Source organism: Puccinia triticina, chromosome 6A (genome assembly GCF_026914185.1).
Source record: "Puccinia triticina chromosome 6A, complete sequence".
Classification (NCBI taxonomy): Eukaryota; Fungi; Basidiomycota; class Pucciniomycetes; order Pucciniales; family Pucciniaceae; genus Puccinia; species Puccinia triticina.
In genome coordinates, this window is record NC_070563.1 from 1,071,521 (window position 1) to 1,140,381 (window position 68,861).

The 68,861-nt window shown below is 47.5% G+C and overlaps 15 protein-coding genes across 15 annotated transcripts; 7 read left to right on the forward strand and 8 right to left on the reverse strand.

Annotated features, from left to right (window-relative positions):
• Positions 1-7,517: 7,517 nt before the first annotated feature.
• On the forward strand, positions 7,518-8,953 carry PtA15_6A130 (uncharacterized protein; the record flags this gene model as incomplete). Its single annotated transcript, XM_053169803.1, has 5 exons — positions 7,518-7,523; positions 7,615-7,723; positions 7,811-8,026; positions 8,134-8,364; positions 8,472-8,953. The coding sequence occupies 5 exons, from the start codon at positions 7,518-7,520 to the stop codon at positions 8,951-8,953; spliced, it is 1,044 nt and encodes a 347-aa protein (XP_053021057.1).
• Positions 8,954-10,103: 1,150 nt separating this feature from the next.
• On the forward strand, positions 10,104-11,577 carry PtA15_6A131 (uncharacterized protein; the record flags this gene model as incomplete). Its single annotated transcript, XM_053169804.1, has 3 exons — positions 10,104-10,536; positions 10,608-11,272; positions 11,344-11,577. The coding sequence occupies 3 exons, from the start codon at positions 10,104-10,106 to the stop codon at positions 11,575-11,577; spliced, it is 1,332 nt and encodes a 443-aa protein (XP_053021058.1).
• A 694-nt stretch (positions 11,578-12,271) lies between these two features.
• Positions 12,272-14,592, reverse strand: PtA15_6A132 (uncharacterized protein; the record flags this gene model as incomplete). The annotated part of the gene is made up of 13 exons (XM_053169805.1): positions 12,272-12,334; positions 12,408-12,589; positions 12,644-12,729; positions 12,936-13,023; positions 13,112-13,129; positions 13,209-13,332; positions 13,414-13,466; positions 13,531-13,671; positions 13,760-13,884; positions 13,974-14,027; positions 14,089-14,095; positions 14,168-14,304; positions 14,402-14,592. The coding sequence occupies 13 exons, from the start codon at positions 14,590-14,592 to the stop codon at positions 12,272-12,274; spliced, it is 1,269 nt and encodes a 422-aa protein (XP_053021059.1).
• A 1,427-nt stretch (positions 14,593-16,019) lies between these two features.
• PtA15_6A133 (uncharacterized protein) lies at positions 16,020-18,167 on the reverse strand (the record flags this gene model as incomplete). The annotated part of the gene is made up of 10 exons (XM_053169806.1): positions 16,020-16,075; positions 16,174-16,249; positions 16,376-16,579; positions 16,696-16,797; positions 16,880-16,972; positions 17,074-17,094; positions 17,165-17,179; positions 17,289-17,745; positions 17,830-17,992; positions 18,077-18,167. 10 exons carry the CDS (start codon positions 18,165-18,167, stop codon positions 16,020-16,022), a joined length of 1,278 nt encoding a protein of 425 aa, XP_053021060.1.
• An 853-nt stretch (positions 18,168-19,020) lies between these two features.
• On the reverse strand, positions 19,021-23,888 carry PtA15_6A134 (uncharacterized protein; the record flags this gene model as incomplete). The annotated part of the gene is made up of 16 exons (XM_053169807.1): positions 19,021-19,269; positions 19,349-19,588; positions 19,661-19,746; positions 19,854-19,923; positions 19,994-20,280; positions 20,349-20,496; positions 20,584-20,655; positions 20,757-20,901; positions 21,033-21,689; positions 21,769-22,415; positions 22,486-22,584; positions 22,667-22,864; positions 22,939-23,078; positions 23,223-23,317; positions 23,387-23,522; positions 23,618-23,888. 16 exons carry the CDS (start codon positions 23,886-23,888, stop codon positions 19,021-19,023), a joined length of 3,540 nt encoding a protein of 1,179 aa, XP_053021061.1.
• Positions 23,889-25,424: 1,536 nt separating this feature from the next.
• On the reverse strand, positions 25,425-26,431 carry PtA15_6A135 (uncharacterized protein; the record flags this gene model as incomplete). Its single annotated transcript, XM_053169808.1, has 4 exons — positions 25,425-25,505; positions 25,575-25,648; positions 25,730-26,168; positions 26,240-26,431. The coding sequence occupies 4 exons, from the start codon at positions 26,429-26,431 to the stop codon at positions 25,425-25,427; spliced, it is 786 nt and encodes a 261-aa protein (XP_053021062.1).
• Positions 26,432-26,880: 449 nt separating this feature from the next.
• On the forward strand, positions 26,881-27,510 carry PtA15_6A136 (uncharacterized protein; the record flags this gene model as incomplete). Its single annotated transcript, XM_053169809.1, has 4 exons — positions 26,881-27,031; positions 27,102-27,220; positions 27,303-27,369; positions 27,446-27,510. 4 exons carry the CDS (start codon positions 26,881-26,883, stop codon positions 27,508-27,510), a joined length of 402 nt encoding a protein of 133 aa, XP_053021063.1.
• A 10,708-nt stretch (positions 27,511-38,218) lies between these two features.
• PtA15_6A137 (uncharacterized protein) lies at positions 38,219-38,950 on the forward strand (the record flags this gene model as incomplete). Its single annotated transcript, XM_053169810.1, has 3 exons — positions 38,219-38,414; positions 38,507-38,616; positions 38,744-38,950. 3 exons carry the CDS (start codon positions 38,219-38,221, stop codon positions 38,948-38,950), a joined length of 513 nt encoding a protein of 170 aa, XP_053021064.1.
• A 1,059-nt stretch (positions 38,951-40,009) lies between these two features.
• Positions 40,010-43,103, forward strand: PtA15_6A138 (uncharacterized protein; the record flags this gene model as incomplete). The annotated part of the gene is made up of 10 exons (XM_053169811.1): positions 40,010-40,618; positions 40,689-40,750; positions 40,818-41,065; positions 41,127-41,473; positions 41,556-41,958; positions 42,028-42,123; positions 42,192-42,295; positions 42,355-42,397; positions 42,485-42,965; positions 43,070-43,103. The coding sequence occupies 10 exons, from the start codon at positions 40,010-40,012 to the stop codon at positions 43,101-43,103; spliced, it is 2,427 nt and encodes an 808-aa protein (XP_053021065.1).
• Positions 43,104-47,473: 4,370 nt separating this feature from the next.
• PtA15_6A139 (uncharacterized protein) lies at positions 47,474-49,812 on the forward strand (the record flags this gene model as incomplete). The annotated part of the gene is made up of 7 exons (XM_053169812.1): positions 47,474-48,069; positions 48,177-48,429; positions 48,500-48,656; positions 48,752-49,039; positions 49,129-49,265; positions 49,340-49,447; positions 49,546-49,812. 7 exons carry the CDS (start codon positions 47,474-47,476, stop codon positions 49,810-49,812), a joined length of 1,806 nt encoding a protein of 601 aa, XP_053021066.1.
• Positions 49,813-50,706: 894 nt separating this feature from the next.
• Positions 50,707-51,262, reverse strand: PtA15_6A140 (uncharacterized protein; the record flags this gene model as incomplete). The annotated part of the gene is made up of 3 exons (XM_053169814.1): positions 50,707-50,790; positions 50,880-50,974; positions 51,079-51,262. 3 exons carry the CDS (start codon positions 51,260-51,262, stop codon positions 50,707-50,709), a joined length of 363 nt encoding a protein of 120 aa, XP_053021067.1.
• Positions 51,263-52,633: 1,371 nt separating this feature from the next.
• Positions 52,634-53,470, reverse strand: PtA15_6A141 (uncharacterized protein; the record flags this gene model as incomplete). The annotated part of the gene is made up of 4 exons (XM_053169815.1): positions 52,634-52,717; positions 52,800-52,894; positions 53,002-53,182; positions 53,330-53,470. 4 exons carry the CDS (start codon positions 53,468-53,470, stop codon positions 52,634-52,636), a joined length of 501 nt encoding a protein of 166 aa, XP_053021068.1.
• Positions 53,471-56,619: 3,149 nt separating this feature from the next.
• On the reverse strand, positions 56,620-58,294 carry PtA15_6A142 (uncharacterized protein; the record flags this gene model as incomplete). Its single annotated transcript, XM_053169816.1, has 8 exons — positions 56,620-56,634; positions 56,727-56,807; positions 56,913-57,409; positions 57,492-57,648; positions 57,739-57,760; positions 57,850-58,003; positions 58,090-58,197; positions 58,264-58,294. The coding sequence occupies 8 exons, from the start codon at positions 58,292-58,294 to the stop codon at positions 56,620-56,622; spliced, it is 1,065 nt and encodes a 354-aa protein (XP_053021069.1).
• Positions 58,295-58,600: 306 nt separating this feature from the next.
• PtA15_6A143 (uncharacterized protein) lies at positions 58,601-59,309 on the forward strand (the record flags this gene model as incomplete). The annotated part of the gene is made up of 2 exons (XM_053169817.1): positions 58,601-58,685; positions 58,792-59,309. 2 exons carry the CDS (start codon positions 58,601-58,603, stop codon positions 59,307-59,309), a joined length of 603 nt encoding a protein of 200 aa, XP_053021070.1.
• Positions 59,310-62,357: 3,048 nt separating this feature from the next.
• PtA15_6A144 (uncharacterized protein) lies at positions 62,358-64,015 on the reverse strand (the record flags this gene model as incomplete). Its single annotated transcript, XM_053169818.1, has 3 exons — positions 62,358-62,609; positions 62,722-63,613; positions 63,687-64,015. The coding sequence occupies 3 exons, from the start codon at positions 64,013-64,015 to the stop codon at positions 62,358-62,360; spliced, it is 1,473 nt and encodes a 490-aa protein (XP_053021071.1).
• Positions 64,016-68,861: the final 4,846 nt, after the last annotated feature.

A 68,861-nucleotide genomic window follows, 5' to 3' on the forward strand; every position in this document is an offset into this window, starting at 1 on the left:
ATCCTGAAACGCTGATGGAACATGTCTAGTGTGTATACTGGCTGTTTGGAAAAATAATCATTGATGAGCTGTTCATGACCTTGAAGTCGGTTCCAATGAATTTCCTGTTGTCCAAAAGTAGATCCGCCTCGCTTGATGACTTGATTTCTTTGGTGAATGAGCAATGTAAGCGTTGTTTGAAGTGAAGCTAGTTCTTTGGTTTCATCTTCAATCCACTCCAGGTACTCAATCGGGTCCATATTGACGGAGGATTCACGTTTTTTGAGTCGGCGGATGACACTTGTTGCCGGGTTTCTACCTGGCAGGCCAACTCACCCTGGCTTGGTTTGGACTGTTGTGATAGATGTGTGACAGTCCGGGACATCTGATTGCAGGCCGCTAGAGGCGACCCAATCCACCCCCGGACCGTTGGAGATGCTCTTATGTACAGCAATAGCGAAAAAGCTTGCGGGTGGGCGAGGCTGAAAATCCGACAGACAAAATTTTTTGCTTCAGCCCCGCCCCCTGTATTCTTCCAAATCTTCTCAACTTCCAGCCCCTTCGCACTTGACCATATCCCATATCGCCTCCCACCTCCGCCATTGGAAATGGCCCCCGACCAAATCCCCCCCGCCGGACCCAACCACTGCCCAGCCGCTCCCAGCCGCCAGCCAGGAACCAATCCAGCAGCCGCCCAATTTTTTTTGTTCACCGGTGAGTTGGCCCCCTTTTTCCGCATCCATGATCAATCTCGATCACTCACGTCTGCTCTGCAACTGCCCAGCCGCTGCAAGACATCCCAGCCACCACCCAGGATCCCATCCAGCACCCCCCGGGCCCCCAAAAAAATTCAACGGTGAGCCGCCTTTTTTGCATCCTTTGACTGCCGCATCAACCACTGACCAGTGGTTGTTTGCTCCCTCCTTGTCCCCGGCCCAATTTCGTAGCCGCTGCCTGATTATCGTGAGTGTAGTTTTTTATCCTCCCCACCCCGCCCCGCAAACCGTTGCTGACTCAAATCGTACCCCCAGACGATGTCAATTCCATCATCCAACAACCGATTCAGCGTCACCCACCAAGTGGACCCGCTGCCGTTCGCCAATGTTCATGGCGAGCCGCAAGAGTCATACCTGCTGCCGAGTCAGCCGCCTGACTCTCAGGCGCAGGCCTGCCGGTTGTTCTTCGAGGATGGCGACCCAGCGGCAGCAGAGAATTCCACTGAACAAACCGCGCCCGCGCCCAACGGGGGCCGACCCGTCCCAGCGACTCCTGGCGCTCCCCATCAACCCGGCCGCGGGCCACCCTCCACCCCAGCTACCCGGGCGATCACCGTGGAGAATCATGTGTTCATCCGAACCCCTGCTGGCCAGCTAGCTCTGGCCAATCCAACCGCCCCCATTGCCTCAACCACCAAGATTTGAGAGCGGGTCATTCCAAAGGGCGAGGCAGTGCTGAAGACGATCCTCCAGCACACCACCACCAGGAAAAAACAATGATCACTTGTCTGCAAGTGACATAGCAAAGTACAAAGGGGCCTTTGTAATTTTTCATGTCACTTGTAGGCAAGTGATCATTGTTTTTTCCTAGTGCACCTGGCCTGATTTCAAGACGAACTGCATTGCGGCAATTGATGCGACGATCCCCCTCCTCGGCAAGCACCTCCTTGCTTGTGAGGAAGAAGGCCTGCTCAAGTGGCAGGGGATTATCCCGAGGGACGAGGTGTACGGCAAGGGAGTCAACACGATGATCACAGCACCCAATGATTTTCGTGCATTCGTTGATGCGTGCCTTGGCAACCCGTTGCGCAAGGTGTTGGTGAAGGTCTCAATGGCGGACCCGGGAAAGGTGGCAAAGGCCCTAGAGGTGGTGAGTCTGCTCCTTCACTCTTTTCTCCTCCCCACCTCTCGATCATGTACATCACTAACCACTATTCCTTGCACACGCTGGCCTTCCCAGGAATGCGCCCAGCGTGATAGCTTGGAAATGGGCTACGGGCCCAACAATACTCAATTGGCGTTGGAACGCACGGCGACTCGGCTGGCCCGTAATGTAAGCCGCTTCGGAATTGTGTGGTGAGGGTCTGTGAGCCTTGACTGACTTTGTTTGTGTTTGGTCCAGCCGCATGCCGACGTGACTGAGGGCGAACGGTCGGCTGAGCGCATCAAGATTTGCGCAGAGCTGCAGCTCTACCTGAAGGGGAAATACGGCGGGAATGACGAGTCACTCCGAATCAAAAATCCGGCTGATCCCGCCACCTCTATCCGCGTGACTCGGGACGGGTTGAGGTGTTGGAGTAGATGCTTACTCCACAAGCTCGAGGGGGTTGATTTCGACAATCCCCCTGAGGTACCTGATCTCTTCACCAAGGACCCGCGGCCGGCGCCCACGTTGGCGGAGTTGGCGGAAAAACAGATGGCACGCCTCAATGTCCATAGGTCGGCCTCCACCCCTTCAACGCCTAAGGGGGTTTCCGCAGGCGGTCCGCCTTCATCTGCGCCAATGGTCGCTGGGTCGCCACTCAAGCAGGCCCACTTGGCTGCCCATCCCGCTGTTCTCTCTAAAATTTCGGAACCTGGGACAGCGGCAAAGATTTTCACTCCTCCCCGCCGATTACTGTCAGGCCGATTCGCCCCGCCAAGCCCCGTGGCGAGTCCAGATGCCCAAGCTCCTTCAGGTCCGAAACCCGGTCCACGATCCGCAGCGCTATCCAAGCCATCCGCAATCCCTGCGGGTGGGGCTGCACCTGCCATTGCGACCGACCAGACTACCCCTACCCCGGCCATGCGCACGGCGGCTCCTGCGCGGGAGGCTGCACTCGTCCCTCAAGCAGATGAGCTAGAGTCTGATCTCTCGGACGACAAAGTCGAAATGGTCAGCCCGGCTACCAGGGCCCCCAGTCCAACAAGCTCAATTGAGCTCATGTCACCGCCGGACGCCCGAGATGCAGATGTTCATTGGTCCCCAGCCCGAAAGGTCCCTCAAGGCCGAGCCAATGGCATCGCGCACATGATCAGCCGGCTTGAGTTGGCCCGACCAAGGTCGCCTCCCCTGTTTGCTTGATCCCGAAAGGTGCCCACACCTAAATCCGACACCCTCAGTCTCAGCTCTTGGATCAGCAATTCGTCCCCAACCACGCAACTCCAACTGAACAAGGCGGGCAGGCAATTGACGATGAACCAGTTCCTCGACCTCTGCAACTTCAAGGCCGATGATCCCCTCCCACGCGGTTTGATCAAACTGGCCCACATTGGGAGGTGGGATTTCTTCTTGGACACCAACGACACCCAGCTAAGACAACTGAACTTCCCACCGGCCGTGGCGTCCCAGCTCATGAAAGGAGCGCGCTGGTTAATTCCAACGCATGCGATATCCCCCACCCCCGCCGAGCATATGCCGTCCGTCGCCCATGAGGAAACGCAAGCGCCCCTGCTCTTGGGCAAGATAGGCGCCCCGCAGGTAAACACCGACCCCTTGATCTCCCTCCCCCCTGCAGAGACTGGCAAAGCTGCTCTGGCCTCGCCTGATACCGTAGGCACCCCCAGCCTGGATCCACCAACCCCTCGATCGCCCCCCCCCCCCGCCGCTTCCGCCAAAGGCGCACCTGCCCTGGGTTCACCTGAATCTAAGCCATCCCATAGTATGGTACTGCGGGCCCAAGCTGAACCATCTCAGGAGGTCTGAGGTAGGCCAATTGTGCTCAAGTAAATCAGATACTAGACCCGTGGTAAGTTTTTAGATTAGCTATATAGTTATCATTGTTTTTCCCTTCCATCGCTGCATCTTATAGCAGCCGCGACAGCAATGAGACACATTCCTCACAAGCTTGCGCCCCCTCCCCCGCCAATCTGCACCCCGCAAAGCGTGGTGCAGAGGGGACGCCCGTGAGATGGTGTTAAGCCACCCAGGCATATGTGTGACCCCAAGGCGCAGCCCCTTGATTGGCTGCCACTCAGAGAGGCATTGACACCAGCGCGTGGCAGGAGTCGATGCCTCTCTCAACTTGGGGCGGACATGCAACTTAGCCTCGTATGATTGCACCAGCGTATGGGCAGCGAACCGGTGACTTGGCCAAATCCCTATCTTTTGGCCGGACCGCGCCACGGAACCGGGGACTTGGCCATATCCCTTAAGGGAAGGAAACCGGTGACTTGGCCAAATCCCTATCTTTTGGCCGGACCGCACCACGGAACCGGGGACTTGGCCATATCCCTTAAGGGAAGCAAACCGGTGACTTGGCCTAATGCCTATCTTTTGGCCGGTTCGGCCGGACCGCCCCACGGACTTAAGCGGTTGTGGCTCTCCCCTCCAGGGCAGCACCCCTGGGACTTGTGTTGGGAAGATTATCATATCTTCATTGGCCATAATAGAAAGAACAAATAGACAAAACCAAAAAAAGAACAAGAGTGACCCCGCATCTGAAGGGTTAAGAACCCATCAGATACAACAGAAAGAGCCCCAGACTTGCCATCAATGTGCGCCCTCAGAATAACCGCTGCCTTGGTAGAGGCCCCTCATCAAGGCCGGGGTGACAACCGTGGGCAGGAAGGCCTTGACCAACTCTGCGTCTGCCCGAGTACCGGTCAGAATCTGGGCGCGTTTGAGCTGGGACTTGAGCGCCGAGAACACCTTCTCTATTGGTTTGAAATCCGGCGAGTAGGTCAGGAGGTACTGGAGCAAAACTCCTGCGGCCGCGCAAATCTGCGGAACCCGCCTGCCGTGATGAATCTGCGCGTTGTCCAGCACCAGAATTGAGTTCCGACCCGGGAACGGATTCATCTCGGGGAGCTGGGGGAATTGACGAATACATAACATCACACGCCCAGTGAGCATGAGCAAAACTTCCCAGCAAAGGTCAGAGAGGAGGGTGACAAGCTTACCAACACGTCTTGTATGAAATACTCCGTGTCCACGCGGCTCATTGAACCCACTTGGGCTATGCAGCCCATCAAGCCGTCCAACGATACGGCGGGCATGACCGTGACCCGATTTGCGCGAACGGGCTTCGGGATCCTTTTTGTGCGCCGGCCTCAAAGCGCCCAAGCAGTGTCTCAGGAGTGGGACCCCAGGGAGACGCCAGCCTCATCTGTTCCAAGGGTAGTATCAGCCACCCATAAAATCCATAAGGTTCATGGGTATGTTCAAGGGAACTTACCCATGAACACAAGATACTCGACGGGAAACCCGCCGATCCTGTTGGTATATGCAATCCGAGCCGCCTCGTCTTGGTTCAGGTCGACTGTTTGGGCCTTCTTCTTGGTCAAGAGCAGGCGGGCCCTCAACTTGTCTCGGATGGTGGAGATTGGATGTTGAGTTCCGGTCATGGCGTGGATGTGATTCTGGATTTTGTCCAGGTAGAGTGTTGGTTCGGCCTCAAGCGCGGCCAAGACAAACTCCGCCTCTTCACAGGTGAAGGCCAATGGGCGGCCCCGCTTGTTGTATAGGGCCGGATCCCTCACGACATCTCTGGTTTGGCGGTACAGGTTGTTCCAGCGGGTGAGCAAGTCGGCCAATATGTTGTAGTCAATCAGGTTGTTGATCTCTGCAAGCGACATCCCTTGCTGGCTGAGCTTCACCACGATGGCTTTGACCTCCTGCGGGTATTTGACAAACGCCATCGTACCTCTAACCTAATCAAAAGGACCAAAGCCTCATCAGCAAATGAGTCACACACCAAGAGAGCGGCAGGGGGCGCACCGGAAGGCTGGCGGCTGGGGTGCCGGGTTGATTTGTGAGTCGTGGCTGGGATGTCTGGCCCTGGCTGGGCAATTGCGGAGCAGACATCAATGGTTGATCCGGCGGGTGATGGGTGCAAAAAAAGAGGAAAAGGGGGGCGGCTTACCGGTGCAATTTATTTTTGGGGGGTGGCTGCTGGATCGGTTTGGGCCGCGGCTGTGCAGATGCAGAGCAGGCGTGAGTGGATTATCCACGGGCAATGGGTCAGGAAAAATGGGGGGGGGGGGGGGGCAACTGACCGGTGAAAAGAATTTTGGGGCGGCTGCTGGATTGGTTCCTGGCTGGCGGCTGGGGGCGGCTGGGCAGTGGTTGGGTCCGGCGGGGGGAAATTGGTCGGGGGGCATTTCCGATGGTGGAGGTGGAAGGGGATATGGGATATGGTCAAGGGCGAAGGGGCTGGAAGTTGAGAAGATTTGGAAGAATACAGGGGGCGGGGCTGAAGCAAAAAATTTTGTCTGTTGGATTTTCAGCCTCGCCCACCCGCAAGCTTTTTCGCTATTGCTGTACACAGCGGGACTACCCCGCGTGAATTGGAACCACAACCAGCACGCAACAGTAGCCGTGGCGCCATACAACGCAATAGGGCGCACCTGGGACTGCAAGTCCCCGTGTTGCACCTATGCCACCCACTGGGACGTGCCCAGTCACTAGTACGGCTCCCCCACGCATCTGTGACCCAGAAAGGACTCAATCTCCTGCCTGCGTCACCGGGTGCGTCACAAGAACAGTAGGGCTCCATCATTAGATGGTTGACCCAGGCTGTGCCACCCAGCGGTAGTGTAGCCCTTTCCCTGGGGGCCCAGCCTTGGCTTGCACCCACAGGTCTGACCTTGACCATGGTTTTCAAGCAGTGGAGCCCTTTCCGGGGGGGTCCAGGTTTGTTTGAGTTTTTAAGATAAGTGTGAACCAGCCTTGCTGGTCACCCCCACCTGCCCAATTGTACTCTCCGCCCAGAACCTCTCCCAACTGCTGAGGGCCAGAACCTTTACTCCTCACCCAGACCACTGTTGACGTAACTCTCAACAATTGACTTGCCTGCGATGATACTAATGATCATGCCGCTCACCTCACAACCACCCTCCCCCATGCTCTGACTGTCCATCCAGCCCCTCCAGCTATCAATCCCAAACAGCAAGCCACCGCAGGCCCAGCAGAGCGAGTATCTGGCTGAGTTTCTGTCCCACAGTTTTCAATGTAATCTCCTATGTACCCCCATCCATATACTTCCCCCGCCCCTTGAGAAATAAAAAAAAACTGCCAGTGTATTTTGCTGTAATTGCTTGGTCCGTCCGGCCAAAAACCCGGGCCCCCCAAAGAATATCTCGCATGTTTCTCACGGGTCACTGTCCGGACCACTTTTGAGTCATGTGACCGGATAACATGATCCACGTGATCCGACTGGATAATCTTTCAGCCCAAGGATGAGCCATCGGTCATATGGTCAGAAGTGCGTTCCGGGGACCTGCTTCCCCCGTCGTGCCACCCATCCAGGACCCTCACGGGTTGCGTCCCCGCTGCGTGGGACCTGACCACCTTGACCCCGACGCACTCCGACGTCCCCTTGTTGCGGGGTCGCGGCGACCATCCGGGTGCGTCCCCGATTGGTCGCCGTGGGCCCGCTGTGTAAGCCTTTCCTACGGAGAGCCCTCCGGGCGGGGTCCCCCGGACCCTCCGTTCGAGAGGCTTAGTTAAGCTAGGTGAATATGCACCACCGAGCGCGGGGCAGCTGGAGACTCCACACGTTCACAGCCCAAAACCAGCCGACGACCACTCCCTTTCTGGCATCAAACTGGTAGTATAAGAACATGGCGGTGAGATACATACTTTTTCCTATCCTTCAGATTTCTCGCGAACGCTGTCTGATTCTAGGGACATCACATTTGTTCGACCTGTCAATCTAAGGAAAGTCAAGCCGCGCTTAATGAAAGTACAGTCAGAGATCTGGCACGATATGCCTTGATCAACGAGCTCAAAAGACGACCGTTTAAGAGGGAGGATATTTCTAAAGCAGGTAAAGCATCGTGCTGGGGCTTGACAATTCAGTAACGAGTGAAGTCGTTAGCTTACCCTTTGTCTTCACTTTTCCCCCTCTCCGTAGAACTTCTTGGCACTCACGGTCGGCAATTCGATAAGTTACTGGAAAAATGCAACATCGAGCTTACATCGGTCTTTGGAATGGAATTGGTGGAAATGCGATCCCGTGGATGCAATGCGGGACAGGTGGATCTTCAGAATACGATTAAGCGACACAGCATGAAAAACTCACAAGCCAACGAAGATGAGGACGTTCCAATGAAATCTCAGAAAGGGAAAAGTGGGTCATGCATTAACACACACCTCAACAATTATCCTTACCGAATTTAAAACCGTGGGTGGTACTGATTTTCAGGCTGTTCAAAACTATCATCCGGTTGATACCAGGTTCATCGACAAAACAATACGTGCTTCGATCGAGCTTGAAACCCAGTTTGATCAAGAAAATTACACAGATCGTCGACGACGAGATTCCAGACAATGATGCCAACGAAGACGATTGGAGCCAACCAAATGATTCGATTCTAGATTGGAAACATGGCGACGAACTTGGTCATATGGGAATCTTGGGCTTCGTCCTGGCATTGATCCTGATGCATGGGCGGGCAATTGATAACAGTAGGTTCTAGATAGCTGACCCGCATTCTTCCCGTCACTAGGGATGTGATAAGGGATGTGATATATTTGTTCTCTCGTGAACGCTGACGCTCGCACATGTCTTCTAGGCCAACTCTTAATCTACTTTAGACGGCTCAAAATTGGCGAGAACTGGCAACCTCCTTCTACTCCTGCCTGTGCTCACCCACCAACCCAGCTTACACGCCTTCTGTCTGACTTCGCCAAACAAGGCTATCTCGAACATGTGAAGCATGATGGCAAAGCGGGACGAGGTGGACCATCACAAGCAAGCAACAATCGTCAATCGCAAACCGGAGCCAATGACAGCAGTCAAGATGGCGAATGGCATTGGGGGGCTCGTGCGGAAATAGAGTTCGGGGAAACGCAGATCGCTGAATTCATGAGTGATGTGTATTGTTCTGCCCAAGGAACAGCGGCTGATCAAACTCAGCCCGAAACTCATGCGGCCCAACACGCACGTCATGAAAAACTTATCCAGGATATTACGAAATCTGCCGGAAGCGCGCTGCAAGATTCAAGTCAACTTCATGTCCCGGGAATCTTCAAGCCTGCTGCGGAGGCGAGTTAGGTCACCGAAATCTGATACATCTCCCAAGGAGACCAAATTGGACTACAGCATCAGGGGAAGAGTGTGTACTACTAGATTATTGGTTTCATTTAAATGCAACGCTATTTTCTCCCGGCTAGCCTGAAGATATACATATTCAATGTGTGAATTGAGTCTCAGCTCCTCAAACGCACACATGTTTTCTCTATATTTCGCCGAAGAAACGATCTGACTGCTTTGTGAAAAGCGGAGCAAGACTTCTACAAAAATGCAATCCTGAGTTTAGCGCCACATCAAGGTCGTTCAAGTCAGCATGCCTTATCACCTGCCTGCGGGTCATGAAGGCTCCGCCATGTTGGGCTGGGTTAAGCTACAGCTTGGCAAGTATAGATCATGGACACCCTCGGAATACAGTGCAATTAGCAGTAAGAATGAGTTGATCATTTTATAGGAATGGTGCCATTCCGGACAAAAGAGAAAAACAAACCGGTGCCAACACCTGCCGTTCGGCCGACCCGCGCCGGGAGTTGGAGATGAGCTCCACTCGATCCCGCTCCAAACTCGGCTCATCAACAATGGCATTTGTGCAGTGAAGACTCGAGACTGCCGATCGTAGATATTTTGGTCCCTTCATGATCCCGACCCCACCCAGCCGGGGTTGACAAAACCTAAGGCTTCAGCTGGTCTGTCTCTGAATCTTAATCAACTCATAATTCCACTGGTAATTTTAGTGCAGGGAAAGTACAAATGATGTCTTGTGGATCAGCAGCCGAGTTCCTCGACTCTCTTCAACTTGTGTAGACTTGTGTTCATCGATAGCCGTATGTAGTTTATGTACCTCAATTGATTTGCACAGGCTAGCGAACATTACGACTCCGAAAGATCTTCCTCACGATTCACTGGAGCAATGCTATGTACATTCTCTCGTGGCTGGACGCTTGATGCACTAATCTCCCTCACTTTTTGTGTCGTGATCATATCAGTTCCACTAACTTGGTCCATCCCACGGTGCCTCACATTTTAGGATCTTTCTGCCCACTTCAACTTGCGGGTTCTTCCTTTCTTCTCCACATCTCTATTGGTAGAGGTATATAAATTAATGACTTGATCACCTTTTCAACTCCCACTCCTCAAGCAGAACTTTTTTTGATTGCTTCCTTATTACTAAGTCATGGTTTCCGTTTCGCTTCTCCCTAGGAAGGGGAATTGCACCAAGTATTTCCCACATGCAGGACATCTGGGTCTTTCACCTGTTTTAGTCGCCGGAACGATCAAGTTGGACTCGAGAGACGAAGGAGAACATGTCGACGTGGCCCAAATCCTAGTCCGACTGCGGTGCTATGAAGCGGTTGGCGGGCAAGCACAACTCAGCAAACCCTTGACCGAGAACCACCTTCCCGAAAACTTGAACATCCTATGGGAGACTGCGTCTGAGATTTGGCCACCTCCGGACACTCCCCGTACATCCAACCTCCTCACGGGCGACTATCAAAACGACTGGAAGTTAATTGTTCCGCGATCAGCCACTGATCAGAATCATCTCGGAATGGCCATCGGTTCGATGACATACAAAAATTGGAGGAGCTGGTGGCAGTTAGAGGCAGGTGTGTGACCTTCTGTCTGTGAATGTGCGTAGCAAGGGAGACCTGAAAGATTAACCAGGATCTTCTTACAGTCGTCCGTGGACCACGCGGGGAGAGGACCATTACAAAGTGTTATCCCCTTCATCTCACCAACTTCCACAACTTGTCCTCCGTTGGAACTCTGACGCGCATTCATGGATCCGCCAAAACGCACCGGATCAGTTATTCGCTTTCTTGTCCTACTCAAATCTCATGTGGAGATTATCTCACAGTATCACTCTCGCTGAGCACCGACTTTTCCTCAGAAAATCATTCGGATCTGCCCAAATTTAAAAAGGTGATCATAGCCCTTGAGCGGACTTTGGTGACGGATACGGAATTAATCGACCGGACAGATGTGGGGCATTCTCCCTGCCATGCACCAAAACACTCATTTTCGTCGACTTCATCGTCAGACGGCCCTGCTCCGGCCGCCCCCAGGTTGAGATCGATTCGAAGCCATGGCAGACTCCATCTGAAGGCGAACTTACTACCTGCGTTGCGTCCCTGCCGAAAACCCGTCGTTTCTGTTGTCGAAGCAGCCGAGATCCCCATTACATCCTCCGATCGAGATAAAAGAACGACTCCCAGGTCGGGGTTTGCATGGAGTGGACGTGTAGACCTGACCATTCCGCGTCCTAAAAGCGTGTACCATTATTCCATTGGAGATACATGCAAGACAAAATTTATATCAGTCACTTACCATGTAACGGCAAAGGTATGTATAGATTGAGCTTTTGAAATTCAGCTATATATTAGCCGGTCCACTAATCAAGAGAAGCTTCTTAGGTTGTTGTCAAAACCAAAAGCAAAGACACCAAAACCGTCAGCCTAGGTGCTTGCGAAGTCGAACTCAGTTCCGTACCTACCTTGGACCGTGAAGCCGCATGCCGAAGTTACAAAAAACACGTTCCACATCTCGGGAAATTTCAAGGAATCCCAGCTTCTGTATCGTGCGATGATCAGCAGACTCTCGGTCAGCCTCAGCCGAAGGCTGTAACACCAACTACGATGACATTGTAATAACCATGATAAGACTCGTCTGGCCTAACATCACTTCTCTGTCAAGTATTTTTCGGACTGATGTGATCGACCTTCAATCAATAACACTTTGTTCATTATCTTTCAAATTGTAGATCCAACATTGTTGCAAGAAATTAGAATGTGCGCACAAATACACAAATATCGTTTTTACTTAGGAAACCTGGCTTGGATTAATTATAAAATTTTGAGTTGTCGTAATGCTCTTCTGGGAACTTTTAAAATCCAAAAGTAATTATAAATCTTAGTTTAAACTTGAAATTTGCAAGAGCTTCAAATCCTTCTTCAATGTATCCGTTTGTTTTGCCGTTCCTATAAGGGCGCGCCGCACACCTCTGAGTCACAGGGGGCTGATAAGTTACTTATGTGAACGCAGATGTCTTCGAACGTTGTTTTGACGTGTATACAGTATAACGGAGTTGATCGTGGTCAAGTTGCTTAGTTACACGTGGCGCATTAGCTAATGCATCGAGAGACAAGTTCTTTTGTGAATAGGAGCTATATTCATACGCGATACAGTCTCTGAACGTCTTGAAAACCAAGGGTCATGATTGATGTGAAATTGTAGTTTGAATACCTGAAACAAACCGGATTTTATCATCGAAATGGGATGGAATAGGCAAAAACCCGGATGACTGAATGTGGAAGCCGTTTGCGTTGAAGGCTATTCTAATTTCTATGTCGGTTTGGCGAATGCAACTGTGCCACCGTCGACAGGGTCAAAGACGCTGTAAACATTCTGATAAATCGGATGATTGAAGTTAGAGTGACCCTAGAATTTTTAACTGAGGCATTCGAATCTATAGGCTTACAGACATGAACGTATCACCGAGTAGCCATGAATCATTCAAGCCAACAGCTTGACTGGAGATAGCGCCGATACACTCGGCTGAGTTGACCTCTACTTTACCTAGAGAAATTCTCTTTGGGTCTATTGCCCATTGGCTTCCACCGTTCCAGCTAAAGGATACCGATGGTGCGCTTGTGCAAGGGACTGTGATGTGGTACTTGAGAACGCTGTAACACAATGTGTTGGAAAGGAACTCACACTTCCAAAGCCCATCCCTCTTCTCGTATTTTTCCGCTCCGCTGACCGAAGAGTACAGCTTCTCTACGTCCAGTTTTGGTCCATATCTGAGACGAAGCAACAATAAAAAAGATTGAATACTGAATCTTACTTCTACAAAACTAAGCAGTGATCTGTTACTTTAATCAATTTTAATGAAAATTCGCCGAGGAGAACACAACCGAACAGTTTCGAATGGATTATGGGACTCACGTGCGCTTCCAGTAGTATCATGCGTTGACTGGTTCCGAATTATGTTGTGAAAGAAACTCACATGATTGTTGTGCCACTATCAATAATCATCTGGGCGTTTTTACTTATGTTGATGCCATTGACATCGACACTTCCGTTACCAATCTGCCCTAGAAGATTGAAGAAAGAATCCCGCGTTAGCTTGGCGAATCGTTGAGCCGTTCCCGGATAAAGATAAACGATGGGTTCATTACTCACAATACGCCTTTCGAATGACTGTTCGGAATCCACACAACTTCAAATGTCAGGAGAGCAGTTTGCTGAAAATTTTGTGAATACAAGCTGACCAACTGACCTGGATGCGATTCCAATTGCCCAATAAACCTGGATGGATTTACTCCACCCAAGTATAACTCGCCACCTTCGTTGGCTAGTTTGAATGAAAACGTCTGGGACGGTATCAAACCCTGATGAAAAGCCTGTGGCGAGCATTTTGAAAAAGGTAGTCAACAACGAGCTACACATCTGCCGACTCGATTACAAATATAAGAAAGAGGCACATTTTCGATGAACGAAGGTGACTTTAAATGTGATATTGCGGGATAGGCGAGACCTGAAGCAAAAATTCAAATTAATCATTAAAGTCGACTCATTTGCTTGATGCATTTCGCACTGACCCAATATCCCATCAGTTGGATCTTGCTGAAATGAGTCACTCATTTTCGATACACCGGCGAAGGTCTGGTTCATGATGGTAATTCCCGCTAACTTGACCGAGTCTCTGTACTGATTTCCAGATGTACTTGATCCGTCCCCATCTATACCAGTTCGTCACAGCCACAGATCAAAACAGTGTCAAATGGGATTCCCCGGAGGCTGCCACTGATAAATATTTCACTGACTAACAATTAACCTTAAACGAGTCGGAAAGTTGTGTAGAGGTACTGCTTGCCGATGCATTATAGCTATTCTTCGAGCCGCATGGATGATCTTTGCAATCAATTGACGGAACCCAAAAATCTCCTGACCCCCTTTTTCCAATAATTTCCCAACAAAAAACGCGTTCAATATTTTCAGGGTCCTCAGATCTATGCGATGTTGGAGAATTAAATCAACGCACGTGTCGAAATCTATGCTGAAGGTTTGACTTGGGGTTCCAATTTTAACGAGACCACTATGTTTTATTGGAGTCATTATAAGCTTAAGACTTCTTTATCTTTTGTATCGTGACTTACGTCCACACTTCAATAAGAAATCACGCGATTTGATAAGCTTTAAATAACAACAAGACAGGATGGGTACCTGGATGCTTACTCTGATTGCCTTGATTAGTTAACCTTTCGATCTGACGCCTGTGCTGACGATTTGACTTCGACGATTTAGACAGGCTACTTCGGTTAGACCAAAAGCTTCGAGCGTGTTTGTATTTTTCACAAGAGCCCTGATATTTTCTTTTTGACCATGGGCAAAACAGATGGAACGACGCAGGAGTTGGCATTAAATTGTCTAGGAGCTGTACGTGACCATCAGTTTTGCTTTTCGGCCTACCTAAGCGTATGATCATGTGATAATTGAGCTGCAGTCATATTAAAGACCCCATCGCCACCTCTAACGAACAATTTCTTTTCCAAAGGGATGCGAAGTGGGTGAACATCATTTACGTCTGCTTTGATGGCGCGGGAGTCACTGAAAATTAGGAGTAAAATCGATATTGCGAAGACACTGATAGTTGCACACATGTCTGCGGTCCGTTGATACCCGAAGAGATGACTTTTCTTCCACTAATTAGTATAAAATGGTTCCAGCAAAAGGAGATGGGCGTACAGACAGAAGGGGCTCCCGGGCTGTGCTGTTTATTTATCAAAGTTGAAACCTCATTTCATTTCATGCTCGAAACCGGGATCCTAAGGAATATCCACGAGCTAGAGGGTTCGACAGAATAAACAGAAGAAAAGGAAGTAGACGGCCACTCGCATTGACTGCAAGATCTTTGGCCACGATTGCGGTGTCACGAAGGGTGGAGCAAGCACGGTTCTTTAATTCTGCTGGGATTGCACCAGGTTGCGAGGACTACTGCCCTCGAACACCAATTTTTATCAGCATTGATTCAACTGTTTCCATCATTCCAATCGCCAAATGGCTCATTTGGGGCAATCCGATCACCCACCTTCCAGAAAAATTATGTTGGGCCAGAATCCAGTCGTGCGTCTGGGCGTTTTGGGTCTAACATCGCATATATACCATGGTGAGTAGAAGGTCTTGGTTTGATGTCTTCATCAATCATCCAGAGATCCATGGTATTCGCCGAGGTTTTCCGGATCAGAATTTAATCCAACAGGTTGAGGAGTCAATGCAAGCAAAGAGAGATAGGGTCCGAAAGACTCCCGCCGGCGGGCGGCATCAATACTGGGCCACTCTTGACTCAACCTGAGGTCAAGCCGCTGACTACAAGACACCCCCATACAGGATTGTTTAGCGTCAGATGTCGAGCGAGGCCACGTTAAGTACCTCCAAAATACCCCAAAGGACCGATTGACGAGGTCGCACGCAGGAGAGATGAAGAGAGATGTGTGCAAAGTTCCTGGACCGGAGTCGGAAGACAACGTAACTACGGATGATACGTCCTGAAGTGCCAGTGGAACCAATTTTCTCAGAAACTACGGTATATTGGCTTTCAAGATGGTTTTCTTTTATGAGATACTAGGCAACGTTGTCAGTCATGCCCAACAGACCGATGAAGCCAACCATGATCAGCTTTGCTTGTGGGCACTGGGTGTTCAGTACCTTAGTTCATGACCTACTGTCCCCTGCTATGTACACCATCTTGCCTGCACAAGATGGGCCGAACAGGGTCGAAGACGTAGGCCCCGCCGTGTTGGGATTCAGTGATCGAAACCCGAATTGACCCTGGAAACATTTTTCAGTGCAGAGTTTATGCAGAGTTTACTTTGTAAACCTCTAATCTGGGTTTACAGTGTTGCCACATGTTCCTCTGATCACGTGTTTTTGTAATTTCTTTGCACAAACAGGCCATATGAGTTGTTCTTACAAAAATGAATCAATGGATTTGCGAGGGCACAAGACTTACACTACAGCCGTTGCAACACAGTCCGAGCAGATTTTTACAAGCAAGGCAACAAAGAAAAATCAAGGGTCTACAAATTAATCACTGAGCCAACTCCTCATCAACTTTGCATACTGATACATAAGGACTGGAAAGACCTACAAACACCATTCAATCAACACAGGTAAGCCACAATGATGCACAATATTACCCCCTTGATTTTGACTCGGGTCGAAGAATTGGGAGTTTGACTTACCGGTGAGATAGAGCTTTGAATCCCAAACAGCAACTGCCGTGTTTCCACTGATTTTATTCCCATCGTCAGCTAGAACCTGTACAAGTGCAACAAGCAAAGTAGGAAAAAAATGGTTTTCCAAATTCTTCAATTTTCAGTATGTTATACGTAGCCAGATGGAAGCTTGGAATGATTCTCAAATAAGAGAATTTCATTCCCTTACCAGTTCCACCTTCAATCTTCCACCGTAAAAAGCATCAGATGATGTCTCATTCGATATTTTCCAAACATCAGAGGGAGAAAGTATATCAAAGTTCCCTTCTTGCATGCCGAGTATCCGCTTTCTGAACCTATACAGTGATGGTATTCCAGCAAAAAAGATAGACCCTTTTGGCGTAACATAAATATTGTCGGCTACTCTTGGCAGCTGATAGCAAACATGATGTTATGGGGGGCAAAGTATTTTTGAATAGTTCAAATGGGTAATCTGATCAGTTTCTTGTTGGAAAAGACATAAAGATAAAATCTGAATTCTTGCTCAACTTTGAGCTCATCAGTTAGGGCTAGAGTGTGATCGGCTTGCATTTCAAACACTCTAAGATACGGATCGAAAGTGGTGACCATGTACAACGAATCCCCGGGTCCCTGGTTCAATGAAATACAGTCAGCCAATGTGCCTATACTTTCACTTTGGGAATAATTTTGACTTAAAAATCTTGTGATTTACTTTGGCAATTCCGTTGGGGTGGGGATGTTTACCACTTACTGCTGGCAAGCAGTTTAACTCCTCTTTGAACGAACAAAATATAATGCTATCAAACTACGCAGAGTCCAAATCGTAAGCGACCGCACGTAACGAAAGAGAGATATAAGCCTTTTCAAAGAAAAGGGGGGGGGGGGGATCTTATACATTGATCTCACCTCTGAATCTGTCAGAAACGGCTGAAAATAGTGATGTAGAGTTAAGCCTAACTTCGAGTACGTTGGGCGACAATGCCGTAAAATTACAAACCTCAAAACGCCGGGTCTGAGTAAATCATCATTTTAGTTGTTGAACATCAAAAAATTATACAATTACAATTAGTGCTACTAAAACCAAAAATCTGGGCAAAGGAAACGGTGACAATGAGGCTTACCCAAGACACTTTTGAACTGTGATCATTTGTAACATAGAAACTGGTTTCACTGATGCCCACTAGATTGTTTGGAGTTAAGAGCAGATCATGTTTGATTGTTGTCCTGTATGTCGCTTTGGAATCGCCCAACACTGTATCAAAAACCTCTATCACGCTTTGAGCCCCAACCAAAGGTGCAGACTTTCGGTCGGAGGGGGGTTGATGGTTGATGAGGTATATGGTAGCTTGTCTTGACCCTGACTGATGATTGGCTGAGCCATCAGAAAATTCAATTTGATTCGTAGTTGCGCTATCGGTTGGATCATCCAAAGTCACGAAAACGTCGATGCCATGGACATAGATGCCGTTCTCCACTATGTGGTGCGGTAGATTGACCAGCTCCACTTTGCGGTGCTCGTGGGTTTTGAGATCTAGGATTGTCACATGATCGAGCGAGCGAAGAGGTAGTTTTTCCGCCCTGTAGTGAGGATGATGGACCAATCAGAAGAATGCATAATCGTTATCGTCGCAAGACTCATGAAATAAAGCCTGAAAGCTCAACTCCAGTATTGCCGACCCCGTTTCCCAAAAGGCACGCTGTGGACGACTACTGCAGGCTAAGTAAGCTAAGCCTGTTGGCTGATCGACCCATATGTCCTCGCACGCCTCCAAGCCGATCGTCGAACAGTGATCGTTGTTGCGATTTGTCCCGGCCCTAAAGAAACCTGGGGTGTTAACATAATTGGCAAATGATCAATAGGCAAGTAATCGATTTCTTCATTATCGGATGGAAGATTGCGTAGCATCACCTGCTTGGTCGAACTTCGGCTTCAAAAACGCCCGGAACAGCGCTGAGAGAATTGCCACAACTCCCAAAACGATAGACCCAGCTTCGACCATGTGGGGCAACGTCCACTAACTCTTGCAGATCGAAATGTAAGATGAGATGATAAATTGAAGTCAAAAGGTGATATCGGCACTTGTAAGGTGTCTGGACTGCGACAACTTGCAAGCCTGATGTAGTCCTGAAAAGGTTCGGAACCGTCGGAGAACAAAGAAAATACGTTCACACATTTCCGTGACACATGATATCCACTCAGTACAAATTAATACAGACACGGCCCAAACCTGCCCAAAGCAGGTCGGCTGCCGCCGACTCATAGGAGTCATTTCGGTGTTTTTTATATGTACCAAGAAAAAACAGTATATGTTGGCAAGGAAACAGAACCCGTGAAGCAAAATGTGAACATGCTCACTTTGCTTACTTGTGCCCGTTTTGACGCCTGCACCATTCCCAAAACTTGCTTCTCCCAATTGAAGAAAACTTTTTGAAGCAATAGAAAAGATAAACCATGGAGATTCATGCGAAATGTCTATCTCTATATAGGCGGATATTTGCTGTATTTGAGAGAGAAGGTTGTGAATGACCATATATATGTGTTTCAATTACAGATGTTTCATACGTTGCAGATGATTGAATCAACATGCCATCAGCCTTGCGGATTTATGGAAGACGCGATTTTTTGGGGAATGAAATTCTATCTTTTTCTAAAAAAAAACTATCAATGGTATTGACTTGCACACTAGCAACATTTGAAGTGACTGTCTAAAGCTGCAACAAACTATTTGTGACATTCTGTAACTGGATGTTTTGTCAAAAATTCAAAGGAGAATGAATGGAAATGATAGAAAATGGCAAAATAAGCGATTCCAGTATGTTGAACTAATCATGGGCAGACAAGATTCAATTCAATCAAGTCAAGTTAAGAGAGAACCAATGGGCGCGACAATCGACGGCGATCTTCCTGACGTCGCGTTTAGGGTCGTCGAGTGCACTGGACAGGGCGAGAAGGACCTTGTTCCGTTGACCCAGTAGGACGCCCTTGGCAGCGCTGGAGGACTGGCCGGCCGGTGGCGGGGAGGTGTCGGAGTTAAGGGACGATCGGTGGCCGGCTTTGCTCGGCAGAAGCGCCAGGATCTTCAGTGCGAACAGCCGGACCGACTGAGCCATGTGATACAGGCAAGTCCCGAGGAATGATTAGCGTGATCTCCTAGAAATATCAGCCAAAGTAGGGACTTACGGCAGATGTCATCGCTGCTGATGCCGCCGAGTTATGAGGTTTCATAGAATCGTTTTGCGCATTGATTTCACCCCTTCCAAAGGTACAGTTGAGCAACAATGCTGATACTAGGGACGATAGGTGATTCTCGAAGACTGTCCCTCGCTTATCATTGTCAATCAAGTCATGGATGGTCACCAAGCTATCTAACTTGATATCTAAGTCAGACAGCTTCAACGCCTCGAGTAACAGAGGTATGATCTAAAACCACTTTGATTCATGTCAACGCTTTACGCGACCTGGTGCAGTTATTATTATCTTCTCTTTACTCACCTTTTCATACTGTAAGGAGTTGACTGAGGAACCTACTCGTGCAAGTAGAGTAGTCAATCCAACAAGATAAACCGAGCGGCAATCTTCTAAGGGAGGGATTCCATGGGCAAAAATAAAAAACAAAATTGCTTGTCAGCTCGGAGCTTTTGGTTACATGGTATTGTATCCAAGGGGCGCTATATTCATGACATACCGTTTGACGTAGCATAATCATGGACCAGGCGACTTATCAGGTAGTGGCAAGCGCGTTGCATCGAGAGAAACTGATCCGTAGTCAAATTAATTAGCATCTAGCCCGTCAGCATTTACAGTGGATGAGGGAAAGTGCTGCACCTTGATGACTGAAAAGTTTTTGGGACTGATAGTCTCGTCCTTCTGATCAACAACGATTGTCAAGCGTTTCGCGATCCAGCATCCAAGATCGTTGTCCTCCTTCAGCAAGCCGCATAATCGGTCCAGCATGATGTAACCCCTTGGATCAGATCGGACCACCAAGCCCTTAACGATCCAGATCCACGTCACGATCGCAAGCTTCCTCGATCGCGCCCGAGTAAGCCGACCGGTCTCGATTTCAGACGCCCAAAACTGATCGAGCTGCTCCCCAAAGAATCCTTCGAAGTCTACTCTACTCCTGACAATCAGCCTCTCCCAAGATTAATTCGAGAAGTTTTTGGAAAAAAACCCTTACCTTCTGCGCGCCTGTTGACCGTTGAACACAGCAATCTGAGACTGGCCTGAAGGGCCACCAGATTGGAAGAGCCGGTCTGGCAAATGTGATTATAGTACCTGAAAGTGTAGAAATCAGAGGTAGAAAGAGCTTCGTCGGGCACATTTATCTGAGAAGATCCAGAAGGATGTGTTATAAGTAGATCTGACTGGTTGTGCGCTTATTCAAATCATGATGCATAGAAATAAGAACCTACTCTGGGTCTGATGGCGATCAAGGCTTCTGCATAGAGAGCCAGCATGTTCTTATCCGGGTCTGATGCATCAACCTGTTTTTTTTTTAAAAAAAAAATATAACAGAGCCGGTAATGTGAGTATAATGCAGTGATAAAAATGAAGAAATAGGTCAACCTTTGGAATCTCAACTGACAGACATGGGCGAAAAGCCCGCTTCGCTTTTGAAAGACCGAGTGGTTGAAGATGCAGATGGAAGGTTCCGAGATTCTGCAACTACTTCCGTTACGTTCCCCAGGTTGTAGCATCTGTGTAGTTTGTTGATGACATCTTGCTGCTGTCTGGGTGAAGCGTTCATGGGAATATAGGTACAAAACTTTGAGATTAGTAGCTAATAGCGCCGATATGAAGGATCCACTTGTCGAAGTGGTTCTCTCTCTTTTTAGTAAGAGTGTACGTTGAATAAACGTACTGGAAATCAAGCTGACCAATCAGTAAGTTGACTATCCGACTAGCGTTGATGACTATCCGCTTATCATTGCGAATTGTACAACGCTCGCGAAACACACTAGGATTACAATCCTGCCCGGCCTTTAAAGATTCGTCGCTTCCGTCGGCTGGCGCCTGTCCTTCACAGATAAGAATCTCGAATAATCTACCGATGATACCACGTGCCTGCGTCGCCGTGATAGCGCCTTCTTCCATGTCAGATGAAGGACCTTTGAGGGTGCTACTGCATGAATCGATCTTAGATTGTATGACGGTATGGAGGCACATGAGGAGATCACGACCGTAGGCGTGATAATCAAATGACTGGTTGAATTGATTTCCACGAGATAAAAATTCATTGACTGATGCTTGAAAGGCGGCATGGCAGCTGGACTCAAGCGCGTCCAACATTTGGATTAGGAAAGGGTCAAAGAGGGTTGCTCGATCACACAGGGTTGCCAGGCCGTCCAAAATTTTAATATATTTAGCGGAGGTAACATATGACTTCGATGTAGATATTTCCTCGGAGGGGGCGCAGTTGGTGCTCGGTAATTGCGAGAAAAGTTCAGGGAGGGTGACCGTAGCCACATCAGCTGGATGAGAGTCTGCTATGATCGAAAGATTATCAATGACAGCATTGCTGGGCAGAGGTCATCAAATGCAAGTAAAAGTAAATTATGAGCATCAAACAAAAAAGTAACTAAAGAGTAGTAGCTCACGTTACTTCATTATCATCACTACTAATTAGTAAACGAGTCACAGTGCCAATCACATCCCTTGCTTCCTGCATCTGAAGTGTATCAGGAATGCCAACAAAATTGACAAGAGTTCGCAGGGCTGCAACCTGAAGCGAAGGATCTATGGACAGGGTGTTTTCCAGGACCTCTTTCATTAATATCGTAAGCGTTTCATGGCGGATAGAGCTCGTAAGCCATTGTGAAGTTGAAAGATGTGTTGGAGTAACTCGGCTTCTGGTGGCGAGTCCTATTGAGTTAAATATCGTGCTTAGATGGCCGAGTATACTGGTTCGTTTTAGTAAGACTTCATCGGTGGTTGAAGTTGTGGGTTCCTTCCAGAGATGTAGCAGTGTACCCACGCTCGTGTGAATGGTTGGTAATATCACATCAGTGACATTTGCATCACTCTCAACGATCCAACGGACCAGGCGAGTGGCCGGAACGGCCCTAGATTTTTCAGGGGAATGCAACTCTTTCATGACGACTTCTAGAGCTTGCTTGATGAAATCAAGTGGGCCACTGGGAGAAAATTCGACCACAGCAGGGAACACGGTTGAGAAAAGAGTTTGGCAGCCACGTTCTAGAAATCGTAAAAAGTCTTGGCTGGGAGACGTGTTCGGTTGGAAAATCTATCAAAAATTTACGCCCATGATCACCCGAAATGAGCTCAAATCTTCTCACAATTAGACTGGAACTTACTTCGACAAGGAATGATTCCCAAAATAGGGAAGCAAACTCTGCCACAGCCACTTGACCGTAAATTGGAAAGGCTTGAATGACCGTTTGCAAAACTTGGGACTGGAAGACAAGGGCAAAAACTAGACCCATTTGAATACCTTTGGGGCAACAAGCGATAGAAAATGCGTCAAGTTGATCTGACCTTGGGCCCTAATCCTGGCGCTTGAAATTTTTCTAATAAGAGAGGCAAGACCAAGATTCCGAACTGCGGTGTAGCTGAGAGACAGTCGATCAAGCCTTGAGTTAGTTCCTCGGCGGTGATTCCCCCGTAGGCGTCGGGATTTCCGGGTGGTGGTCTGAAGGTGATCGGAAAATAACAAAAGGTGATGTCGAACAAGCTCTGGAAAACGGTAAAAAATATGATTGGTTGTTCAAAAACTGGGGGGTGTCACAGAAGTGCCTGTTGTTTGTTACCTCTGTTTGATCGCCCAAGTCGAATTCAGTCAAGATCACTTTGGCCAGCTTGAAAGCGACGACCAGATTCCTTGGATCTTTTTCACCCTCCACCAAGGTGCAATAGCCAGATAGAAACCCGGACCCCATACTTTTCAAAGCTATGAAGAGCGGGCCAATAGAGAAATAGCAAATTCAAAAATTAACTGTTGCTTTCGTTCTTTTTTTTCGTAAAATTTACCAGAGAAGGCCAAATGAAGGCCAAATGTAAAGCTGATTGGTCTTTGAGTAAAGATTGAGCTGACCATCACGATGATAAGCCAAGAGATTGTCAACCAACATGAGGACTGCTAATCTTTTTGGCTGCTCGAGATCGCGGATGGTGAGATGTTGGAAGAGGCTGTGGGACGTCAAAGATGTCAGTTGAAGGCGTATGATGAAATGAGGTAGAGTGAATGAAAGTGCACACGCATTACAACATTTGATGGCATGTTCGGCCTGAAAAGTGTCTGCTTTGGACAATGACCTCAGGCCAGCCAATGCTTCGACGACGATCGATGGTCCATCGCCCAGCTTTTCCGCAAAGAATTCGACGAGAAGATTGACTGTATTGATTTCGTAGGGTGCAGGAGGGGAGGGAGTGAGATCTGATCAGTTCGACTGGGCGAGTCCAGAGCAGATCGCAAGATAATGAACCAGCCTTGATGTTTTGAGAGCGATTTGGAGTCGATCAGCGTGTCGACGAGTTCAGCCAACAGCCTGTTTGCGGAGGCACGAGTCGGGTTGGATTCCGAAGTGAGACCCACACGGGCAGCCTGGATGACGAGTAGTAGGTTTTTCTGTGTTTCTTGCTGTACCCATGAGCTGAGTTCCTGGATGATGTCCTGGGTGTCTAGGGCTGGTGTCGGGTCTATCGATGACTTGAGGTAACGATTGACGAGTACGTTTGATAGATGGTCATCGTCCAGCATCGCGGGAAGGTGAGGATGATGCGCCTGATTGTTTGTTGACCGCTCTTGTTGACCACTTGCCCATCTCCCTCCCAGTTGGCGACGGGCGCCGCTGCGGGGACCCTTCGAGGGCCTTCGGCCTCGAGTCACCACCAGCTAAGCCCAAAGCAGCACCCATCCATTCTCTACTGGAGATGCTTCTCATTGTGTTCAAGGAGTATTGAATGTGGAACCACCAAAGCTTGGCCTGTTGATATCAGTTGTTTTTGTCATAATGCGTTTTTGGATGAACCATTATGATGTCCAAAGCCTTGTTCGGCTTCCCCCCTTCTTCAAAAGTCCATCTGCCTTCCACCATCTAAGAAATACCGCGCAAACCGACGGCGTGCTATTGGCAGAGAAGGGGGAGTGCAACAAGAACTTCCCTGCTATATCTGCTCGCATATGCTATGCTAGATTTCCTCTGGACGAACTCCTGACATGGCAGAAATTGAATGGAAACAGACTGCACCCAGGTGCTCAAGAAATACTTCACCTTGAGCAGTTGTGATGCACCTGGAATGAGGGCTTGGAGACAAGCATTAGATATACTACATATTGTGTCAGCCCACCGCAGCCAATCAGCCCAACTTTTGTGGAATGCCAAAACAGCACGAAGAAGATTTAGAGCATCACAAGACCATGCATCCGGCAAAAGTTGGGCTGGGATTTGTTGGCTGAGGTGGGTTCTCAAAGTTAAGAACATATCAGATCGCAGCAATCAACATCTTTTTTGCAGAGAAACATTGGACAGCTTTTGACAGTCCCTGCAAAAACAGTTTTACATTTTCATGGCATACGCCAGTATGTTGTAGCTTTTAGGACCCTAACCACTAACTGACGCTTCCCTTTCTTGAGGACCTAAGTGGTGTTTCCATTCTGCCATGTGAAGAGTTCATCCAGAGGAAATCTAGTTTCTGTTTGGACAAGTGCATGCAAGAGGATTGTACAAATGCAGGTCAGATGTGTGACAACATCCCCAATATGCGGGCAGGGCGAAATTCTAAAATAACAACAACAAGCAAAAAACAAATGATAAGAAGGATAGGATAGTAAAGTAACAGGATTAACCCAGCAACACTGTGTCAGGATGAGTAAGGCGGCGGGAGTCATACATGTCAAACTCTGGTCAGAAACAGTAAAAACAAAAAACAAAAAATGTATAAGACAAAATAAGCAATGATGTGTAAACTCTACAGAAGTCTTTCTTGGTTACAATCTAGCTTATAACAGATCTTGATGTGGAAATAAACAGTTGTCTTATCCATGTCAAGTTACGATTAGTAGAATCTTCCTTCATTAAATAGTTTCACTTTCATTATAAATAGCGACGAATCAGGCTTGATTTTATCTTTTCCCTAAGAGACTTATTTTGTTATTTTTATGTAATCTTCACAAAAATCTCGAAAAACCAAATATCATCTAGTTTCAGCCGAAAAGCCATAAATTTGGTGGCGAGTTCTTTACAATACAGAAGTGAAGCAGGCGATGGGGATGAGGTGATTTTGAGTGTGTGGGTTAGGTGGTTTTCAATGTGTTTGCTACCTCCTCGTGTAAGTTGATAGCTCGAGAGGTAGTTTCGATCAGCTGAGGGAGAGACTACGCAAAAGAAAAACAAGCTGCATGTTAGGGATGTTAAGAAGCTAAGGAATGTAGGCCTCGACTCACTTGAATCAGTTCGCATATTGTTTGGTTAGCCCCGGTGAAATTTGCTTGGGTTTCTTGAATGTTGGGTGGCTCAGCTGGACGACGGGGGGGGGGGGGGGGGAGAAAGTCAGACGGAGGGTTGAGGCGAGATAGAAGATGATGTTATTGTTACTTACCATTCAGGATGTCCCACCTCTGGCGAGGGTCAGTGGTCAGTTGTTCGGCTCGGTTAGCTTCAAGCTGGTTGATTTCTTCGGTTTGGGAATGCAAGTGTTCGGAGGATTGTTGGGCAGCGGTCTCGAGGCGTTGGATGATGTGTCCTGGAAGGTCTTTCCGCTTGCGGGTGTTCTCGACTGCAGCGTCGTAGAGGGCGTACTGCTGTCGGATCACTCGTTCGTTCAAGGCCGTATCGCATGGCCTCGTCAATGTGGGTTTGATGGGCTCCTTGTTGTTTCGACTGCTACTCGGCTGGCTATGATGGCTGGTCTGCTGCTCCCCGGAGCCATCCCCATTGACCGGTCGAGATGAGTCAGCAAATTCTGGTGGGGGTGTGAGAGGACGGCTGTCGACGAGCAAGTTGTCTCTGATAAATTCAAGCGTATATTTGATGAAGACCTGGATGGATGGCAAACAAGCTAGATGGTCAGAACAGACTATTGCTCAAGACAAGGGGAGAACGAACATACATCCATGAGGATGGATTCGAGCGTTAGAAAGTCTGGGCTGCCGATTTCGATGTTGTTTTCCTGACATGAGCTGATGAGATACGAGCGGAGTTGGGAGCGAAGTTGGCCGACGAAGCGGTTGTAGTCTGCCCGAGATCCGAACTTGATCAGACAGTCACTTCCTCCGGGCATCATGCTTTCGTTTGTCGACATTTTCGTTCTGCGGTGTTTGGTGTTTCGTGTTTCGTGTTGGGTGGTGAGCTCTTGTGAGCCAGGGCGGGGAGTTTGGGAATGTGCGCCAGCTCTCCCGTCCCGGTCTCCGCTGGGCCACTTTGTCGGTGCTCGGTGCTCGGTGCCCGGTGCTCGGCTGGCTGTGGCGGCCTGAGCTCACGCGCCCGACGGGTGGTCCGGCCAGCCTGACCAATCAGAGTGCTCGGTCGCGTCTGGCGGGGAACTGCCGGGAGCGTGGCATGAGTTGGACGCGCTCGAACTGCCCTGTCACAGACGCTGGCCTGAGGATGTCCCTCGGGTATATAAACCCTTCATGACCTCCCCCATCTGCCTCTCCCACCATCTCACACTTCGACGCTCACCAACCATCCTACCACACCAACACCCAATCTAACTCACCCCACCCAACCAAACACAACCACCTCACAACAATGTCTGGAGGCAAAGGAGGCAAAGCCGGTGGCGAGAAAGTCGCAAGCCAGTCCCGTTCATCCAAGGCCGGTCTTCAATTCCCTGTTGGTCGTATCCATCGACTGCTCCGAAAGGGCAACTACGCTCAGCGAATTGGAGCTGGTGCTCCTGGTCAGTTCTCATCCCTTCCATAAAACTCCACATCGCCTGATGGCGCTGACACACCCCCTCTCTTATCCAGTCTACCTCGCCGCTGTGCTCGAATATCTGGCTGCCGAAATCCTCGAATTGGCTGGAAACGCTGCCCGTGACAACAAGAAGTCTCGAATCATTCCCCGTCATCTCCAACTGGCCATCCGAGTATGCTATCTCTTTCTTCCATCCTCGTATCACTTCGTTCGGGACGATCGCTAACTGCTGCCTCCCTATTCCCTCCGATCAGAACGATGAAGAGCTGAACAAGCTCCTTGGCCACTGTGTGATCTCACAGGGTGGTGTCATTCCTCAAAGTACGTACCAACTGCATCCCATTCACCACATACGACGACGAGTCCTGATTCGACTTCCTCGTTGCCTCCCCCGCAGTCCACTCCGAGCTGCTCCCAGCCAAGTCAAAAGACAAAGCTTCCAAGGTCTCCCAGGAAGTCTGATTGTTATCATTTTGTTTCGACTCTCTTATTTCAATGTTACTCTTCTGTACTGTTCCCAACCACTTGATAATCACAAAACTTCCGATCATTTATCGTGACGAGATTTGCAATGTTTGAGAAATGTAATCCATACGAACACATCTTGATATTGACTTTTACGCTGCCTCCATCCGAAAAATTTCAATCAAGTAGCTCCAACGGATGGTGTTGCTTTGGATCATCTAGATGTCCATCGGAGAATCTTGATTGAGAGTGCCTGATGGCTGATATTCTTTGGTGTTTCTGTTGGGCACTCCAAAGCAATAGCGTCCAAGGGACATTTATGGGTACCCATTGGGCACTCTGGCTGGAGGTCTCTAATCTAACTTAACACAAGTCCCCCACATTGGAGGGCCCTGGTACAGCCTGGGCTGGCGCGAAGCGCGACCTCCGAAGGAGGCGAACTTGACACAAGGTCCCAGCCTCCTGCGGGCCGTGCAGCATTTGGCTGGTCGCGAAGCGACCCCTCCCGGAGGGAGGGACTTGCATACTAAAACACCTTTCTGGCATGAGCGTTTTCCGAGGTTTGGCTGGGAGCGCCATTGTTTGCATCACCCCACCTTCAATACTCAACGTATCATTTCTAGGTTTCAGTACATCATACATGTGCATGTTCTTGATTTTTCAATATTTTTTTTAATGCAAAATCACAATTACTTCTAGCATTTTTTTTTTGAAGTTCAAGATTTCGAACTTCAATTCTTGTCCCCCATATGACAAGGGCCGAGCACAGTCACACTACAAGGATAAATATGCGTAAGAGCAATCGAGATGATGAAACTACCAAGAAGCTCTAGTTCCTCTTTCGTTAATTATAGCTAGTCATTGATATGACATGATGTTCTTCATTATACTTGATTAACTGGAATGATTAATTATTTCAAATTTCTTGTTATCCATTTTCACAAATGAAGGAATGGAATAACAACAACAACAAAAAAAACAGAAAAATCACAAACATGATAAGCAGTCAGAAAAACAAAACAACAAGAAATGGTGATGAGTAGTACAGAAGCCAGAAGGAAAAGTCTTTAAAATGGCCTCTATATCATGCCACGCTCACGCAAGCTTTGTGTTCTAGTGCATAAGCCTCTCTGGTGAGACTGGGCTGCCGCCCAGACCCACTCACCACGAGTGTTGGCTTAGTTAAGCTCGCAAAGGAGGGACTTGGGACTAATGTCCACATTTTGGCCTGAGGGTTTGAGGCCTTTTGGTGGGGGATTTGTGCCATTCCAATTTTGACCTTGTTCCCAAACAGCCCCACACACGCCCTTTGGACCATGAGAATCCTCTGGTTCTTCCCCATCTTTTGACGCTACACTCATACCTGAGAACCCAACCCTTCTCTTTCCATGCTCCTTCAAACTTTTGGTTTTGAAGGTCATTCTGAGCTGTATGCTGTGAATGTATTGAAAAACAGTACAGTATTCAATTCAATCCCCAGGAACCAAGCTCTGTTTTAGATGCCTTGCCCAATCCAGCTTGTGCAACAGATTTTCACTTTGAGGACAGGAACTGGAAGCCAAGAAGCTTGGCTGTTCCACCCCTTCATAGCTTCACCCGGGTTGGAACGGTTTTTGTTGTGTGAGGGGAAAAAGAAGAAACATGGCTAGAAAGCCACAAACAACCCAAACCCTCAAGCCAAAATTACAACATTAGTCATAAGCCTCTCCTATGGAGAGTCCCTTTGGGACGCGGGTGTCCCCCCCTCTGTTCAAGAAGCTTAGTTAGGCTAGGTTTCCAATGGATGCTGATTTTTTGGACTCAAGGTCTCCAGCAGACACTGGAGGACTGTCAATCTGCAGCCCCCTGCAGAGTCAGATCTGCTGCCAGAAAACCTTAATTTTTGCTGGGAAATGCTGTCCCAGGGCCCCGGGGGGGGGGGGGGGGGGTGCAGATCTGGTTCTGCAGGGTCTGTAGATCTTGACGGGAAGTCCTCCACTTTTGTTCCAAATTATCCATTGGATTGTTTTGATGCCTAACTGATAGCTCCAAGGATGTGACATTTGTCCCCAGGTAATACTTTTTGGGGGGAGCAAAATGTGCACAACATCATGGAGTTTGTTTCTACATATTTTACAATTTTTGGGGGCCTTGGGTACCCCATGAAGTCCTTTTTTGTGACTGACGGTTGTCCACTTGATTGTGTATTCCACATTTTGCACTGTACAGAATCTGAAATTTATAATGTTACAGCTCTGATTGCAGCTCAACCAGGGGAGTTGAGGATGAAAAAATAGTATAAAGATAGGGACAGCTTAACCCATCCCAGGAATGTAAATTAGAGCAAAAAAGGTTCAGATACTCATGTGGGAGATTGGTTTTCCCAAATAGTTTCAAAACAGCCCTGATAAAAAGTAACAATTACATAAAGTAGCTGATTCAGATTTTGAGGGTTGCTTTGCAAAACCACTCTCACACTAAGCATTTGATTGAGGTGCAAAGTGCCTTGAACCTAGCCTAAATAAGAAAATCAAACAGAGGGGGGACCTAGTGGTGGCTAAGTTAGTGAAAGCTTAATTAGGATGCTCAGATCTGGAGCCCTAGCCAGACCCCTGCAACCGCACTAGTTGGAGCTACCTGTTGGCTAAGTGGGTGTAGCTTATCCTTTGCCAGATTAAATGGTAGCCACCATGGGGGACAACCCCTTTGAAATTCACTGGCTAGATTTCCAAAATCACATATTCATCTATGGATGTGCTCTGGTCAAAGATGATTAGATTTCTTCTACACCATGGGGTCATCAACGCACAAGAAGCAGGAGATTTACTCTTATCAAACGTCTTGTTCAACTTCAAGCCAATTGTCAGCGTGCATGTCAACACCTGCGGACTATTGGGAATTCCTTGTCAGTCCAAACAGTGATCAATTGAGAAATCCCTTTTTTTTTGAACAGATTTGAATTTGCAGGCACCACTGAAGAACACTGTTCCAACTAATCAAATCTGTTTCAGCAGCAACACCCACCTTCTCAGAAACCCGGCAACCCAGTACTTCATGAATGAGGATGGATTGACCTTCATCGCAATTGACTTAGTCCTAAATCACAACCACATTAGTTTTGCACCAATCCTTGAAGACAATTACTGGGATATTTGCTCTAAGAATTCTTATATTTTGTCTAAGAATGGTGTCTGTGTGACACTGAAACCAACATGGCGGTGATTGGTCACCGGGCAAATCAAGATGGCATATTCATCCTGATTGTACAAGTACCACATAGCCGGGTCTCTGAGGAGGTGGCTGTTGCTACTTGCACATCCATGTGAAGCTGCTCTCCTAAAAGAAGGAATGGTATACCTGGAGACCTGTGTGGGTTTATGCGCCCCAACATTGATCATAGAAAATATGATTGAAACAGTTTCATCTCTGAGCCCTGAGAAGTTTTTTTTTGATACACTGGTAGGTGTACTGTTCTCAAACAGCTTGTGGACATCGAGCATGCTTGATGTATGGGCCCAATAGCCCTCATGGCTGACCTGTGGCACCTCCTAACATATTCGAGCTCATTGGATTAAAACTGTTATCATCTGAGGATAAAAAATTCAACAACAGATTCTAACCTCCACAAATAATATGCTATCTCAAGTTCAACTCACACTGGCAGCGTTTACTTCTAGATATTTTAATGTCTGTTCGGGGAGGATTTATTCTAGCTATTATACCTTGCATTCCTTTGGAAAATTTTCAACATCCATATCTCTAGGATTGGTATTTTCGCAGATGCTGCGGTACGAGTTGACTCCAGCTTCATAAGCCTTGAGGATGTCATTTGTTTGGAAACATTTGGATTAATTGAGCGTGAATTTCAGTCAAGCGAGGGGCATTTAATGAGACTCTAGTCACCTTTATTGAGACGATGAGACACAAACTCTGTAGATTCCGTAGAGAACTCTCCTACGCCCGGGATTGTCCCGGGAAGAGGAGTATGGTTCGTGCTGCGGCGAGTCACGGAGATGCCTGTGACATCTATGTCACAACACCCCCCCTCTCGCCGCAGACGCTAACATACGTACAAGCCTACGAGAAAGAAGAAAGGAAAGAAAAAAAAATTGGAGAAGACAAAAGATCTAGAGAAAGGAAGGAAGAAAGAATAACAAAAGCTGAACACCAAACATCATTCATCGCATAGAACTAGGCCGCGCAATTTTGTGAAAAGTTCCGGACCTAAGCTTTTCGTGAATATATCTGCTATTTGATCTTTTGTACTTACCCAGTGCAAAACTGTTTTCTTTTGAAATAGAGCTTCGTTAGTTATGTAAAAATCTCTTTCAGAATGTCTTGTCCTTTTGTTAGAAGCATCATCAGCAGACACCTTTATCGCAGACTGGTTGTCACAATGTAGATGTCCAAGAAAATCTACGCGAAGGACATCGCGTAATAAATGTCTTACCCAAAGTGTCTGCCGCGTAGCCACGCCAAGAGCCATGTATTCCGCATGGCAGGTTGACGAGGCAACGGCTGCCTGTCTTCTGGCGACCCACAGAACCGGACAATTCAAAAAGGAAATATACACACCATAGGCCGAGCGTCCAAATTCTCCCCCCCAGGATGCGTCGCAAAAGGTCTTGAGGGGTCGATCGTCGGTCGTCGGGAATAGACACAGCTCCTTTTCCGCTGTCCCGGCAACGTACCCTATAAGATGTTTCAAACCTTTCCAGTGAGCCGTGCCAGGTTTGGCCGCAAAACGCGCCAGGTAATTAACAGCAAAACAAATGTCCGGTCTCGTCCCAACGGCGAGATAGCTGAGCGTCCCAATAACGGAAAGATATTTTCCAGATTGAGACGGATCGCCATTGGGGTCAGTCACACCATTGTAACCCGGCGGAAGAGGTGTCTTGAAGATTGATACACCATCCCATTCCGAGTCTAGAAGACCTTTCACCAGGTTCTTCTGACAGAGCGTGAAACCTCGACCGTCTCGCTTGACATTGAGACCAACGATTGAATTGAGTTTATCACTCCATTTTATCTTAAGAATTGCGCTCAGATCCTGTTCTAGCTTCTTTAGAAGCTCCACACTAGAGGCGGTTACTACACCATCATCTACATGAAGCCAGATCACTCCATGTAGAGTTGGATGCCGCAAGATATATAAAGAATTATCATATTGAGAAGGCACATATCCGAGGTTGTCCAGGGTTTGTTTCAGGTGAAGCCACCAGCAACGCGCGGCTTGGCGCGTACCATAGAGCGCCTTTTTAAGCAAAAGGGCATGCCCAGGGGGGACCACCATCCCTTTCGGCGGCTCAATCCAAACTTCCTTGTCGATGGGAGAGTTCAAATACGCTGCAACAAAATCAAAACTGTGCACCGGCCAGTTGTAGGCTGCTGCTACCGTCAGTAACAAACGCAGCGCTACAAAAGTGGCCGTAGGTGCAAAGGTTTCCAGGAAATCAGTCCCAGCAACTTGAGTGAAACCCTTCGCTACAAAACGCGCTTTGAAACGCACCCCTGACCCATCTACATCAGGTTTTACTGCAAAAACCCACCGGCCATTTAACACTTTTTTGTCACTCGGCCGCAAACCCAGAATCCAGACCTTCATCTGTTCTAGGTTGCTGAGTTCTACAGCAATGGCTTTAGACCAGGCGTCCTTTTCTGGCGATTTCATAGCTTGCTTGAAAGTCCCTGGTACGGAGATAGAGTAAAATTGGCATAACTCTATTATCTTGTCCACAATAAGCTCCTGGTCGTGGAATTCAATTTCCCTGGAGAAATCACCGAACTCAATCAAGTTCATGACGTAGTCTAAAGATCTCTTCTTTGCCGCTTCTTTCGCAGGTTCTGAGGACACTTCCCCAGTTACGGGAACATCCAAGAAATGGGTCTTGTCATCATCAACAAAACGTGCCATAGCTGACGCGAGAAATTTCTTTTCATCAGGTAGCCAAAAAAGCCATCCTTTGCTCGAGTCTAAGTGTCCTATTACCTGACCCTTGTAGGCCCTGGCGTCCAGTTTCTGCCGTTTTTCGGGTGGGATATGGACATAAGCAAAGGATCCAAAAGCTCTGAACCTGTCGAAATGCGGCTTGGTACCAAATAGTGCTTCAAACGGAGTGATTTTGCCACTCGCATTATTGGGAATGCAATTGAGGATATGGCTTGCCCACAAGAACGCGTAATTCCAGAAATTCTGAGGGAGACAGCTGTCGGATAGAACCGTCCTTGCCATGGCCTGTATAGTTCGATTGAAACGCTCAATCATACCGTTTTGGTAGTGATGGTACGGGAGCGCTCTTTCAGTGTTTATTCCTTTACTGAGAAGAAATTCCTCCAATGCCTTGTTGGCGAATTCGCCCCCATTGTCACTGCGGAGGATCTTTACAGACAGATTCGTCGCATTCTCAAGCCGCTTGATGGTGTCGATGATAGCGTTGTTTGCCTCCGATTTGGCTTTAAGCACCTTGACGAAATTGTAGCCTGTAGCCACATCCCGCATGGTGAGGATATAGTTCCCTCCATCTACCGCAGGGACTTGAAACGGTCCTACTAGATCAGCGGCCCATATCTCCATCTTGTTCGCAGTTCGATTGCCTTTGCCCAGAGGGTTCAGCTTAGTGGACTTGTTGATCATACACGTTGGGCAGTGAATTGCACCCGGCGGAAGCTCTTCGGGTAGGCCTAAACCCACTTTCTCTTTGATTAGTCTCCGAATCACTCGTAGTCCAGCATGACCAAACATGCAATGGTACAGTAAAAGCCGCTTTTCATTGTTTGTGAGGGAGGGCAACTCTTGGGTCTTCTCCATCATTGTTGGTACCGGCTCTTTGAAGAGGTTGGTCCCGCTGTTCTTTGCCTTAAAGATAATCCTTCCGCAGGTACAGCTGTTGTCTTCATAAGAGATCAAGCAGATTTATTTCCGCACGTAGGAAAACGGACGTTGACAGCAGGGATATTTGAAGAGACATGAAAATTGGAAACGTCGGAGATGTTTGATTGAGAGAAAGAAGAAATAGAAGAAACAGGAGAAAAGGAAGAGGATTGAGGAACAGGAGAAGATAAAGTGTTGAGAAGAGGAGGTAAAGTGGAAACAGAGACAGAAGAGGAAGATAAGAAGATAGAGACATCATCCCCTGCCCCTTCACAATGCCGATCATCCTTCACCATGTGGTGTGGTAAATACCAACGGTTGCGCTTCGCTTCCCATACGCAGCTGAAAGCAAATTGGCAGTTTGCCAAAAAAATATCAAACTGCTCTTTGTCATTGTCATAGAACACAAAGGCATTAGCTTTCCGCAGTGCAGCCATTGAGATCAGTGTAGATCTGGCATCCTCACAGTAGAGTACACCACGAAGTACGATCAATCGACCGGATGGCTTGAGGAAATGGAGGCTTCCCACACCAGTGATGAAGGATCGGTTGCTGGCGGTAGCTACCGACAGGGGCAAGGGCTTAGAGAGTTGTTTGAAATCATGAAGAAGCTGGCGCATCCCAGTGAAGTGGTGAGATGCTCCAGTATTGAAAATGGCAGGATTACTTACAACATCGTCCCCAAGCGCCATATTCTTGAAATCCAGCTGATCGAGATCATCTGGAATCTCACCAATTTCCATGAGTTGCGCAGACGCCCCCCCCCCAGCTGAAGTCATTGCATTTGAAGTCGAGGTCATTGACGCTTGCTGTTGATTGGTGTTCGCAGTGTACCGGGGTCGATAGTAGTCGGCTAGTCGTTTCGCTTGAACTTGAAGGTTGGACATGGGGGGGGTCTGGAGTGCGCCGAAGGTCAAGCTGAGGGACTGGCGGGTTGGGTGTACAGAGAACCGACGAAAGTCGCCTGGGTTCTGGTTGCTGGTTGTGGGAAAGGCGACACACCCGGACCGCGAAGACGTTTGTTGATTTGATTCGACTTCACCCGCTGCGGACATTCTCGTAGATAATGATCCGCCGCCCCGCATTGCCAACATCGATGCGCCGTTGCCGCATAAAAATCTAGCGCATCCGGCCAGTTGTCTTCCGGAACATCAGCTAGGAAAGCTTTGAAGTCGAAATCATTGCCATCAGTCGTCGCCATTAGTACCGAAGGTGCCGACGAATTTGCCAAGGTTCCTTCGGTGGCTGTCGAGTCTTCATGTTGTTTTCGGCAGACATCGTAGGTGTTCACCAAAAAATCAAATTTCGGCAAACTTTTGGACTGATCATTCTGCATCGAGTTTTTGATGCGCTGCTCGAAATCCTTCTTGAAAGGTGCCGAGGATTTCAAGACTGCCCGTTGGAAAACGAAACCAAAGAACGCATCCGAGTGGATCCTGACGTTGAGGTTGTTCCATTCGGTGTACAGATTCCTCATTGACGACGTCAAACCTGTACTCTCGCAGTCGTCCACGGAGAAGTTGAGGAACCGGTTGAAAACATTCATCTGTGCCGCACGAGAAACAACCGAGAATCGCTTCTTCAGGAGAGACAACATTTCAAGTGCGGAGTTCACACGTTGAAGATCGGGTACCAAGGAACTATGGACACCCTCAAGGACGACTATTCTGGCGATCTTCTCAAAGGTCATGTTGTCGATTGGTTTGAAGAAGAAGTTGCCATTCAACATATGGGCGGTACCGATTTCGCTAAGTTCGTTCAACCACCTCGCCAGATTGGACCCATTCGCAGCCAGGCGCTTTTCGTCGTTCCATCGGTCATTGATCAGCTTAGCCGTTTGACTAACTAGCTTCGCCTGTTCGAGCTGTAACTTCGCCGCAAGGAAATCTTGCTGGGCCCGCGTGAGATCGTTTGCTGGAGGTATCGGCCCGGTCGGAGGTTGTGTTTGGTGCGGAGCTGGTCCGCTCGAATGATGAGAGCCCGAGCCAGTCGCAGCAGGACCGGTTTGCTGGCGAGTCCCCGATGCTGGTGGTCGGATCGTTTCGTCTCCTGTACGGTTTCCCGTCGAACTCCCAGCAATCGAATCGAAAAGGTTGGCCATTCTCTCCCCACCATCTGGTAGAAAAACTTTGCCATCGGAATGGATTGAACCTCGTCGAGACATTTCGCCGGAGCCGGAGGGAGAGGGCAAAAAAAAAAAGAGGAGAAGTAGACAGGAAAGGATAATCGAAGTGTGGAAAAAGGACAGAGCTACTCACCGCAACACTGAGAAGTACCCACGTTATAAGAGATGGAGGAAAAAGAGGGAGTAGAACGGTGCGTCACAAGACGTCCCTTTTCTGCACCAGTAGGTGGGCCACACCACCGTAATAAGCAGGATGGCTAGTCCGCTTAGCTTATTCAGGTAAGTTCGATCAACACCGTTCAGAGACAGAGATTGGGAATGGCGGAGTCTGCTTATACCGAAGTACCTCACAGTGTTACGGCAAAGTAACACTGACCTTCCCGATGACGGACGATTACGCTCTATCCTGAGCTACCGGTCGAAAAGGTATAACCAACGAGTCGAAGCGTCGATTTGTGAGTTGTATCGGTCGAGTTTGAAGTCTGAGTCCTTGATTATAGATCGAGAGGGCTCATAACCTATTGAGACGATGAGACACAAACTCTGTAGATTCCGTAGAGAACTCTCCTACGCCCGGGATTGTCCCGGGAAGAGGAGTATGGTTCGTGCTGCGGCGAGTCACGGAGATGCCTGTGACATCTATGTCACAACAACCTTTACATGTTTTGTTGTGGTACCATGAAGACAACAAGTGCTGAAAGCCATGTTGCTCCCGATACAATTGAAATAGCCGGAGTGGCCTTGTGTTGGGTTTGCTGCGACCACTATTGTTTTGACCACAAAGAAGGTTTCAACTTCGAGCTCGTAACCTCTATGTGATCACAAGGAAGATAAAAATCACACTCACATTCCCAATTGGTCACTTCGTTAAAAACGCCCCGCTTGGTCACTCTTCCGCAAGCTCCTTCTGTCTTAGATCCGTCGTTTGGTCCGGGGCAAGTAAAAGTGCACTTTGTATTCTGGTCATTGGTTAATGCCCCAGCTTCCAACCCACAAGCTATAACTGTGAACACTATTGCTGATTTTAAAAATTGCATGTTGGTGTGAAACTAAGACGGATTGAATTTCAGGGATTGAAGTTCAGGTGGTGGTAAAAGATTTTGGTGAGCAAAATTACGCACAAATGTAGCTTAAGATCGGAGTGCGCGTATTTGGAGCGAGGTGGGGCGAGACGAGACGCGGCGGGGGGACAAATCGTAGAGTCTAGACGCCTCCTGGAGTCGCTTGGCTCAATGACGACCTCCTCGTTGCAATCCCAAGAATACACACACGGGCCTGTAGCTGAGACCGCCGCCCCAAATCACGTCCTTCAGGACCATGCGATGGATGCAACTGCCGCTGCTGCCTACAGCCAAACAATGTTTTGCTGAACCCGATGTGTCCCGGGCGAATCGGAAAAAGCCCATCAGCCGTGCATGTAGGCGGGCGGTACAGAACGCCAACGGAAGCCTAGGAACACAAATTGGCTAGTAGACATGTTGCTCAGGCTCTGAAATACGTTTGGGGCAGTGGCTTCAGCCTCCTCATCCACTCCTGTTGACCTGGCTGCAGCGAGCCGGGGTGGCTATTGGTATGCAGTATAAATATTTCCACTGCTTCTCACACCTCTCCGTAAATCAACTTCACACCATTTCGATCACAAACCGTCTTTCAAGCGTATTTTCTTGCCCCCGTCATCGTCCGATCCCCCGCCCCAAGCTCGATTGATCCGCGTCTAGTTTGACTCCAACATGCCATTCTTAAAATCACTAGTACTAGTAGTGCTCACGATCATAGTTTGCGGGTTGGAAGCCAAGAAATTGACCTGGGCTCAGCAAACGAAGTGTATTTTTACTTGCCCACAGAACAAGCCTAAGACCCAAGGAGCCTGCGCAAAAGTGATAGCTTCGAAACCAGATTATCCGTTTAACCCAACGAAATGGAACAGTGAGTCATTTTTTTGCTTTGCTTTGTTTTGATCACACAGATGTAACGAATTGGGAGAGCTGAGAGCCTCAATGTCCTGGTGAAATTGATAGTGCAAGCAGCAAACCCAGTACGAGGTCACCCCGGCTATTTCAATTGCATTGGTAGCCCAATGGAGTTCGCCACGTGTGCTCTCCCTGCAGGCATTCCACAAGGCGGAAGGGTGAGCGGAGTGCCACTCGCCCGACTGAAAGTCATCACACTAAACTGATCCAAAATATCTCCAAAAATGTCCTGCTCAAGGTGGGGTACTATGAAGATCCTTCACGCGAGAACATGCTGTACAACAGGACGTACGACTCGCACAGTATCTATACGACAAGTTACTACGATTTGCCAAAGGACTGCAGGGTGCCACTGAAAGACATGATAAGATCGGGCTCGTGGAGGACCATCGGCACTACGATTTGCCAAAGGCCTGCAGGGTGCCACTGAAAGACATGACAAGATCGGGCCCGTGGAGAACCATCGGGAGGACCATCGGCACTGGGCATTAAGGCTGCTTTCTGAAAGGATGACTTGGAGCTCAGTACATAGCCCCGCTCGTAACCGGCGGCTTTTTATCATCACTTTCCCGTTCCCCTTTATCCCTTCGACTCTCGTCATCGTCATCTTTGCCATCCATCTCTTGCCATTTCTTTTACGCTCAGAGAACAATCAACATCAGTGATGAAGGCCCTCTACTAGACTGCATAGGTCACATTGACTCAATTTCTAACAGGATCGCGCTTCAAACTGTAGATCTCATTGAATTTGGTCCATTCTGCCTCTGCGCGCTGAGGTGTGAGCTGCCGAGCTTAACTAAGCCTCGTCCCCGAAGGAGAGGCTAAGTCAGTTTCCTGGCATGAGGCTGACAGGGTTTTTTTTTTGAAGAGAAGAAAAGCCGGAATTTTGTATTTATTTACAATCAATTTTAGAATGACGGCTCTACGCTTTTACTCTAAATCCCAGCTGAGCGTGTTAGCCCCTGATCTCCGGGAGGGTGCTCGTGGGGCAGGGAGGGAGTAGTTGTGTTGAGGTTGGTGCACAAGATACGGTTGCCGGGTGCTTGTGCGGATTTGATACGCAGAGCTTGAGCCTGTGCGTCGGCTCCGGGAGGGTCTTGAGCTGAGTTCGGCTTGACAGCCCCTGCGAGCTTTGGCGGCCCGACGAAGTTGACCAGCGCACCGACCGACGCAGGAGCCCAGCGATGACCACCGGGGCTCACCGAGGCCTGAATGAGGTGAGGCGGAAGCGATGAGGGCTTGATCGGGTTCGGGCTTCAAGCGCTTCGTCGGCCCAACTCCGCGCGCAAACACCGAAATCGGCAGCCGAGACGAAGCTGGATCTCGATGTTCGTCCCAATCGCAGTCTGGTGCTGTTGTTCTTGAGAGCTATGTATCGCTGCAGGCCCCCTGTTGTCGTCGTGCAGCCCATGTGTTTCTTCTCCTGACCATTGGCCAACCTAAATATGTACAAGAATGGTCGATAACCCATCGAAGCAGCTGCGAGTTTGCTGAGGGGCAGTGGATGTCTTAATCCGACTGGCACAAGCTTAAAAACCAGCCAGCAACCAAATGGAAAACAACAATCGACTCCGCCAGCCATCCTCATTCCCACTGCTCATCATCATCGGACTGCTCTTCTACTTCTTCTCAAACTCATCCAACTCAAACCAGTCCCAGTCGAAGATCGAGCTCGAACGACGACTCGAACAACGCAAACAGGAACTCAGCCAACTCCAGCACTACCTCAACACCACCACCACCACCACCACCACCACCACCAACAGCAGCCACACCTACAGCCCCGGCTTCAACAGCTTCGGAAACCAATCCCTGTCCAACGCACAGCAGTTTATCCAGCACTGGTACCAAAAACTGCATGCTCGCTCGAACATCGACAGCCAAGCCCTCTACTGGAAAAACATCTCCGGCCACAGCAAGGGGCACTGGAGCTGGCGCAAGGAGAGTCTCGACTGGTGGCCACCAGAACATCATCACCACCCCAACAACAACCTCACCAACTCATCCGCCGCCGAATCACTCCAAGCGCAGCGGGCTAACTTCCCATGGACCGCCTACAATCAGTCCAGCAAATCGACCTACACACCCTCACAGAAGATCGACTTCAACCTACGTGAAGCGGCTCCTGAACTCGTCCGAGCGAATACCTCACTCGTCCGCGTATGTCCCATCCCATACGACCAGCAGCACACATGATCAGCTCACATATCTACTCTCCTGTTTTCCCCAGGGGTCGATGTATATCTCATCTGGCGACTCCAAGGACGTCATCCTAGAAGTCGAAGGCATCCAGTCAGCAGTCTCTTCTCTCTTTTCCATCCATCTGGGCCGCCGCACAGCAACTAACAAAAGCAACTAGCTTACAAAACGAAGGAAAGTTCTATCTGCGAGCCTATCCCAGTCGGATCTATCTAGACACCCGGATCCATCTCTCATCAGCCCTGGATATCCCCGCCGAATACCTGCTCAACCACTCCCTATCCCACCCGCCATCCCCGGAACAGACCCAGATCGGCCAAGCTATCGTCGCTGATTACACACATTGGATCGAGAAAATCAAGAAAATTCTCAAAAAGGGCGACCTGCCTCGAGATAATGTAGAGAGAGGTAAGCCGACTTCGAGAGATGTGGTATCGACACCATGCTCACTGAATCTGCCTCTCCTAAGATGGATTTGAGCATGATTCGCCCAACTGCACTTTCCTGATCTATGGAGGCCTCACCCCGCTGTCGACAACGAACACGCAGACAGCGGAGAGTCTGATGGAGTACGAGCGCTCGTTGGTCGAGCCCACAGGCGCCTCGCTCGCCGCCCCCTCGCCCGCCCATCCGATCTTCCAGGCCCTCATGGTCTCGCCCAACTGCGGCCTTGTCCTCGAGTCCGGCGAGATGGCCGTCCTCCTCGGACCTTCCTTCTGGACTAAAGCGCGCAACTACGGCTGGGTCGCCGGGCTCGTCTTGGGGCTCCAGTGTTGGCTGCTCGTGTGGCAGATGGACAGTCGCCAGAGTCCCTCGGTCAGTCTCCTCTATCTCTCGTCCGATACACAATCATCAAGATCTAAAACAATCATAACACCCCTTTGTTCCCCTCCGCTAGAGTTTATCACGCATGTCGTACTTCTCCCTCGTCGCACAAATCATCATGGATGCCTGGACCTTCTCGAGCCATCTGACCTTGGCCGTGGTGACAAACAACAGCTCGACGGAGAGCCTGCTAGTGCCGGCCTTCTTTGCCTGTCTGAATGCGATCCTGTTCGGCATGCGCTACGGTGCCCTGATCCGCATCCACGAGCCCTCCCCCGCCCTCGACCCCGCCGCCCGCGCCCAGCCTCCTCCCCCAGAAGACTCGCACATCGGCCGCGATACCGATTACGTGCAGGTGCCTGCTACCGACCTCGTCGATCCCTCGGCCCCTCTACAACTCACTAACCCTCCCCGCCAATCCCGCTTCCGGAGCCTACTCAACTCCCTCAAGACCTTGCTCACTCATCGTCCATTTGGTTAGCGTCTATTCCCATTCATCCGTCGGCGCATAAGATCTACATCCTGACCTTTCCTTATCAACATAGTCTCCATCTCCCTCGTCGCCATCTTCCTCCTCGTCGCCCCCTTCTTATTATACAGCTGGCAGCCATTGGTGCTCTCGATCCTATTCTCGTATTGGAGTCAGTCCTCATTTCACCAAACACACTTGCCAGAAAAAAGCTCATCTTTTTCCTCTCTTTGCTGTCAGTTCCCCAAATCGTTCATAACGTCCAGCACGGAACAAGTCGCCGAGGGTTACGCAAACGATACGTCCTGGGAACTACCCTGTGTAGACTATTCTTGCCGCTCTATGTCAGTACCCTATCATTCCCTTGAATGTTTGAGGAGGCTCATGTTTGATCGTCTGATAGATTTGGGGCTGTCCCAATAATGTGCTCTTTGTTACTGTAAACCGTAAGGAAAACCTTTCTTGGACCTAGTCAAGAGCAACATGAGAAAACAGATGTGCTGACCAAGACGGGGGGGATTTCTTCTGTGTAGCATGGATCTGGCTGATCGGCTTGTACTCAATAAGCCAAGCGATCGTACTGATCCTGCAAGACTATCTGGGGGCGCGTTTTTTTGTGCTCGGGTGCTGTTTCGCGTACGAGCCGATGTGGGATTACCACCCGGTCAAGCTGCCCACGCATGTCGATCTGGAGCATGGAGGCACAACGGGTGGTGCAGGGGGCGAGAAGATGCCGGAATGTGTGATCTGCTTCGAGCCCATCGACGTCCTGCCCTCCTCGCCCGTCTCCTCGCCCGACGCTTCCCTCGACCACCATCACCATCAGCACTCGCAGGCTCGGGGTTCGTCGACGGATGAACACGAGCATCCCAGGCCCAGGACCTCCTTCCCCTTCGCCCCCTCCTCCGACGTCCACCATTCGCTCTTCTCTAGATGGTCTTACATGGTGCCGCCCTGCCACCATATCGCTCATACTAAATGTCTCGAAAGCTGGCTCGCTATCAAATCTGAATGGTCCGTTCCATAGCTTTCTTGCTCCGTCTCCCCGCGTCCATCTGTTGTTGAGCAACACTGATTCCTCTCCTCCTCGTCCTCTACTCCATCTTTCCTTTGTTCAGCCCCGTTTGTCGGCGCCCTCTACCTCCCATCTGACCCTTCTCTCTCTATCTCTCAAAAGTATCCCCGCTGTCCATTCCCTTGCTTCATCGTTTGTCCATCCCATGCATTTTCCATGTTTGTATCTGTTTTAGATCTCGTTTTTTTTTTTTTGAAGTTTATGCAGTCAAATGTACATGTCCCCCGTCGTCTTCTGTCACTGTTGGTTCGTTGTGGAGTATTTATCTTGTTGTTCGATGTGAGTAGGCTTGTATGTAGGTCAAATGGCCATCATATATATATATAAACACCGCACCTAGTATTTTTCCACTTTTGAAATAAAACTGAAATCATATAGATAAATAGGTGCTCCAGAGAAACCACTGGCAAAACCGAGGTGCTACGGGGACAAAATGAGATGCTCTCCTCAAGGTCACCAAATACGCAACCTCGAGAGCGGGAACCCTGCGGGGCTCGCACCTTGGGGTGAACTTAATCCGACCCTTTGAGCATCTCAATTGGCGAGCAGGCGTGCCTCACACTCTCCAAATGGCTTTATTGTTATGCCCGGCCTTGCTTGACTCTGAGTACTACCGACGATACTATGACGTAGCTCCACTTCAACTAACTCAACAACTGGAACAAAACAATTCTATTTGCCGCGCTGTTTGTAGATCTTCTTGTGACAAAGAGCCTGCGGGAGTTGATTCAACCGCTCAGCTACTACGTGTGCTTCACGTTTTGACGAAGATGATCACATGTCAAATGATGCATCTCAGGCACAGTCTACAGTCTAAGTGATGAGACATGGGATTCCAACTCAAGATTGGAGACCTGTTTCCAGTTCTGCTCACTCAGTTGAAGATAAAAGATTCAAACTCCCATTAAAGAAACTGTTGGTTGTTATCTGTCCAATCGGAGCTCTTTACTGCCAAGAACCTATCCTCAATCATGATGAAAGTCCGTTGGCAAACCCCGATGATATTGATGTTTCACTTTACCAGCCTTCCTGTTAAATGCCTTTTCCCATTACAAGAACTCATTGAACCAACACAGACTGCATCCCGGAAGTGTGTCCAAAGGTTGAGCTCTCTTTCCTTAAATCAGTACACCCCCACACTGGTCACATGGTTTACTGATACCGAAAAAGCGTCTTAGAGATCTGGCAAAACTGGGAGAGCCTCCTCTCTGTTCAAGCTTGAGAATTTCAGTAGGCGTTGAACGTCTAGGTGTGGAGCCAATGAACACCGTCACCAGCTTAGAGGCAGGTAATAGGTTTGTTGGCAATGGTTGGCAATCAGGAGGTATGTCTTGTTTGTTCAACTATTACTGATTTCTCCTCCTGAACAACATACATAGATGGGCTTCTATTTGATGAAGAATTGTGAATGCAACCGGTCAATTTAGCTGTCTCGGACTCAGCTGAAGTACCCCAAGCCCAACATGGCTTTCACCTAGACCCATCATCCACAAGAAGAATTGAAGAATTTGATTTCATGGGTGAGTACTGTGCAGTCAAGCAAGGTGGCTAGATACTCAATATCATTTTGAAATTTGTAAAAAATAGGGTTGATCAACAACCAATCCAATGGGCCCTTGCAGACAAGTGATAATACCTCTGCATCAATTCAGTATCAGGATAGACCAAAATTGCCGTGTCCTCTCCAAAACAATGAAAATGGTAAATACTAAAAAATGGTACATTTCTTAATGTTGAATAGAATGTGACAATTGAGAAAATGTATTATCCAGAACTAGACCCTCAATTATCCCTCACATTAGCTCTGAATCATCCAGAGACATCCCATAAAAGGCAAAAGATTTCATTGAATACACTGGCATCAACTTCAAGTGAAAAGGCACAAAAATTGGTTTATAACATGGATCAATCTCCTGGTCAGGTTTTCCTTTTACTCTGTTTCATTTCTTATCCTCTCACTGGATGTCAAAGGAGAAAATATCTCATGCATTAACAAACCTTTGATGGTTCTATTTTCTACAAATCTCCAGATGATGCTTCAAAAACTGTAAATATCTCCCCATCGCTGGTAAAATCACCAGATTTGAATCAAGGCATTGGAATTAATCACAGAATGGATCAAGTGGATGAAGCACATACCTCATCCAAATCCTCCCATCAAACTAACCACATTCCAGGATTAAATACCCCAATTTCTCATGATTCCTTTGCAGAAGACCCCATTGAAGTCAGAAAAAATGTTCTTGCAACATCTCCAGAATCTCCAAGAAAACATGGAAAATCTGTAAAAAGGAAATTGCAAGAAAATATAGATAAGAATAAACCAGACACAGACATGGGGAGAACTGAGGAGATGCAAACATGGATGTTTCTTTTTGGATCATCACTCTATCTTGCTAGCCCTAATCACCAAGAATTAAATTTGTCTTTCCAGGAAAAGATTTCAGAGTTCACTGAGAAACTTGCTTCAAGGATGAAAAACATAATCATGATTGAAAAAAGAGATTTCTCAATGAAAATCCTAAACTTCCGTTTCATACAATTCTCCAATCTGATTTGGTTTATCAATCTTAGACTCCTTGAAACTCTTGGAAAGCCAGAACCTGAAGAATGTTGCCAAGAGATCATTAAATTACATGATTGGATTCTCAGTGTTGTGGATCAAGAAACACATTACAGAAAAAAAAGATGTGGACTTGATCTAGCAGCAGAGAATGATTTACTCTTGATCAATCCGGAATATGAAACAATGGTTCAATACCTTGCTAATTCACTAATCTCAGATCAAGCCTTGGATGATTCTGTTTTGCTTCTACAAAAAGGAAGAGAATCTGAAAACATCTTGGTAGGAGCAGTCTCTGAAACCCAATCACTGATCACTAAAGCAGCTGTGTATTTCTCAATGTTTTACTACAGAGAAAACAATTGGTGGAAATGGATAAGTATCTTTCCATCTAAAGAGCAATTTATTTTAAACTTAAGGAGACTCCAATTTGATCCCATGAATGCAAGGCATTTAAATTCAAAATGGAAGGCAAATCTTTCAAAACTCTCAATACTTCCTTGGAGTAGCAAGGAAGGTCAAGGAGGACCATCTTGGAGAAATTATGTACCAACTAAAGCATACAGCGCAAAACTGGATATATACTTTAGACAATCAAACTTGCCATACCATGCAACCAAGACAGGCCCAGATGAAGCCCTGGAAAAAATTCCTCAAGAATCATTACAGGCAACATGGTCACTTATTGTATCAAGAGGTGGTGAGCAGGGAAGATGGATTGGATATGAAGGGGCAGTCAACTCAATCATGTCCTTTATTCAGCAGAACCATTTGGTTTCAGCAATTTCTTTTGATAGAATCAAGTTATTCCATTGGTTTATTTGGGTTCTCAATTCATTATTCATTGAAGGCTTAGGCTATGTAACATCAAGTCAAAAAGATCTCATTTATATGAATGAACAAGAAGAAATGTTGGAGGAACTATTTGATGTTCTGATTTCAATTTCAACTGATGAAAGCTACTTGGGAAACGATTTCCAAGGTGAAGAAAAGAAGCAAATTCAAGAAGGAATACTTGCTTTGATAAATAATGAAGCTTCAAACAAAAGAAAACCAACAACACCAGACCACAACCCAGAATATCTTTCTGAGGAAGACTCCAGTTTGTTGAAGTGGGCATTGTTATTCCTATCTTATCATTACCGGAAAGCAAATGCACCCAAATGGTTCACAATATTTCCTCTTGATCAATCATCTCCTCAAAAGCTAACAACAATATCCAATGTATTCAGAAGAATTGCCCATAGAAGCTTCACTCCTCAGTACTATAGTTACTTCTTGTTGACCACTTTACCAGAGCTAAGCTTAATTGGATTGATACCATGGAGGGCTCCATTCACATTAAGTAGTTCTCAACACAAGAGGCTAGGTTATCTTTTCAGCCAACTTAAATGAATTGAACAAAAACAATTTACTTTTGAGAACAGTTTGTATCCTTTACTCTGCATGCACAAAGTTGGAATAAAACAAACAAAACCCTTCACTCACAAATCATACATACATTCACGCCTTCTAAGACAATCAACCACACCTTTTGGGAGTTGAAGAGCTCTTGCATCAGTTGTTAAATAGTGCTGCGAAGTTTCATCAGTTCTGTTCTTTTTGTCTCATTCTATTTTCCTGTGCAAATCATCTCAAAACTTCTTATTGGATATGGATGAGCAACCATTTTTTCTTAAATTTGATTCAATTGAACCTGTTCTCCAAACCATTACCAGGCTCGACTTTGTGCGGTTGTTCTAGTCGCCATGGCATTGCTCAGTTAGAATAGATCCTGTGACATCAAGGTGACAGCTTGCCCTAGTGGGTGACGAGGTTTCCTAGCTTCTCCCAGTGGTGGTCCTCCGCTGCCGCCAACCTACTCACTCGACGTTGTGGCGTACCATGGTTAGATCGCGCAAGAGCTCGACAGTCCAACGATCTCATCCCAACCTCAGCTCAGCAACACCAGAACCTCTTCCAGGCTCAGGAACTCTTGCCGGCACTCGAACTCGGGACGAGGAAGACTGTCAAAGCCCGCAGCAGGAAGCAGAAGAACCACTACTGAAATCTAGCAGCCAAGCATCCCACGGCCACCCACCCAAAAATGAACCCGAACCCTTCGCGACTTCCACCTTCCTGATCTCCTCGTGCGTCGCACTAGGTCTCTTCCTACTCTTCTTTTGTCTAGCCCCATCCATCTCGCCCCTCTTCCCACGATCAAATAACTTGAATACCCCTTCTCTCGAAAAGACCACGGGAACGGCGACCACAGACCAAGCCCCGACCAGCTCCAAAAAGCCGACCATCAAATTTGTCAAACCCTCTGCCCCGCCCGGTAGTATTACCGACAACACAGACAACTGGGCTGCCCAAGGCGGTAGTTGGAAAGATTCGGACCCCAATGCTGAAGACAGGATTGCTGAACTTGCGGCACCTCTGTTTAATGGGACACATCGATTTAAGAAAACGGTGATCATCGTCTCATTGGATGGGTTCAGGTTAGCCGCCGTGTCTTCGTCAAACCTTGATCTTCGATAACGGGGCTGATGATTATGCGCAATGGTTATTCGGTGGTGGCGGGGGGACTTAATTTTGATGGTCGAAGAGCAGAATATCTGGAGAGGAATCTAACACCGCGGCTGACGACGATCCGGGAGAAACTCGGCGTCTCGGCCGACTACCTCGAGCCCCAGTTTCCGACACTCACCTTCCCCAACCACTGGTCAATGCTGACAGGCCTCTACCCGGAGTCACATGGGATCATCGCCAATGACTTCCGCGACCCTAACCTGGGGAAAAGCTTCAGTAACGTCGATCCTCATAAATCTTGGGACCCAGTCTGGTGGAATGGCGAACCTGTTTGAGTACATTCTCCATGTACCCCACAAAATCTATTTATCTGACCTTATTCCTCTTCGCCATCTCAAGATCTGGGCAACGGCTACCAAACATGGAATCCGCACCGCTGTCTCCATGTGGCCTGGTCCGCCTTATACCAGTGATCAGACTCGCCCGACTTATTGGCGTGCATTTGAGGATCGATATAAATGGTGGAAGAAGATTCGGCAGCTCGAGAATTGGCTAGGTTCGTTCTATTTTCTGCTTCCTCTAACAGAAAACAAAAAAACACCAATGTTCATATGTACCAGACTGATTTTTTATAGTTGATTGAGAACAAAGATTTACCAGTGAAAGACCGCCCGGAGTTCATAGCCTTATATGTCCCAGATGTGGACCAGATGGGCCACCAATATGGGCCGACGGATGCCAAGTTCAACCAATCCTTACAGAGCGTCGACCGGTTCGTGGGCTCACTCTACGACAGTCTACAAGCCCGGAACCTGAGCGAGATTGTCGATGTTCTGATCGTCGGCGATCACGGAATGATGGCCACGAGTGACGAAAGGATCGTCTACCTCGATGAGGTCTTAGGTCACACGTACTTCAATCAGATCCAATTCCAAGATGGTCACTCCCACTTCCTTTCACGTCCTTTTTCATCTTGGCATTGCTTTTTCAAAACAAACATGCTTATTTTTGACTATTATTGTCTTTAGGTTGGCCGGCTGCTGGTTTAAGGTTTCTTCCCGAAGTCGATACTCGGCCGATCTTGGAAAGGTTGATCGAACAATCTAAGATTCTACCTGGCTTTGAAGTGCATACCCATGAGACGATGCCCAAGCGATGGCACTTTGTTAGTCTTTGTTCTTCCCCGCATTCCTCCTTTGTCATCCCACATTACTAACTCGTTGGGAGATGACATCATAGACTGCAAACGAGAGAATCGCGCCGATCTACGTGTTTCCTAAACCTGGTTGGGTCATTAGTAATACTCATGAACACAAGGTGATCATGAATGGAACATATAATGTCAAAGTTGAGTCTTGTTCATCATCCAAGAAACCAGCTATTTATTTGTTTTATATCTACAATACCTCGAAGAAATACTGATCACCTGTGCAAAAAACTGAAAGGGAGTGCATGGATACGATAACGAAGAAGAAACCATGAGATCGATCTTCATAGGATACGGGCCATTTGCGAACACAATCAAGGCCAACCAACTCCGCTCGATCCGACATCGACCATCAACAAACAATCTCCCTCTTGTTGTCGGAAAACTGAACAAGTTCTCAAACTTGGAAATCTTTAGCTTGATCTCTAAGTTACTCGAGCTCGATCGTTACATCGACTTTAATCAACGTAATTGTACAACTGGGTTTTGGAACCAGTACTTCTAATCTCTATTACATTTTTTTTTGTAAATATTTCTCTTTGGTATCCACGCTCTTTTATGTTGTGTTTGTTTGTGTCGTTTATATAGCATCTTGAAAATCCCTGTTTTGATGTATCATTTCTCCTTCGCAGCCCACCATGGATCCCTCCAGTGTAAATATGTACTCACTCGTACCCGAACGATGATATCCCTGAGTTCATACGTCGCCCCGATCCAGACTTGCCAACCGGTCTAGATCTAGAAGAAGACCTGACACAAGACAGTGCACTTTTTAGTTCAAGAAATCGTACCCTGTGAAAGCTGCGCCTCAAAACAGCAAAAGCGGCAAAGCATCGCACGGCGCTTCGCTGCACTGGTTTATAGCGAAATCGACCTTTCTTGAAAGGGCACTCTTTCGCGCCTTGTGACCACAACTTGCGCCGAATGCTTACATAGCGTTGCTTGCTGGCTTCAGAAATTTGTTAACTTCCCAGCTGATCTTGAGCTTGTCAATCAAAACCTTAAGTTGCTCTCCTGGTTTGAATTTTTTGCGTTGCTGCAGAATTTCAAATGCCCACCGTCCTAAATTCTGATAAAAGTAGCGGGGTTGCACTTTTCCTTTCACTGCGATGCCGCTCTGGACATTGTCAACACAGCAGCAGAGCTCCACCCTTGGCTGTATACTGATCCTGTCCAACTCAATCTCTCTTCCTCAGCTTGTCAGTAAGTATGGAGCACAAAATAGGCTCTCCCTCAGCATGAGGTTTGAGTGGTGGAACAAAGGTGTCAAGATAAGATTGAAAATAGTGTCTATGGGCACAACAAATTTTGAGGGCAGAGCATGCAGAATTGGGAGCTGGGATCTGATCAAAATAACCAGGAATAAGTCACGCAAATCAGGTGAGCCGGTAAAATGCCACTATGGGTAATGAGTCTTGGCTGCCACACATTGATCGCTGTTTACGAATTGGGCGACAATATTGGTAGTTTTAAGGCCGTTACCCTTCAGACAGCAACAGAATGTCAGCCTTGAGTTTTGGTGCCAGATGTCTCTATCTATTGCAGAGGTGCTGAATGCGGTGATCGGCTTACCAAGAAAGAACGATACTCTTTTACATCGCTGCAACAGTATGCCGTATCTACACTTCGACAAGAATAGCCAGGTCCGTAACGAGGGGCACCGGCGACTTTTTTTATCGGACCAACAGGAGATCAAAGATGTACCCCTTTTTTAGTTTACTGAAACTGGCGATGAAATTCAATGGAAACATTACGGATATTGGTCACGCACCGTACCACTTCACATATCCATCGTCAGTGGCATCGATCCATCGACAATTTCCATATACCTTGTCGTTCCCACAACCAAACCTTTGTGCGGTGTCTTTGTTTTTATCTTGTTGGCCACTCGCTAGTCCAATGCAAACTATTGCCATCATCGTCATTGATACATTGATCGACATCCAGAAGTCCATCTTGGCGATTTATATTTCGTTATACTAGTGAAAGCGGATCGAAAGATGTTCGAGTTTGAATTTTCTAAAGTTAGAACACTACAGATGTTCTATTTTTCCACAATCTTGTTAAAAAGGCAAGTGAACTATTGGACTAACCAAAAGGTTCCTCGTTTATCGTGATTTTAGTCAAGACAGCTGGAAAGGGAGACTTCGGAAGTTGTAAGGCAAGCGCAAGGCAAGAGCCAGCATTAGTGGAGCTTTTAAGTGTAGATAATTACGTATTTGATAAATTTGCTGTGGCTGCTGATCATGGCTATTGGGGTGACTGTGGGGCATCGCATCGCCGCAGGACATTGTCCGACGGCGACATCCACCAACTTGAACTAAACTAGGTAATTCAACCGGCACCCCATTCAATCCGATCGAAGCTCACGAGGCTATGTCTATACATAATGAGTGATGAGTGATGGCCGGTGCAATTGAGGGGTCCAGGCCGATCCCCTTCGGTGAGCTGCGACACTGTATACGGAGCAGCACCGCCCGACGAGCTGGCATACGGCGGCCAGCCAGTGCGATTTTGCGGAGAAGCAACTGCCCGAGAGAGTTGAGCTGAGTTGAGCTGGTCTTCCCGAAGGGTTCTACTGTATAATTGAGCTCCAGCGCAGTCTTTCTCGGAATCATCTATTATGGCAAGCCAAATAAGCCCCAAGAATGTGCCCGCTTCCCCGGGAGACCCTGGACGTCTTCGGCGAGCAGGTATGAGCTGCTCATCCAGCTCGTGCGGAAGAAAACTTGTTCTCGCCGTGCACCCGTTCGGCTGCACAGTCACTCAATAGGGAAGGCCTGTGGGTGATCCCCCGCATCAAGCAGCTATGGTGGGATCTCCGAATCAAGAATTCCTTGAGATTTATTCAACCCGGTAAACGTTTCAAACACGGTCCACCGCTAACTTAACAAAGTCCCTTTATTGGAGGGGTGACACCGTCCCGCAGGGACACTCTCCTCCTTTGGAGGTCGCTTCGCTCCCCTGAGGAGGAAATCAGCTAAGTTAGGGTCCACCGCTTTTGCGGGCTGACTTGCTGTTAAGTTTGAACTGTGCTCTGGCTCTGTCCAACACAATGTCTCCCTCACACCTTGTCAGTATGATTCACAACACAGGCTCTCCCTCAAGCAACTTCGGTCACTCCAAATATCTGGATTGTGGAGCAGAGGTGCCGCGATGAAATTGAAAATACTGTCTATGAATAACGCAATTTTGGAGGACAGAGCGTCGACGATTAATGTTGGACTCGGAGGACAGAGCATGGAGGATGGGGAGTTGGGAGGCGATGATAGCAACAAGACCGTCTTAGTCGAGTGACGCAAATCAAGTGAAGCGGTAAATTGCCACTATGGGTAATGAGTCTTTGCGGCCACACATTGATCACTGTTTACGAATTGGGCGACATTGTTGACAGCCTTTATGCCGTTACCCTATACACAGCAACAAGGTGTCAGCATTGTGATCTCAAAAACAGTGTAGAGGTCATGAGGCTGAGTGCGGGTCATGACTTACTTGGACAGAGTGAGTCTCATTCAAATCGGTACAACAGTATGCGGTATCTACACTTCGGCAGGAATATCCAGGTCCGTAACGAGGAGCACGAGCGACTTTTTCATCGAACCAACAGGATATATCAAACATTTATCAGCCCCTTGCATGATGACTGAAACTGGCCAGGAAAGTGACTGGTAATACTAGGGATCTCGACACTCACCGTTCCACGTGATGTAGTCGTTGTCATCCACGTCGATCCATCGGCAATGTCCATATACCATTTCGTGAGGACAGCCGAACCTTTGCGCTGTGTCTTTACCTCGTTTGCCATTCACTAGTCCAACGCAAACTATTGCCACCATCATTATGAAAGCATTCATTGATGTCGAAAAGTTCATCTTCTAAGTGGATTTGTCTTTCGTTACGTTAGTGAAAGCTGATTTTTAAAATATGTTCAAAGATGAGTACGGCTGCAATTAGAGCCCTAGATAGACCCTCTCTTTTTCCGTGAATTTGGGAAAAAAAGACAAGTAAAATGTTGGACTAACCAAGAGACTTATCAGGTATTGTGATTTTTGGAAAGACTGATGGAAGGGAAGACTTCGGAGGTTGCGAGGAAAGCGCAGAGGGTGAGCAAGCAGTGGAGCTTTTAAGTGTAAATGTTTGATGAACTTGGCATGGCTGCTCATGGCTGCTCATCGCTGTCGGTGTGGGTTATCGCATCGCCGCAGGACATCGCCCAGTGGGGATTTCTCCTGACGTGCATGGCAATATTGGCATTTACGGTGCACACGCTCAACATCGCTTCATTAGTGTCTGGCATCCGCCAACTTGAATTACATATTTATATACATAACACAGACTGTCGTATTCAACCGGCGCCCGGCTCGATCCGACCGAAGCGAGACGGGATATGAGTGATGGCCGGTGGCTGCTGATTGGTTGGTTCCAGGCTCTGCTGTTGCGTGCTGATCTCCGCATCGAAGTAGTTTACGCCTGTTTACATACGCTGGTGAGCTTTGCCAGTGGCGCGAGGAATAGCATAATCATTGCCGACGAGTTTTACGGAAAGCAACTCGCCGAGAGATGACCTGGGTTAGTTTGCCGCAGGAGTCGGACAGGGTGAGGTCTTGCCGGACTGGTTCTGCATTTTTTGAACTCCAACGCAGTCTTGAGTAGATATGCCCACACACAAGACTGTGGAAAATGGCACAGTTTGACTTGAAAGATTCGGATGAATTTATGTAGATTGGTAAGGAGAAGTGATACGAGTCGGTGAGTCTCAAGGAAAGGAAGAAGGAAGTCAGCTTTCAAGTCCAGTACTTTCCGTTTATGAGCTTCTTCATCTTACCAACGCCGTTTGCCTTCTCATTAGGGGGGTTCACGATTGGCTTTTTGGTTGCTGGTGGCCCCATAGAATGTTGCTTGCTGGTGCACATTTGGGCCATAAAAATTATCACCAGAAATGGTAAGGGCCTGTACCATAGGGCATGAAAATTGAAATTTTCCAAATTTATTTGCCTCAAAATTTCTTGGGACAAAAACTGAGCCTGGCCAAAATGTAGGCTGGAGCCCAAATGTGAAGAATTTCAAGATTTGAACCCACCGCTAGTTTTCAATTTTTGTGTACAGGGCAAAAAAAGTTGAAATTTTCCAAAATTGAGGCCCATGGTGCAGGCCCAACTTTGCTGGTCAGGGACCAGCAAAACTTTAGACTCATAAGTGTAAAGATTGGTGGCTGTGTGGGAGTCTACGGCTGCAAGGGACTCCGGGGCTGCGATGGCAAGGGAGTCAGCGTTGATGACAGACCCATTCGCGGTACCGTCAGCGGCGGCTGCAGTGAGGGCGGAAACGAGGGTGTTGGAGGCTCAGTGCCTCCTGTTGTGCATTTTGGAAGGGAGGATGTTGGCAGGGGGGCTTACCTGGTGTTTTGACGGCCACAAGACCCTTGCCAGCAGCTACGGATTTATTGCCAGCGGCTGGGGTTTCCTCAGCGTGCTTGGCAGCAGCTGGGGGCTTGGTGTGCTCACCAGGAACTGGGGGCTTGGCGTGCTTGATGGCGGCAACAGGGGCCAGGGAGAGCTGGGCGGCTGGGTTATTCATTCTGATGGTTGGTTGGTGGTCACAGACGGCGTGTGTTAGTGTTCCTAGTTTGATCAATTGGGTGGTTGGGTTGGACAGTCATGGGTTGGGTGGTGGCGGTTGTGGTGTGTGATGGGTGGGGGTTTCAAAGGGGAGTTGTCTCAGCTCCCTGGGGGTTCCCTTGGGCCCCGTGGCCAACTCCCAAATTAACGCATGGCGGTGCTTGTTTTGGTTGAACGACTCCCAAGCCCTCCCGGGAAAAATAATAAAAATAATGATAAAAATTAGTAGGGACAACTCCCAAAATTAAAATAATTTAGATCAACAACTCCCAAAAAAAGGGTCTGACTCTAGGTTGACATTGAGAGTAGTTTATTTCTACACATCTCCTGCTGTCCCAAGTACGATAATTTTGAGTGGTCTGGATACAGCAGGTCCATAGAGCAGACGTCTTAACCAACCGCTGGTTCTACTCAAGTACCATGTGACAAGAGCAATCAGCACCATTTTGGTGTGCTATGCACATGGAAAGATAAAGTGTGATGAAATAATGCTACAAAGAGAAGATCCTTAACATAAAATTCTTGGGGAAAAGATGTGAAGATTGTCAATCTACAATACAAAAGGTTCTACCCAATGTGTGTGGGCATTTAAGAATTGACTGTTCACCTTTGAGTTCTCAGAACAGCTTTTAAATAATCTCTACAGCTGGTCCCAGGAGCATGGGAATATTTGTTTGCCTTTCAATATCCACCAATCTACCCCCTTTCCCTTGGGAAGCTTTATTTTGGTCTCTAGGCCCTGCATCTTTCAGTCAGTTGTAGGTAAATTTACAATAATTGTACAATGTGTACTATTATGGTGTTCAAAGTTGGTTTGCATGATTTTATGCATGCATAAATCATAAAATCATAAGAATATTTTGGTGAGGAAATTTTGTATTACATAATCAGACAGTCATATCCCCTGCAAAAAAGATTTTATGATTTTATGATTTATGCATGCATAAAATTATTCAAACCAACTTTGAACACCATATATGTAGTAATTAGGGTGTTCAAAGTTGACTTGCATAAAATCATAACACCATAAAATCATAAAATTCTGATGTGAAAAAAATATGGACACCCAAACACTCAAATTTAGAGCAACATTTCTAAAATGGTACATATAAAATCATCATTTAAAATTTTTATGATTTTAGACAAATTTATGATTTTAACTTTGAACACCTTAAATGTACAACACAAGGTGCATATTCCCAAATGAACCACTATTCACACTCCAAAATTTAACATTGTTTTATGGTTCATACCATGGTAAAAATGGTAAGGAAAATCAACTCTGGTATTTTCACATTTCATATTGCTTGGTGGACACTTCCATGTTACACAGGTTTTCCCAGCTTTGACACTGTTTGATACTTGAAGAATGTAGATTGATGTCAAACCACTTTCTGCCAAATCAGACCACATTACGTACAAAATTACAGGTGAAAGGCAGAAATGGATATTCTGCATAAGAAGTAGATAATGAAACAATATGTAGTTTGTACTTTGGTTTCTCTCCTCTCTAAGTCTATCATCCCCCCAAAAAACAGCATTTAAACTCATCTGAATACAGAAAAAAGTAACTACAAGACAGGATACTCAAAAAGATGAAACAGTTCGCATGCAGATGTCATTGAACAATTAATAAAAAACATGATGCTCCTTGAACAGGAACGAGGAAGCGTGGTAGAAAACAGGGAGAGCGATCAGAAAGTAGGTACCTTGATCGAAACAAAATGATGTTGAACCTTTGATTAGTTGCTGACGTTGGAATTAAAGTTTTATCAACGATGGCCAGGGAAACAACACTGACGTAATCATGGATTCGACCCCTTGCGTTTTGAGCTATACATTCAGCAATCCAGGTAATACTTCTGATTTCTTGTTCTTTCAACTGAGGTGTAGATAATGCAAAAATGTCGCAATGTTTCGAAAAGATCGAGTTCTTGAGATTTCATCGAAAAAAAAAGCGAAGCACGCAGTGAGATAGAAGACTAACCTTGAAGAAAGCATAAAAGACACCGAATTGGAACTGTTGCAAGAATGCAAGTTTGTTGAGGTGGACTTCTTGTTGGAAAAAATGATCTTCCAAGTCTCCGACGACGTCATCAGCGTTTCGCCCAGTTGCGCCCGATTTGGGCTCGAAGAATGCACGGTATTCAGGCACGTTCTCGGTGACGACCTTGACTGCCTCGACTTCCTCCGCACGCGCTAAGAGGAAATTGCCTTCAGGGTAAAGTTTGCCAAGTCTAGGAAATAGTTTGAATCGCTGTTCCTTTGACAAATTTGTGCCGAAAGAATTGATCGTAATATTGATCGTTCGACGGTCGGCCTCGAAACCCAAGATCGCGTTCATCACACTCGATGTTGGCTCTCCAAGCGTTTGGCAGAATCTATGGAAATCTTCAAGATAGGCTCGGTATAGTGTATTCCGAATGATTTCAATATTCAGATCATCCAGATCGTGCGCTGTCAAGCAGTCTCTGAAATAGGGCGCTACAATTGATTACAAGAGACACGTACCATTAGCCATACTGATTCATGAAGCTAAATCTCGAGAAAGGTCACTAAAGCCTACCTAGCGGTGTTTCAACCATCACAGAGTTATAAAGCTCCTCGACATTCGTTGCCACGCATAGCGCAGGCATTGTGTCAAACACACCAAGCGGATGACATCTCTCCAGCAATTCGTGAGTGTCTCTTTCGTGTAAGGTACCAGTGATCAACAGAATCACCTAAGATTCCATGCAAAAAAATCGAAAAAATATTCAACGATTTATCGAGATATGTGTAATGTTTGCTTAAAGTCCAGGATATGAGCTTACATTATCGATCATATAAGCATACCTTGATCAAATCCAAAGCGGTGGTAACAAAACAAAGCGCACTTTGGTCAATTCCATCGAATCATTTCAGATATTTTTAAGATGACCAACGTCATATAATCCAAGAAAGTTGATAAAGGTTCGACCGCATTCGAACGGATGTAATCGAACTCGGCGACCAGCTTAGCCGTCGCTTTCTCGGAGATTGTCGAGGTTGAGATCGGTGGTGTCTCGTTCGCGAGAAAATTACCGTAATCCGTGGCGGCTAGATTTCACGGCACAAGTCATTCCAAAAGTAAGCCAAATAAGAAGTATCCGAAGTTAAAATCAATGGAACAAAGAAGTACTTACATAGCTGCATCTTGAAGTCATCCAACGTATCACATTGGGTCAAGTTTTGATACTGGGTCTGAGTGAGCAAACCGGCTTTGAAACCACGAATGACGCCTTCTAAGAAACCTGTGAGTTAAGCGCAGGTGGTTAGAGACTACTTTCTTCCGTTCCATCGAGATAAATACGGCTGACCAGAGTGAGAGTTGAAGAAAAGGGCTTCCATCGTTTATCTTGGTCTGGAAATATGATTTCCCTGGCGGTTTCTTCAGCACTTGTCTGCGATAATGTTTCGCGTTTATGACGGAGGCTTAGTGGTGTGTGCGTGCTATTGTACATCGAGTGACGTCTTGAAAGCTCCTAGGGTCCCCGACCATCGGTCTCCAACCGGGGGACGTCGGGGCCCTGAATCCCGATCAAAAACCAAGGGGGCTCGACTGCTTCCTACCTAGGCCGCAGCCCACATCCGCAAGTTCGGTCTTCGGAGCAGGGAAATTCTTGGACCAAAATCCGACGACGAAACACTCGAACAATGGACCCTTCTACTTCTTCGACGTTCGTGGCATCCTCGTCTTCAGAAACATCACCCCCACTACCAAATAAAAATGCTAAAAAGCGTAAGTACAAGGCCCTTTCTCCAGATTCGACACTTTAAGGTTGCTTTTCAGAGAGAAACTAAGGCTAATTCCCCTCGTTCAACCCTCGAAACGCAACTTGGAGAAGGGAATCCAGCGGGAGTGCTAGGCCCGGATGGCAAGCCATGTAAGGTGTGTAGTGGGTTTCAAGCGTGGACGAAGCAAGCAAAACAGGATGTCAAGCAGGACGAAATGAAGGGGCACAGTAAAGAAGCTCGGATAGAGGAAGGGACGACGGAACGGACGATAGTTGAGGAGCGGGCAGACTGTCCGGCGGATTCGAACCGATTAGGTCGACACACCTGGACCTTGCTGCACACGATCGGGTCCTACTATCCCGTTGAGCGACCGAGCACAGCCCAAAAAGACTCCGTCCGCCAACTTATCAATTCTCTTGCTACTATCTATCCCTGTCAGCCCTGCGCCTCCCATCTCCAGGACTATCTCCATCGCTTTCCTCCTAAAACAGATAATCGCTCCCAGCTCGAACGTTGGCTCTGTGACGCTCATAATGAAGTCAACGAACGCTTGGGTAAAGAGCTCTTCGATTGTAGTCTTGTTTCTAAACGTTGGAGAGACGGTTGGGATGATGGACATTGTGATTAGCCAAATTAATCCTCTGATGAACATTGTGCCACAAACCTGGCTTGAATTTAATACAAAAAAGAACATCCCTCACCGCAAAAGGTGAAATCTGTCACAAGTGCAAAACATCAATTCTCTGCTTTTAACCATCAGAGACAAGCTCATTTGACTTTCATGGTCCAGATCAAATTGACTGAGGAAACAGCCTGCAATTTTACAGGCGGAGCATAAGGAGGAAATCAATATAAGCTAGTGTTATCATTTGGGCTGAGTTGGGACTGAAGTCATTTGCCACCAAGCTGTTGAGATGTTCAATAGAAGTCTGCAAGACTCAGTGGAAAGTCAAGGACCCTTTGGAGGAAAAACTAATGGGACACAAGTACATAGTAGAAAAATGGGTCAAGGTACTTTGATCATTTCATTGAAATGCTCATCTCATGAACAGCTCTTCCCTGCCCATTATACAGCTTGAATAGACCACCACTTAAATATAATCAAGAGAAAAAGATAGTTACTTGATGGCAAGTGACATGATGTAGCTTTGGTTTCTGCTCCAGCACTGCTCCAAGTCTGCTCTACCAGCACATGTAGCACTGCAGGACTGCACCAGAGCTCTCAATGTGGCACAGTCAGCTGATCCTATTTTTTTCCAAGGAATAGCTGATGCTTGGCAAAAGCTGGACAGTGAGCACCAGGAAAAAAAGTAGTCACTTGATGGCAAGTGACATGACACAGCTTTGTTTTCAGCTCCAACACTGCTCCAATGCTGCTCCTCTCCACCAGCACATCTAGGGCTCACATTACAGGTGTCAGGATCAAAGAACTCAATGTGACAAAACCAGATGATGCTCACAACGGTGGGTAGTTACGTTACGTTGTGTTATCCGCGCTATTTGCATAACGTAACTACCTCCATTATCCACTGCGCCCCGTTACGTTATGAGTAACGGGCCTTTTAAGCGCCATATGGTTAGCGTAACGGGTCTTTTTCTGGCGCTGTTACACTACATTATTGCTTGGATAAGGCAATAACAAGCCCTCAAGGGCTGTTTTGGCGCTGAAATCAGCTCATTATCTGGCGCGCCGCGGGCCCCAATAACGTAACAACCAGAAAAAAATGGTGCAAGCAGTGGCTCAATAACGTAGCGCACCACCATTACAAGTAACTGTAACAATAATGGCTCAAAAACCGTTACGTTACCGTTACGTTACCGTTACATTACGGTTACGTTACCGTTACATTACCGTTACGTTACTGTTACATTACTGTTACGTTACTGTTACATTACCGTTATGTTACTGTTACATTACCGTTACGTTACCGTTATTGGTAACGTAACTACCCACCGCTGATGCTCAGCTTTGGCCCTGGCCCAGCTGATGTTCAGCTTTGGCCCTGGCCCAGCTGATGTTCAGCTTTGGCCCTGGCCCAGCTGATGTTCAGCTTTGGCCCTGGCCCAGCTGATGTTCAGCTTTGGCCCTGGCCCAGCTGATGTTCAGCTTTTACCCGGGCTCAGCTGGTGCTCAGTTGTTTCCCTGGCCCAGATGATGCTCAGATTTAGCACCAGCCACCTGATGATCATCTTTGGCCCTGGCACAGCTGATGCTCAGCTCATGCTCAGCTTTAGCCCTAGCCTAGCTGATTTTCAGCTCTGGTTCTGTCCAAGCTGATTCCCATCCTTTTCCCTGGCCTGGCTCAGCTGATACTCAGCAATCTGAGCATCAGCTGGCCAGCTGACCCAGTACTTGGTCAAAGCTGAGCATCAGCTGGGACAAGGAAAAGGCTGAGCAAGGACTGGAACAAAGCTGAGCATCAGCTGCGCCAGGACTAGTACAAAGCTGAGCATCACCTGGGCAAGGACTGGTCAAAAGGGTTTATTCCAATTCTGAGAGTGAGCTGCATGAAAAAGCTGAGTATGAGCTGAGCAAAAAAGCTGAGTATGAGCTGGGTACCAAAGGACAGAACTGAGGATCAGTTGGGCTCATCAAAAACTGAACAGGACCTACTTGGTAAATTTTGGAAGTTGAGGAGATGGTTGGGAGATTGGGGTAGATAGTGGATAGATATTGGATAGATGGTGGGTAGCTGGCTGGAGCTGGTGTGATGTCACTTGTCATCAACTGACCATTTTATTTTCCTGGTGGAGCATTGGCTGATCCTGGGCCAAAGCTGAGTGTTGGCTGGTCCAAGCCTGATACAAAGCCAAGCATCAGCTGGACCAAGAATATTCCAAATTTGAGCATCAGCTGAGCCAACAATGATCCAAAGCTGAGGATCAGCTTGTCCAAGGCTGTTCCAGAGCTGTTAATCAGCTGGGAAAAGACTATTCAAAAGATTAACATCAGCTAGGCCAAGAATTTTCCAAAGCTGAGCATCAGCTGAGCCAATACTGGTCCAAAGCTGGGCACTGGCTGAGCCAAAGCTGTTCCAAAGCTGAGCATCAGCTGTTCCAAGACTATTCAAAAGCTGAGCATCAGCTGAGCCAAGGCTGTTCCAAAGCTAAGCATCAGCTGTTCAAGGAGTGATTTGAAGCTGAGCATCAGCTGGGCCAAGATTGATCCAAAGTTGAACATCAGCTGAGCCAATACTGGTCCAATACTACTAGTCCAAATCTGAGTAAGCTGAGCAAAGACTGGTCTAAAGCTGAGAATCAGGAGCATGAGCTGGGAGCCAAAGCTGAGCATCAGCTGACCGGAAATGAGGATTGCCCAGTCAAAACTGAGGAGCTCCTGCAGAAATTCTGAAAGGTGAGTAGATGGGGGGAGATGTGGGTAGATGGTGGGTAGCCAGCTGGAGCTGGCATGAGGTCACTTGTCATCAAGTGACTATCTTGTTTTCCTGGTGTATATAATCAAGTTTATTGCAACCGCCAGTTCTAAAATATCATCTGATTGGCCTCATCAGGATTACTAGATGCAACTCAGTCCATAAGAAGGTAAAGAAATACAGTGGTACAGTAGAAACATACAAAAGAGGCCTGTTCTTTCACTCTGAATCCATGATCTCATCCTGAATCACCACCTATACAATCCATTTTCTAACTCAATAACAAATTACCCGGGTTATGATCAGGAAAGGAATTGGAGAGGATCAAATTTCAATACTCGAGGCTGATCATGATTACCAGAGACTTGATTATGGATAGCATGGGCTTGACTTTCAATCTCAGAGGTCAACAAGTCGTCCAACAAATGAGGATTGATGAGTTCCTTATCCCCGTGGTCATCATTAAGGTTGTTCGTGCCGGTTGATGTGCTTGGTTGATCAGATTCGTGGAGGAGAGACTGTTTCTGTTGGTTCGATGGCTGTTGCTCATTGTCCTGAAATTCAAACACAAGAGTGAATTAAGCGAAGTCTCTCAATCACACGGTTCTCCAGGTAGATTTTGTTGCATTCCTTAGGAGGAGGGTATAAAGACCGGGAGAGACAAACCAAAAAGTGATCCTCATAGACTTTGATTTTAGATCGGGTTGAAGCAGCAGGGGGTCGATCGAGGCTAGTAGCGATGATGGGGGAGGGGTCGGAGAGAGTATTGCTGGAGGAGGCCGCTGATGGTTTAGAGAGCTTCATGGGCAATTTCTGGCCTTTCCAAGTCGACGGATTGAGGGTGTTTTGTTTCCGATTCGAATGGACCGTGCCGAGGCTATCCCACTTAGATACCAAGGAGAATGGGGGCTCGACAAGAGACTCGACTGCTTCTGATCCTGTTTGGTCTGCTTGGCTCGTCCCCGCATGGCCTTCAAAGTCTTCAAAGATCTTCATCTTTGTCTTGGCTTTGGAATTAATCATCTTTGGTCCAGTTTTCGCCGGCTTTCTCGAGCCTTCTCCTGGCCTGTCCGTCACCTGATCTTTGGCTCTCGAATCATCTTTGGCTATCGATTGAATTTGGTTCAGGAGTTCGACCAGTTGGGGGTTTAGCTCATCCTCTGCCGTCTGGGAGATGCCGAATTTCAAGACTTGTTCGAGCTTATATCGGTCATCTTCGTTCGTTTCCAATCTCTGTATCGGCATAAACAGCTTAAAGTATTCAAGATAGAGTAGGCCGAATTTCGTCCCGATTCGGTTATGGATCACATAATTCAATACCAATTTCGACGACGTGTTATTCGGGATGACAGATGATGATAAACCTTTTTGGTCGCTTGCTACTATGGTTGTGTTGACTTGGTTGGCATAGAATATCCAGCATTTTAGATACCTTACGTCTTGTTGGTATCTTTCGTCTTTCAAGAATTTCCGGGTGACTTGTTCTAGTAATGGAATCAGTTTGGATTCGCCACTCGTCCCCCCTGCCGGATAAGATTCGATCGTCCATCGAATGTATCTATTTGATGGATCAGAAACCAAAATCGATAAAAAGACAAGGTTCCTTTCTCCGAAAAAAAACAGTGTCTTACTGAAGATAGATATCCAAAGGGTCTTTGAGCAGGTCTTCCGCCAGTAATTTATCCTGAGGATTTGAGATTGGTTTGGATTTAAAGGCGTCCTCGAGTAGCCGAATATGATGCTGAAATTTTTCATGGGATAATTTACGCTGTTCGATGAGATTGATTGGGTTGTAAGAGTTGGAGGAGTGGGTGAGTGTTGAAGCAGAAGCAGCCGGATTGAAGAGCGAGACCAGCTGGGCAGCCGATCGACCGGACTTGATCGGTTGGATGTTCTCCTTCTGATTTTCGATGACGTCGATGTCTACCGACACGCTTACTGGCTGGGCATGGTCCTCCATTAGATTCGGGAAGAAATAGAAGACTGGGATACTTCTTCCGGCTCATAGCCACTGCACTCAAACTGTATGCATACATACACGAGCGTAACATTAAAAAGCCCGCGAGCACTTGCTGACGAGAGCCATGCGCGAAGTGCACGCGAGGCTTGTACCCGGAGCTCGCGCGTGAGAATCGAAGTTTGAGGCCTCACAATGCTGCTGTGTATACAGAAATGTGAAAAATCAAAAGTTTTTTCTACAGTGCCCCCCACGACTTCTCAACTACCCCTACAGGGGGGTTCCAAATTTTGGAGATTTTTTATCCAAAAATTCTTTTAAAAGTGGGCTGATGCTGGGCTCTTTTTGGCCCATTTTTTGATGCAAATGTCACATTTCACCAACCAGACCTGGTAACATGCATGATAATAGTCCAAAGTCATTGAAATTTCACTGGACCCGCTGCCAAGAGAGCAATGAAGAAATATTCTTCACATTGCCACATTCCAAAGAGTGTACTGATGGATATGGCAATCAACAATAACTAAGGAGGTACATGTTTACATAAATACCTACACCTGTAGTATGTATGTACATAGATAATTTTGTCTATAAATACATAATAAATATTCCATAAGTCCATAGTACATGTCTGTAACCACATACTATGGTCTTAAAACCAGCTGTTCCAAATTTTGCATCTGAAAAAAATGAAACTTTTTTTTGAGGCATTGCACAGACTTCAAAGTTATATTTTTGAGTTCTCCTACGTCTGTAGGGCTCAAAAATGTATAGTTTACATGTGATACATGTCTGGTGACTTTGAACACATTGTTCAAAGTTCAATTTTTTTTTGCAGGTGCAGGGTAGTTGAGATGCCGTGGGGGGCACTGTATACCATATGTTTCCTCACCCTAGGCCTCAACATACAGTCAAACCAACCTCAGAAATGGATTCTACCAACGGTGAAACAGATGTGATATGATGCAATGTTGCACATTGTTGTGGTGATGCACCATGTTGCTAATCCACTGTATTGTATTGCAAAACCAATGCATGGCATTGGCATTGCATTGCTTGATTGATACAGTGGGTGAGAAAACCTTGCATTGCATTGTAGAGGCAATGTGATGCAATGCAACCAATATATGTGCAGATAGACCGATAAATATTGGTATCACATTGGTCAAACCAATGCAAATCCAACAAAAATCCTGGATTGCAACGCTCAAGCAATGCACTTTGAACAAGGCATATTGCATTGGCCTTCCAAGACAATGTGATTCAATGCACAGTATCAGGTGGTATCATCAATGTGATATGGCCCAATATCAATGCGCGCATCATATCCGTTTCACCGTTGATTCTAAAGACAATTTTACCCCTAGTCACCACTGGAAGTGTCACCAGAACCCCGTTGGATTGGAAGTTAGACCCTCTTGGACCCCTCAATGACACGGCCAGCCCCAATCATCAACCTGTGACACCCCTCAAGTCTCCCAGGTATACACATACTCAGCCCCAGCCAAACACATACTCTTCTCTATCCTACTTATCTCCACTGCCTATGCAGAGGACCAACCCCATTTCTTCTGTATTTGACATGTCCCTATGTTTATGTACCCTGTATTCAGTCTTCTGACCACATTTCTACACTCCTTGCATTAGTCTGAAATCTTTTATGCACCCCTTGCATGAGGTACCCCTGTATTTGACATTTCCCTGATTTGTTTACGCACTCCTTGCCTTAGTATGACATCATCTTTCATTTCTCCCCCCACTTTTTGCTTGTATTTAGTATCTTCTGACACCACTTTTACACAAACCACCAGCTAAAATCCCTCATCCAGGGTCCCCGTTGTAGCTAAACACCCTCACCTTTGTCTATATAAGGAGCTCTCCGCCCCAGTTGTTTTTCCCTCAGCTCAGTACTCCCCAATTATTTACATACCACCCTTGCACTTAGAGCATCTCCAGCAGGGGCTGTAAACTGCGGCTGTAATGGCACTTTACAGCCCCGCGCCCAAAACTTGTACCCCATCCGGGAAGGATAAATTGGGTGCTAGATACAGCCGGGAGGTAAAAATCTTCATCAGGACTGTAGATCTAGCTCCCCTCTACAGCCCATTTTGGTATACTCCAAGTTCCAACCTCCAGTACGGTCATGGAGGAAAAACACTTTGGATGACCAATCTGAACAGGTCATCAAGCAAAAACACTCTTGATGACCAATCTGGCCGGGTCATCAAGAAAAAATACTCTTGATGACCGGTCTGACCAGGTCATCAAGCCAAAACACTCTTGATGACCGGTCTGACCCGTTCATCAAGCAAAAACACTCTTGATGGCCGGTATGACTGGGTCATCAAGAGAAAACACTCTCAATGACCAATCTTACCAAGTCATTGATAGAAAACACTCATCTGACCGGGTCATTGAGGGAAAACACTCTCAATGACCGGTCTGACCAGTTCATCAAGAGAAAACACTTTTGATGACCGGTGTGGTGGTCTATCTTGTGTAGAGATGGCCAAAGGGCTCCAGGTACCCGCAACGGGTGCGGGTACCACACTGGTGACCAATTGAGTGGGGTATGTACACACCCCTCTCAATGACCGCACATTGAGCAGGGCGCACATCCCACTCAATGACCGGCCATTGAGTGGGATGCGCACTCAACCTGATGACCGGCCATCAAGTGGGGGTGTAGGCCGGTCATTGAGCAGAGTACACACCCCGCTCAGTGGCCAGCCATTGTGATCACCCCACTCAATGTCTGGTCATTGCGTGGGATGTGGAGGTGTGTACTCCACTCAACAATGGCCGGTCATCAAGGGTGTGTACTCCACTCAATGACCGTTCATCGAGCGGGGTGTGTACTCGGTGACCGGTCAATGGTCATCAAGTGTGCATCCCACTCGATGGCTGGTCATGGAGTGCACCAGCCATTGAGTGAGATGTGTATCCCGCTTGATGTCCGGTCATCAAGCAGGGTGTGTACTCCGCTTGATGTCCGGTCATCAAGCGGGGTGTGTACCCCACTCAATGGCCAGCCATCCACTGCTGACATTGGCGGGTACCCGGTGATTTTATGGCCCAAATTGCATACCCGGACCCGTACACAGAACCTGCGGACGGGTACTCAAAGGGCAGTGGCGGGTACCCACCAACGGGTGCCGGGTACCCACTGGCCATCTCTAATCTCGTGGTCAGCTATTCATGAGTGTCATCTCCGCCGCCCGCAAGATCAGCAGCATTCTCAGCAAGACTCAAGATCAACACACACCCTTCAAGACCTCAAGATCTGCAAGACTTCAAGAATACCTCATCTCCACCCATTTCTTCTCATTCTCAAAAACTCCACCTCTTTCAAGGCTCTTACTTCCCCTTCCACCTCTTTCTATACCCCTTTCCACTATTTCCCCTTCTCCCTGTATGTTTCATCTTTCTTGGTCCTAACACAGCACCTGCTGTGGGTTTATCCTCTGTTTTGTTTGCATTTTCCATTTTATTTTTGTCCTCTTTCCTCTTTTCTTTCTCAGGTTTGGATGGTTCTCTCTGTTTCTTCTTTTATTATGTGTTGTGTTTTCTCCTCTGTTTTCTCTTTTGTTTTGTTGTTTTGTTGTGTGTGTGTGCGCGTGTAGCGCGCGGAGGATATGATGAAATACATGTGACAGGTCGCCTCCCGGAGTCCAAGTTTGCCAAACTTGGATGATGGGAGAGGCATGGCATTCTGATCAGCCCATCACAGAGAGTTTAGTGATCAGATCATCAGAGTTGAAAAACTCCGGATCACCTTATCAGTTATCATCATCTAGTTCTGCATCAGTCTTCCGTCTCTTTCTTAAGAAAACTCCACATCCTCTTTTTGTTGAGTTGTCTGTTAGTCTGCTACCATGATGTATCACCACAGTATGGAGGGCTGTTGGATCGACCCATGAGCACTACCAACCAACCACCCAGCTGGCAGCCACAAGCGTCTGTAGCCTAGTTGGTAAAGGCAGCACTCTAGTATGTGTCTCAGCATAGCTGAGGCCGTGAGTTTGACTCTCACCAGACACATCTTCATTTTACAGTCTCTACACTTTTCAAACAAAACAACCGCCACCAAGGATCAAATACCACGGCAAACATCTCAAAACCATCAACCCCCAAAGCTATCACCAATCTGCCTCTGCTCATCACTCCGGACCACCACCAGAGGGCAGCTCTCAAAGCAACTTCCCCTCACACAACTGCCACTGCCTAGCACGGACAGGAGTCCCTCACCGGCTCAACCGGTTCATCAAGAGAAAACACTTTTGATGACTGGTCTTACCGGTGTGAGACTCCAAAAGCGGTTTGCACCTCTTATGGCTGAATTTAGAGAAGTATGTGTGGGGAAACCCCTGCTTCTCTGAAAGACAAAGACTGACAACACCCCCAGCTAGGCTGGAAGCAAGAAGACAGTGGTCTAGTGTAGTTGAATAATTTTCTCACAAGTGGCTCACAATGGACTGTGTATTTCAAAATATAAAGCTAGTATTTTAGTATGTGGCGGAGAGTGTGAGGGTGACAATTTATTTGAATCTCGTGGGGGGAATGATCTCCTTCCGTGGATGGATGGGGGGAAAAGGAAGAGAGAGCCCCTCCTTATATAGGAAAATGTGAGGCATTTATGCTGGTGGTCTATGTACATGAGGGGTTTTGGCTGGTGTGCCTTTACAAGTGCTGTGCAAATACAGCTATGTACAGTGTGGCAGTGTATACATGAGCAAATTTAGCTGGTGATCTAGTTACAAGTGTGGCTTACACAGCCCTCTGGTTGCTATGGAGTCTTCTCAAGTGACCTGCACAGCTTTCTGTATTGCTGTGTAGTCTGCTTGATTGA